We start from the raw sequence: 72,089 nt of genomic DNA, 5'->3' as shown, positions 1-72,089 counted from the left end.
TAACTCTTGAAAATATGAATTTATATTCCCACTAACTCAAATGATGTATCACAGACACAATGTACACAATGTGATAGAAGAATAATCCTTTTATTCATTTATAGTCAAAATTATAAATTTGCCCTTAGATCCGTACAGGAATGTGTCAGTCGATCTGGCATCTAGGGCACACATCTAACACACCCATGAGCCCATCTTGTAAGCTTGACAAGGATGAAGGAGGTAAAAATATAGACTTAAAATTTTATAGAGACATGATTGGTTCTTTATTGTATTTAACAGATAGTAGACCAGATATTATGTTTAGTGTTTGTGTTTGTGCTCGCTTTCAATCAAATCCGAAAGAATCTCACTTGAATGTAGTTAAAAGAATTCTTAAATATTTAAATGGTACACCAACTCTAGGACTATGGTATTCTAAGGACTCATCAATTGACTTGATAGGATATTCAGATGCCGATTTTGCTGGATGTAGATTAGATAAAAAAAAATACTAGTAGAACTTGTCAATTTCTTGGAGTTAACTTAATCTCTTGGTTTAGCAAGAAGCAAAACTCGGTAGCACTATCTACGGCCGAGGCCGAATACATTGCAGTCGGAAGTTATTGTGCTCAAATCTTGTGGATTAAGCAACAACTTGAAGACTTTGACATCAAATTCAATGAAACTCCCATAAGATGTGATAACACTAGTGCTATAAATCTAACTAAAAATTCAATTCAGCATTCTAAATCAAAACATATTGAAATTAGGCATCATTTTATAAGAGAATATGTCCAAAATAAAGATATAATTTTTTATTATATTTGTACTGAAAAATAATTGGCTGACATCTTTACCAAGACCTTAAGTGAAGATAGATTTTGTGAAATTAGGAGAGAATTAGGAATCTTTGATCCATCAGCTTAAGTATCTCTCTGATTCCAAATTCTTAATGCCAAAAATTCATTAAACCAAATCTATTGAGATCAATTCTTATTTTTCTTAAGAGCTCAAAAGCTTAAAACTATTATTCACATGATCAATATTTGGGTAAACATCCTTCTCTCAGAGTTTTAAATTTTTTCAAAATTGTCCCATCATTCTTTTGAATTTTTCTGTGCCATGAGTCGACCCCCAGGGTCGACCCTAGGATAAACTTGTAATTTTATCAAAACCCTTCAGGCACTCTCTTCTTATTGAAAATTTTTCCTTGAGCTGACTCAGCCCTTCGCCTTCTTCCTCCCACCGAACCAAAAGCTCTCCATCTCTTCTCCCTTAAACCAAAATTTCTCTCGAATATCTCCTCCCACTGATTTTCACTCCTCAAATCACCTGTTAAGAACCAACTTCCTCTCCTCTCCCTTCCTCATTTGGGGCGGTTCGAGCTTGCCCTAGAATCATCCCCTCTTCTCCAAACCAATGATTTAACTCCTCAAATCCTTGCCTTTTTTCTTCCAAAATTCTTTCCTCTCTACCTCACATTTAGTCTCCTAAGCTCCTTTCAAGTCTCTCTTGACCTAATGGCTCCCAAAACAAAGCTACTACAGAGGAGAAAATCTGTTCGCAGGTTGGAAGAGAGTGTGCGCAGAAACAGATTAACAACCGAGCCTTTTCCTGCTGCAATCCCTGCTCCAGGTCCTGCTTCAGCTTCCACTCAGTCCCTAATCAGCCCAAGCAAGGTACCTCTCTCAACCGAAAAGTGAAACCCGAAAAAAATATTGATTTCAATTTTTTTAAAAAAAGAAGGGTTCACTATTGGATCAAAGATTAAGTATCAAGGATGAAAATTTTACTGCTCTTTAAAGGAAAATACTTATGTCGATCTAGTTAGGAATTTTATTTAAATTTGAGCTATATCAATGGAACAGTGAAATTTACAGTAAAAGGTATCGATGTTATTCTTGATCCAGTACATTTGGGACAGATACTACATTTGCCTTGTGAAGGCTATACCAATTTAGAGCTCTCTATTAAAGAAGAAGGAATTAATATTATCTTAGGAAGAACCTATATTGGAAGTCTAAATAAAGTGGAAGCAAAAATTCTTTCTGTTGAGATGAGGCTGTTACATCACTTGGTAACCAAATTGTTTGTCCCTAGGATTAGTAGACACGACCTTCTATCTGGTAGGGATATTTGCATTATGTACCATGTGATCATCCAAACCCCCCTGAACCTTCTAGCATTGATGTTTGAGGCCATGAGGGAAACCCTGAACAGGTCCAAGGCTCACTTGCCTTTTGGTATGGCACTCATCTTAGTTTTTAGGAGATTCAGAATCAATTTTGAGGTGGAGGCAGTTGCTAGACTATCTCATTCCGACACCGTCAACTGCCACACACTGCATCACATGGGTTTCTTTAAGACTGATGGCAGTTGGACAAAGGGTGTTGTGGAGAGAGCGGAAGATAGAGCAGAGGAGAAGGGACCATCTTCACCTCTTTGTGATCACAGAGCATCCTCAGATATTCAGTTCATATCTGATCACGAGGCTGGACCTTCAGAGTCTGTGAGGAGGCATACTTCAGTTCCATAGTCAGAGAGTAGGGCACATCCTTCAGAGTTCAGACTAGCAGGTGATCAAATTGAGATGATGTCCCAGCGTGTTGCCTCCATTCTATCTCAACAGTTTGCCACTTCAGTCTTTGCTCAGACATCGACATCCCAGGGTGACTCAGACCAGACCCTGATCCCTCACATTTCTACTATTTTCCAGATGCTTACTAATCTGTCGGTATGTATTGAGCAGCTTGAGGGATGTATTTTGAGATTGACAGGTAGAGTATTAGACTTACAGGGGCAAGTATTAGCTTTAGCCCATCTCCAGCCGTATGAGGATATCACAGAGGTCTCAGACCTATCAGCAGAGGCGGCTAGACTTCGATAAGTTTTAGAGAGTGGCTTTGACTTCTTGAGGAGAGAGATCAGGGGCTCCAGTGAGAGTGCTTCTACTCAGTTCAGTGCCCTAAAACAGTCTATATCGAGAGCCTTGGATCTTTTGGACACCATCAGACTTTCTCTTATTGCATAGTCCATAGCTTCTCAGGCTCCAGGATCCTCTCACCCCTCTACTCATGCTGGTACCTCTACCCATGATCGAGGCAGGCGTGGTCGAGGTCATACTCGTGGATTTGATCCTACATCTCCTCACCCTATCTCTAATTCTTCAGACTCTGATCCCTCTAGCCATGACCTCTATTAGATCTAGATTAGTTAGTCTTTTATGTCTATGATCTATCTTATGGGCCTTGTATTTGTTGGCTAATTAACTCTTGGATAGTTTCTATCCATGACTTTTGTATTTTGAGTTGACTTATGTGTATTGGGACACCTTTTGTATTCAGTCACTTTTAAATATATATATATATGTGTGTGTGTGTGTGTGTGTGCACGCGCGCGCGCGTGCGCACGTGCTTTGACTTTCAATGAATGTCTATGAATGTGATCAAATTGAATTATTTTAATTATGAGATATGAAAAATAACTCATATTAGTACTGAAAAATACTATAAATTGTAATATCTTCTAGATGAGCAAGTTGATATATCCTTTATGTTTGCTATGTTGAGGGGGAGTAGAGAAATAAGCAATCAAAGAAGGGGATTAAAGAAGTAAAATATGATATTAAAAAGGGAGAGTAAAGAAAATATGTCCTTTTTGTCATCTTTCTTTTCTTTTCTCTATCTTTAAAATCCCTTAAGATCTTAATTGATGCTATCAAAAAGGGAGAGTAAAGAAAATTTATCTTTTCAAGATCTCTTAAAAGGAGGAGTAGAGAATCTTAATTGATGCCGTCAAAAAGGAGGAGTAGAGAATCAAAATCCAATTTGAGCAATAAGCAATAAAGAAATGAGCAATAAGTAATAAAGAAATTAGTAATAAACAAAATTGTTAAGCAAATGTGTCAAAGAACCAAAATCGTCAGCTCCTTTTTTATCTAATTTTCAAAGCAAATGAACTTATAAGCAAATTTCAAATTGATCTTCAAACTGCTTATGATGCATTTCGTTCAAATACTTGGCTATGATATTAAAGTGATGCATCTTCATAAATTTAAAATTCATGTTCAATGCTTTATATATGTTTTTGCTCAAGTATTTTGTCATCATCAAAAAGGGGGAGATTGTTGCTCCTTAAATTGATTTTGATGATTACAAAGCATTTGAGGGGGTTACTAATGATTTTGGCTGGGAAAAAGATTTATTGTATTTCAGGAGCAAAATCATAATTTTATCAAGTTCTGATTCAGAAGCCTCAAGAGCAAGAACACAAGATTTATAATCTATTGGAGGTAATTTTAATATTTTTGAATATGTATTTTGAAAAAAAATCATGTTTATATATTTGAGTCGACCCCATGAGTCGACTCATGGCAAAAGAGGCTGAACGATATGCTGAATTCTTTGACTGGCACACTCTGTGAGTCGACCCCTGAGCATGAGTCGACTCTATGAGTCGACCTCTGCTGCTGTGTAGGTCAAAATTACAGAACAGTTATTTTCTATTCTGTGCCACAGAAGTCGACCCCATAAGTCGACTCATGAGCGTGAGTCGACCCTATGAGTTGACCCCTGTGACGGGAAAATTTCACAACGGCTAGTTTTCAACTCATTTTGGCTGCATTTAATGCCCATTTAATATGCTCCAACAGCTGTATTTCATCTCAGATTTCTCTCCACCATTATTTGAAGTTATAAAAGGCACTTAAAGGAGGAAATCAACAAGATTTTGAAAAGGTTCTTCAAGTATTCATTTCAACCCTAAGCAAGAGCCTTCTTAAAAGTTCAAGAAGCTTTTATTTCAAGTTCACCAACCCCTCAAGAGCTCATTCAAGTCTTCAACCATCTTAAGAAAAATCAGAATAGCTTCGTTCTTATTATGTAAAGTGTATTTAAAGCTTTATTTGCTCATTAAAAAAGCTACATCTGTATTTCTGTGTAATTAACTTCTATACTCTATTTGAGTTGTTATTTTATTTTGGAAGGGTTCCAAAATGTGAAAAGGTTATCCGAATCTTGAATCGGATTGTATTGGGTTGGGTTGTACCCAAAAAATAAATGTTCTAGCTTGGAATAGCTAGAGTCAGAGGTTCCGACATTGTATTCGGGTTGAATACGGTTTAATGAATTTGAATTCTCAAGTAGGAGCTTGGGGAGTGGACGTAGGTGCAAGGTTGGCCTCAAACCATTATAAATCTTTTTGTTTGTGTTGTGCTTACTTGCTCTCCTTTTAAATTTTCTTATCTTCTTGCATTCTTGCATCCAACTTCTACACCTTGCATAAATTTCACTCTCCATATTTATCCTGCTCATTGTTAAATAATCCTCATAGGTGTAAGTTAATTTTTAAATTTTTAAAAACCTAATTTACCCCCTCCTCTTGGGTTGCATAGCTGGGCAATACTAGGTCTGACAAATTGCACATTCATAGGATACCCCAAAGAGACCAAAGGATATTTTTTCTACTATCCTGATGAACAAAAGGTGTTCGTCAGTCTTAAGGCAACCTTTTTAGAAAAAGAGTTTCTTAGTGAAGGAACCGTTGCCTCTAAGATTGAACTTGATGAAGTTTAATAGGTAGAAGAACCGACACCAATAGTTGAACCTGAGTCAGATTTGATTAGATCAGATCCAGAGCCCAATGTACCTACACCATTAAGACGATCTGATAGAGTACCGCATCAGTCGGACAGATACTAGGTTTCTTGGTCTGGGACGGTAATCCCATTGAACTCGATGAGAACGATGAAGATCCGATCACCTATATAGATGCAATGCAGAGATCTAATTTTGAGAAATAGCTTGAAAATATGAAATCTGAAATGGAGTCTATGAAGGTCAATGATGTATGGACATTGGTTGACCCACCCAAAGGGGTTAAACCCATTGGGTGTAAATGGATCTTCAAAAGGAAGAGGGGTGCAGACGGAAAGGTGAAGACCTATAAAGCCGTTTGGTTGCCAAGGGGTATCATCAACATTATGGTATTGACTATAACAAGACGTTCTCTCCTGTGGTAATGCTCAAATCTATTCAAATAATGCTTGCAATAGCTGCCCATCTGGGTTATGAGATCTGGCAGATGGATGTAAAGACAGCTTTTCTGAATGGAGAGCTGATCGAAGAGATGTATATGATACAACTTGAGGGGTTTACATCCATAGATGAGTCCAAGATATGCAAGCTTCAGAGATCCATTTATGGATTGAAGCAAGCTTCTCGGAGTTGGAACATGCATTTTGATAAGATGATCAAAATATATGGCTTCGCTAAGAACGGAGAAGAGCCCTACATCTATAAATGGGCAAATGGTCCAGTTGTAGTATTCCTTGTCTTGTAAGTAGATGACATTCTCTTAATCGGGAATGACATCCCCGCACTATAGGGAATAAAAGTTTGGTTGTCATCATAGTTCTCCATGAAGGATTTGGATGAAGCATCCTACATCCTAGGGATGAAGATCTATAGGGATAGATCTAAAAAGATGCTTGGGTTATCCCAGTCCATGTATATGAACACTGTGCTGAAGAGGTTCAGCATGGAGAATTTCAAGAAGGACTATCTATCGATAGGCCATGGAATTTCTTTCTCTAAGAAAAATTGTCCGATAACTCCTGAAGAGATAGAGCGTATGAGTAGAGTCTCACATACTTTGACTGTGGAATCTATCATGTACGTTAAGACATGTACAAGGCCAGATGTGGCATACTCACTAGGAGTAGTGAGTAGATACTAATCTGATCTTGGAGAAAACTACTGAAAAGTGGTTAAAGCCATCCTTAAGTATTTAGAAATACTAAGGACCAATGGTTGGTTTATGGCGAGTCAGATCTGAAACTTGTGGGGTTCACAGACTCTAGCTTTCAATCTAACCATGATGACAGCAGAAGCGTGTCAGGTTATATCTTTATTCTAAATGGTGGAGCCATTTGCTGGAAGAGTTTCAAGCAGCATACTGTGGCAGATTCAGTTTGTGAGACAGAGTACATCGCAGCATCGATGCCGCGAAGGAAGCTGTATGACTGAGAAAATTCATCATCGAGCTCGGAGTAGCACCCTCCCTCGATGGTCCGGTCCTGCTCTACTGTGATAGCACTGGTGCTATAGCTCAGGCGAAGGAACTTAAAGCACACTAGCGGACGAAGCACATTTTGCACCGCTTTCACCTGGTCCAGGAGATTATGGATCGAGGTGACATCGACCTTCAGAAGATCGATGGAAAGAAAAACCTGGCCGACCCCTTCACTAAAGCCCTGGCGATAAAGGAGTTCGACAATCACAAGTCGAAGATGGGTATTAGATACTGTGTCGAGTAGCTTTAGGACAAGTGGGAGTTGTTGAAAAATATGTCTCAAATGCCAATCGTCAGCCTATTGATGGTTGAGCAACCAAGTATTGTAATTGATTTGTTAATAAATAAAATATATTTTTAGTATTTTTATCATAAGTTTTCATCTTCTAATGAACTTCGTTGTTGTGATGAAGTCTTTAGGACTATTTAGGTTCGATAAAGAGAGGATTTATCGATTAGTCCTTAAAACTATTCATGACCAAATGATGGACTGTTAATAAGGATGACAGCTTCTATCGAGCATAGGTCGCTGTAGGCCATATGGGTTGGTTGTCCTCTTAACTAAGAAGTGTGGAGACACTGGTATAGCATATAGGTGAGATATAAGGGTGCATCGTCATTGAACGTGACCAACTCCAGAGCATTCTACTGTCGATAATGTCTCTGATGAGATATAGGTATAAGTATCCCTTAGACATGAGATCACCTCAGTGACTTGCAAGCAACTCACTATGCTTTGGTACTGGACTAACTGAATTTCTAATTTAGTGACGGAAGACTTGTCAAGTACTTGCGAAGTCAGAGAGTGATCGAGATGGGATTGACCACTCCAAGAGTTGGAGAAGAATGAGTCGCTGTATTTCAATTTAGCAAAACCTTGGCCAGGGTAATCCATCAAATGGATTTGATATTTTGAAATACAATGTGTACAACCTGATCAAAGTTGATAGTTGAACTCTGAGATATCCTATGAATATTTTGGTCAAGAGGATGAATTATATAGAAACTATATCCGCATGGGTTCTAAGGATGTTGTTCTACACATTCGATCTATCCAACCGTCGGGTACCATTGCTAGATGGTTACTTCGATTGGTACAAAAATTTATTCCTATGCTACCGGCTTAGGTTTGGACCTATGAGGTCACACACATTAGAGTTCACTATCTGATCGGATGGTTGATCAACGATTAAGAATCGTTCTAGTGTTAAACGATCAATACGATTTTTATATAACCTAGTGCAAGTATTGCAAGAGGATCGATTAGCAATTGGATTGCTAATTGGCTTAATTTGATTAAACCAATGGGCTGAGATTAAGTCTAATTGAATATAATTTAATTAGATTTGGTTTGAGCTTGATTGGATCAAGTTCAATTGGTTTATTGGATAAGCCAAGTGCAAGGAAAAACTAGTCCTAGTTCAAATAGGACTTAGGTCAACCTAATTTCTAATTTGATTAAAAAATTAGATCAAATTTAAATTTAATTTAATCTGATTAAATTAAATTTTTAATTAGATTAAGATTTATTTTAATTGGATTGATTTGGTTTTGATTTGATTTGGTTTGAGAAACCAAATTTGAACAAGTCATAGATTGAATCCTAGTAAGACTAGGATTCTACCTTGCGCCACCTTAGCCCCCACGCCCACTCTCTCTTATCCTACGCCCACTCTCTCTTATTTTGTGTGACAAAATCCTCTCTCCCAAGTCTTCACGCATGTCCAAAACTTTCCTCTCTTTCTCTCTTATATGGAATATAATTGTGGGCCAAGTCAAAGTAGGAATTAGTTTGGATTTCAAATTCTATGAGATTGAATTTTAGGAAACCAAAACTCTTTTCTTATGGTGCTGATTTTATCCATATTTTTTTTGAAATTTTTGTGACTTTTATAGCATATAATATGTGCCCTTTGCTGGTGGTCCACGGCAGAAAAAGAAGGAGGGCACGCCCAAGAGTTGGGCGCCTCTTGTCTTGCCTTGTTTGGATAATCCTTGACTAGGTATTTGACCTAGACAAGGACTCTTCATATCTCTCTATTTAAAATGAATTTCTTCATAAAATTTTTGTGGAGCACAGAGCATTGAGAGGCCTTTGGGGCATCCAAAAATCAAAGAGAAAGAGTCTTGAGGCATGGAGATCTAATAGACACAAATCTAGGTATCTGGGTTAGAGCAAAGAGAAGAAGAAGAGGGTCTTCTTCTAGAGTTGCTGGGTTCATCTCTTTCCTTCCTCCATCTGTAAGTTTTTTAAGAGTGTCTCATCTAAAACTCCTTCTCCTACTTCTCATCTTTGGAAGAATCTAAATCAAGAAGAAGGAGGCATCTGATCGACCATCGAAGAAGGATCAGCTCAGTACTAGCATACTGTGCTGATTTCCTGGACCAAAACTTCTGATCGTGATTCATGGGCTCGTGTGGACGACTCCTAGAGGCTGAATGCGTATGCAGCTTGCAATATCATCCTCAAGTTCAGATTAGTAAAGTTAGAACGTCTAACTTACAAGGTAATAAATCTAATCTATTATATTTTACATACATTAGATGTAGTATAGAAACATGTTGATATGATCAACATGTAGTTCTTGCTTTTTATATTTTAATTTTTGATTTAATGCAATGTAATAATCATATAATAGGATCTTAGATCTAGAAATTCTCTATTTTTATAAGATAAATTTTGATTTATTTTAGTCTTCCGCTGTCTGATCTTGAAAAAATTTCAAGATCTAACCTTGAAACCCTAGATCTAGTTCCTTCACAGACATGGGAGGGTCTCTTCTGACAGTAGACATATGGTGCAATGAGTTTTCCACTTAGGATTTCAAACAGCTACCAGGCTTCATGCTCATTTTTCAGCATGAAGGTTCCACCACAAGATGCGTCAACCATTTGTCGGTGCTTCTCTAACAAGCCATCATAGAAGCACTAGACCAATTGTCTTTGGATACAGCATAGTGGGGGTATTTTCTAATCAGTTTCTTTAATCTCTCCCAAGTCTCATGAAACATCTTTTCATCCAACTAGAAAAAACTAGTTATGGCCTTTCTAATTGGATTAGTTTTTTCAATTGGAAAGTATTTTTTAAGAAATTCTCTCTACAGTTGATCTCAGGTTGAAATTATAATTGTATCCAACTATTTTAGTCAATATTTGGCTTTATCCTTCAGTGAGAAAGAAAATAATTTCAACCTAAGAGCATTGTCAGAGAAATTTTGAATTCTAATTGTTGAACAAATTTTCAAGAATTCATCTAGATGTCTGTATGGGTCCTCTTTAGTAAGTCCATAAAATGATAGGAGTATTTGGATGACACTTGGCTTGATTTCATATTGAACTGCCTCAACTAGAGGCACTAGGATGCAAGGAGAATAGGTATATGTGGAAGGAGTAAAGTACTCTCTTAAATGTCTAGGAGGATCAGTCTCCTGGTTTTGGTCCATGTTCCTGAGTTTGTTGGCTCTAAGGGTTCTTTCAATTTCAGGATCTAACAGTTGATCTCGTGAAAGAAGAGTGCCCTATAAGCCAATCGCAAGTGTGTTGCAATGAAACTTTTCTTTATAATTTTTCAACTTATAAAATGATATTTATTATTTGAGGTATTGATTCATCATATTAGCTGCATCTTATTATGTCTAAGATTATGATGAACCCTAAAGATTAGGACAAAAATTTTAGGAGATATGAATAGGTCATGCTAGTGAGATCTAAAATTCTAAAACCCTAAAACTCTAATCTTAAACATTTCTGATCGTAGGAGCATTGAGTCGAGGATCAATATTCCGGATAGACTAGCACATCCTATGTATGCTCGATAGAGAGGGTGGCAAATCTCACTAGCCACTTATGTGGGATACTAATATAAGGATGTGGGTACTCATTTGGAAAATGAATCCACTGAATTGACTCGATGAAAGAGAACATCTTATGGAAGCCTTACTTGCATGTCAAAGATGGTTCTCTAAGTGGGAGTTATGCAAGTGATCCTTAGACCTGAGACCACCATAGAATCTTGTGCACATGAACTCATATTTTGATTCATATCCAGACATGGCATTAAGACATGTGGGGTAGGTCAACATGGAATCGATCACTCCTAGTAAGAAGAGATCGCATCCTATGTATTCTCAATCCTAGATGACTTAGAAAAAGTCTTTTGACCAAAAATAAAAAGGAGATTAGAAAAAGTTTCTAATACTTCTTTATTGAGGTCATCATTGGTTAATTGAGAATTGATATAAATATGTGTTTGAGTTTGACATGATTCCATACTTATGAATATGTTCAGGGTGCAGGGATGATCGAAGGATTGAATTGCATGGTAACTTATCACTTTAGGATATATTTGATATTTTCATCAAAATTCTATATATTTTGGATAGTCATGATACATTGTTAGATGTCAATCTTGACTTATAAATTTTTGATCAAATTAAAGAGTTTAATTCGATCATCAATTAGAAATGATTATAATTGTTGAACTCGGGTTAGCTCGATTGGATCTAAATCGATTAGATTGAAATCTAATAATATTTGATCAACTTGCATTTGGACCTACTATCAGCTAGATGTGAAACTCAATGGGTCACACACATATAAAAATTGGCCAAGGACCCTTTTGAAAAAGCTTGATTGGAATTTTGGATTCAATCGGGGCTCCGGCAAGTATGCTAGCACGTGTGGAACCCTTGCTCCTTTGAAGATTAACTTGGTCTCATGTCTTACTCATTTATTAGTCTAATTTGATGGACATTTGGGTCAGGTCAAGCCATCTAGAAGTAGCTATAAAGAGGCACCATATCCGGTGTACACTCCAAATAACTAAGAGTCCAACTTAAGAAGGACTCTTGGCGCTAATATGCAGAATGCATGCGCACTTTATTTGTGGCATAGAGAAAGACTAAGAATCCTTTAGTTTTGGACCTCTATTTTTTATGTCAAGTATACCAGATGATGAGCTACCTAGTACACCTTTTGAAGTATGAAAAATCTATCAGATTATACATAAAAAAATTACTCGAAATATTGCTGCATGTGTGATAGGTTTTTCTGGATGCATGAAGGGATGTGAAGACTCCTTCTGTTTAGGGAGTCTTAAGCAACTTTTTATCTAATAATTTTTATGATAAGGATTAGTTTTAAGTGTTGATCATGTGGTAAAAATTTAAAAAATTATCAGATTAAGAAAAGTTGCTTTTCACACCCTTTTCTGGGTGTGCGCACGCACGACAGGGAGAAGGTGCTCGCACGTCTCTTCGATGAAGAATCCTTCTCACATATGAACTCTTATCTAAATAATGTGTCATTTGGTGATGGCCTTCCTATTTGAATAAAGGTTCATTTGGCAAAATTTTATGCTAATCTAATGTGTGAAGTGATGCAAAAAGCATCTTGTTCTGGGCATGCATGTGTGAGAAGGCAAGAATCGACGTATCACCCCCTGATGAGTCCTTCTGTTTAAGGACTTTCAGATAAGTGATACAAGGACTTGATAAACCTTTCTAGATGAGGTGTGCCTTCTCTGTTAGCACTCCATCTGGTGCTATAAATTTGGGATGGCGGATAGGGTGATCATTCAATTCTTACATCCCCTATCCACTCCCTCTCTTACAACTCTAGGTTTTAGGACAAGGCTTGTTCTTTTAAGACAAGCCTAATCCTAATAGCTCTAAGGGTTTAAGCGGTCTTAAAAAAGATGATCAAGTCCAATGGATGGTTTAGAAAGTTCAGACTCAGGTTTGGTGAAAGATCTGATCAATTAGTGGCTGGTTGAGTTCTACGGGCTAAAACTCTTGAAGCAAGGTGAAGGAGCGTTGTCCTAGGTTCAGTTTTTGTGTGGATCACCATTGGAGGGTGGACACTTAGATGCCTCATGAAAATTGGATTAGTGTTACAGGTATTCTTCTGATCCAAATTTATTTTATTATACTTTGATTGATATAGTCAAGGTTTCTGGGCATTGGGGTTTTCGGTGTATCGGATGTTTTGAATAAAAATTTTAAATATCTAATCCTTTTGCTACACCATCAGAACCCATCAGTGGTATCAGAGCCTACCTTGATCTATATAATCCAAGATTAGAATATTGTTTTGATTGTGATCAAACATAAATTTTTGGTTTGGTTCAAGTCGGATCAAAGGTTGAACCCGATTGAACATCCAAACCCTCACATGTCTTAAAAATATATTTTTAAATATAAAATATATGATGTATGTATAAAATCTTTTATAGTAGCTTAGTACTCTAATTGGGTTCATCACCAAGTCGTCTGATCATAAGAGCAAGTAGGGTTCAGAGATCCTCTCTTCCTATTCAATAGGGTACTCTTATGGCGTGTAGAGATGTTATTGTATTCAAGAAATAGGTCAACTACTGATTCATAATACTACGACTTAATATAATTTTTATGAGTACTTTAATGGTCTCAAGCACATCCTAAATCAATCACAATGATGCACTATTATAGTTATATCTTAATAATCATAACAACTAATCATAGCATCTATTCATATCTCTAAGATATGAAATCATAATCATTCAATATGATTATAACTAAGCATCTCAAGCATAAATATTTTGTATTCACGCATGTTATTAGAACTTCATGCATATATGATATGCTTGAGATGCTTAGTTATAATCATATTGAATGATTATGATTTCATATCTTAGAGATATGAATAGATGCTATGATTAGTTGTTATGATTATTAAGATATAACTATAATAGTGCATCATTGTGATTGATTTAGGATGTGCTTGAGACCATTAAAGTACTCATAAAAATTATATTAAGTCGTAGTATTATGAATTAGTAGTTGACCTATTTCTTGAATCGATTAATCAATTGGTGTTTAAGGAGTGTTTCAAGTGCGGTGGTTTTTTAATTAGTTTCGTTGCTGGTCTGACCAATTTTATTGGTGTTTAAGAAAAGCAATGGAGGGATCCCCACCAATCTTAATACTTTTCTGGCCAATTGGATTAGTTCGAATCTTGAATGAAGGTAGCTCAGTATTTAGAACACTACATATGCTTTTCTTCATGCTTAGTCAATATCCTATCAAAAACCATAGTATGTTTGTTGTGATATCCACAAAACTAGCTATGAGGATTGATGTGGGTTTGTCTTGGTGCATATCATATACTTTATAATATATTTGGATATATTGCTTTATTGTGATATTCACAAGGACAGTATTTTTCATATATGACTATATAGAAATGAAGAATCTGACTTAACTAAAAATACTATAGTTTATTGTGATATCCACAAGGCTATGAGTATTTTTAGAGGCAGGTTATGTTGAGAGTTGCATGAGATGTAATTAGATAGATTTTTTTCACCTTTAAACTCATTGAGATTTGTTGTGATATCCACAAGACTTTATTGAGGGATTAGGATCTCAACCCTATTAAGAAACCAGATTATGATTTTTTGTTTACCATAGGAGCGGGCTATGATATCTGATAAAATAGTGGGAGACACAGCTAGTTTAAAAGTCCTCATCTAGTTATGCATGTCAAACATGAGTGGTCTGCTTATACTATTATTCTTTATTTATGTAGATTTAAGTCTACATATGGCTTCTTTGTTTTCACTGCATAACATTATAAATATAAATATGTTGATCGATCCAACTCTGTAGATTGGTTGAGGAACTTGCAAAAAAGGTTCGTATCGAAGAAGAACTCCGATGTTCTGGATATTCCTGATATTGAGATGGTCAGTAATAACGAGAAGGCAAAAGATATCCATATGGATATTAGCTATTTATTTTGTGGCAAGTTTGGACATTGAGAGTATAATTGCAAGAATAATCTTGCAAGTTTAAAGCAAGATGCAATTATAGCACCAAAAGGTGTGTATATGATACAAACCTATTTTTTTTTTTATTGAGTAGCTCAGACTCTGATACTTGAGTATTAGATACCATCTATGGATCGCATATTTGTAATTCATTACAACGACTATAGAATATCAAAGGTCTAAAAAGAAGTGACCTCAAGCTCTATGGTGCAAGTGGAGAGTCCATTAGCGTAGAGGCTGTAAAAATCTATATGCTTGATTTGCCTTCGGACAAAATTTTATAATTAAAAGGCTGTTATTACATGTCAAAGATCATTAGAAACATTATTTCTATACCTTTATTGTAAAAACAAAGTTATGAAATAAGGCTAATGAAAAATAGATGCTCCATTTTCTTTTCTAATGAATATTATGACAGTAGTTATATTGATAACAATCTTTTAATTCATGCACTCAATAAAAATATTTTTTATATTGAAAGAAATATGAAAAAAAGAAAGAAGATGTGAATGTCACATATCTCTGGCATTGCCGCCTTGGTCATATTAGTGAGTCAAGGATAAACAAGTTATATAAAGAGAAATTCTTTGACCCGTATGATTATGAATCATTCGAAACTTGTGAATCTTGTCTCATGGGTAAGATGACCAAGACTCTATTTTTCTAAATATGGAGAGAGGATGAATGAGTTGTTAGCTCTGATACATATGTGGATCAATGACAACTCAGGCCAGAGGAGGATACTCCTATTTTATTATCTTTACAGATGATTTATCAAGGTTCGGATATGTGTATCTTATAAAACATAAATCTGAATCCTTTGATAAGTTCAAGGAGTATCAATGTATGATTGAGAAACAAACTGAAAAAAGTATCAAGGTTCTTCGATCTAATCGAGGAGAAGAATACTTATCTAGTGAATTTCTTGATCATCTTAAAAGTAAAGGTATTCTTTCTAAATGGACCCCTCCTTATACACCCCAGTTAAATGGTGTAGCAGAAAGAAAGATTTGCACTTTGATGGATATGGTGTAGTCCATAAAGTGCTTCACTGATCTCTCAATATCTTTTTGGGATATGTCCTAGAGACTGCCACATACACATTAAACAGGGTACCTTCAAAGTCTATTGCAAGCACACCATATGAGATATGCAAGGGAAGGAAGCCTAATCTTAAACATCTTAAGATTTGGGGCTGTCCTACTTATGTTAGAAATATTTTTAGACATAAACTTAGTGCTAGATCAGACAAGTATAGGTTTGCAGGGTATCCGAAGAAAACTAATGGATACTACTTCTACCACCCTACTGAACAAAAGGTGTTTGTTAGTAGGCACGCCACTTAAAAAATGAACTCATCCAAGAAGAAGGTAGTGAGAGGAATATTGAACTTACTGAAGTTTATGATTTACAAATCGATCCAGAAATACCAGTGGTTGGACCACAAGAAGATCCTCAATCAGAAATACCTAAAGATGAGGTATATCCACAATACACACCTCTCCGAAGGTCAGATAGAGTGCATCATGCACCTCTAAGATTTGATGATAATATGATCAACATCATTCAGGATGATGATCCACTGATCTATTCGGAAGCTGTCATGAGTAGAGACTCAGATAGATAGCTGAAAGCCATAAAATCTGAGATGGACTCGATGTATATCAACCAAGTATGGATCTTGGTTGATGCACCTAAGGGTGTGATCCCAATAGGATGCAAGTGGATCTTCAAGAAGAAGATCGGAGGAGATGGCCAAGTAAAAACCTACAAAACTGGTTGGTGGCAAAGAATTTCAGTCAAAGCTAAAGAATTGACTATGATGAAACCTTCTCACCAATGGCTATGCTCAAGTCCATCCGGATTTTGCTTGCTATAGCGGTATACTATGATTATGAGATCTGACAGATGGATGTCAAGACTATATTCCTCTATGGTAATCTAGAGGAAGAAGTCTATATGACTCAGCCAGAAGAATTTATCTCAAATGGGAGGGCAAATCAAGTATGCAACTTAAAGAGATCCATCTATAGATTAAAGCAGGCTTCGAGGAGCTAGAACATCTGATTTGATATAACAGTCAAAGAGTTTGACTTTATTAAAAAATAAAGATGAACCATGTGTGTATAAGAAAATAAGTGAGAGTGCTGTTCTCTTCTTAATTTTGTATGTCGATCACATACTGCTCATTGGGAATGATATCCCAATAATGTAATCAGTCAAGACTTGGCTATCGAATAAATTTTCTATGAAAAACTTGGATAAAGCATCCTATATACTGGGTATAAAGATCTATAGAGATAGATCTAAAAGGATGTTAGGCTTATCCTAGTTACGGTACATAGATCTCATATTAAAAAGTTTAATATGGAGGCTAGCAAGAGAGGTTACTTGCTTGCAAGTCATGGTATACGTCTCTCTAAGAAAATATATCCTAAGATATTAAAGAAAAGAAAGAAGATGAATGAAATCCCTTATGCTTTGGCTATAGGATTAATTATGTATGCCATGCTATGTACCAGGCCTGATGTAGCTTATGCTTTGGGCATAGCTATCGGATTTCAAGCTGATCCAAGGGAGGATCATTGAAAAGTGGATGAGCAAGTCAATATCAGGGTATATATTTACCTTAAATGATGGGGCAGTGAGTTGGAAGAGCTCCAAACAGCAGATAGTATCTGGCTCAATTATTGAGGCAGAGAACATCGCTGCTAGTGAAGCCATTAAAGAAGCTGTCTGGATGAAGAAATTCATCATAGATTTAGGAGTCATTCCTAAGAATGAAGGACCAGTGTCACTCTATCGTGATAACACTGGGGCAAAGGAACCTAGGTCTCATTATAGATCCAAGTACATCCTCAGACGCTTCTATCTCGTTAGAGACAAGATGTTGTCCTTGAATGAGTAGATAGAAAGAACAATATAACAGACCCATTCACTAAGGTCATAAATTCTTTATTTTTTGATTTGATTTCAAGTAGATGATCATAAATTCTTGATTCCAGATCTATATCATGAGACTTGATTCCTAATTTGTTAGTTAATTTACACTCTATTTTCTTTTCTTTTTGCGATTATGTTTTTGTAGTAGATTTCAAGATAGGATTAGTGGTTTTTTTAGATTAGACCCATTTATTAAACAAGCTAAACATGTTTGATTATCTATTTATTAATTATAACATGTTCATATTTGAATTCTTCACCTATTTAGTAAATAAGTCAAGTTTAGAGTTTGAGATTTTCTTTGATCCAACCTAGATCTAACCCGATCCATATATGATCCAACCTGAGATGATTGCCAATCCCAGGTATGTGGCATGCCAAAAGATCCTCCTCGAACAATATACCCTAGTGACCTTACAAAAGGACTTTTATCCTCAAATCAAAAAGGCCAAAATCATAAAACATGAAAAATTCTTGCCTCAAGTTATTTTCTAGGCTTGGCTCACCCTCTGCACCTCTCTATAAAGTGCTCTTATCCCTCAACTGGTCGAGCTACAGCAAAGGCCCTACTGAACCATGATCTTTTTTGTAACTAAAATAGTGCAGCCAGATTTGAGAATGACTGAGAGAACTTTGCAGGTTCTTCAATTGTTGGCTCATCCAGCTTAATCGTGACCTCCAAGTCTTCTCCACCATCGACAACAATGACCAAGAAGTTAATAATGACGACATAGATGAAGAAGAGAACCATCTTCATGTTCTAACGGACAAAGTGGTGGGAGACAATGAGTACTACTTCCGTGCCAAGTTAGCCTTGGCACAACACGACATGTTCTCTGTATCAATTTAACACCTTATTTATAAAGACTAGCTAGAAACTGTTATTTAGGATCTTTAGTCCTATATAAGTACCGAAGATTTGCCTCATGCATAGTTGATTATGGATTATATGCATGCCTACACGAGTCCTCACATACTATCCTAATTTAAATATTAGTATCCTCGCTAGACTAAGGATCTAACTCATTCAAATCCAATCATGAGTATTACTACTATAAATCTAAGTACATATATCACAATCAACTCATGGTTAACCCAAATAAGCTTGTGTTGTGACATCTCCTAATCCACATGGACTTTGAGTTAGTTCGCGCTAATATAATTTGTGCCAACCAAAAATATTTCACTCAAAAAATGTAGCTAAAAAATATTATTTAGATTTTTTAGCCTTATACAAGTATCCACGACCAAACTAATGTATACTTGATGTGAGACTAAATATATATCCCTATGGATCCCGATATCCCCTCCTAACCAAGAACCTCTTCCTCTAAGCTAGTGGATGGCGGCCCACCATCGCCTTCCAACTTCTATACTTTGACAATGATCTTCAGCTCAATTCACCATTCACCTAAAGAGTCCTTCCAACCAGGCTCTCATCTAAGCAACTAGAGAGACTGGACCTGCTCTAGAGGAAGATCATAATGTAGGAAATTTAGTCTGAGTGCAGAAATGAACGTATCTCCAGCTATCGTTGTTCAAGCTCAATCGAATGAATAATTCAAAAAGTTGCGAAAAGTACCAAAAAGTGAATCTTTAGACGAATCTACCTTGTTTTTATCCTGTAAAAAAGTATTGTAAAGAGTACTTTTAGTCTATACCAGAGGATTTCGAAAGCCTATACTTGATGGAGAATCACCGACTATATTTATAGGTTAGACTAGAGACTCTTTTAGATTAATATAATTTCTTTCTTCCATCAAGCACAACTACAATCGTAATAGAATTTTTATTTTAACTTAAGTTTATTTTTATTTAAAAAAAAATTAAATATTTATTATCATCTTAATTATCTTAAATTATCTTTAATGATAAAGTTACAAATGCATCTCATTAAGTCCTCAACATTTGGGAGGTGTACAACACATCAACAAAAAAACAAAAATACTAGAGAGGAGGCTGCAGCCCAGGAGTCCGTCATTGGGACCTATATGGTGGGCCTCTCGTGTTCCATGATAGAGGGTGGAGTAGTGGCGGAGGTGATTGAGGGAGGAGATGGGGGAAGTGTTGGAGAGAGCATACCGTCCGAGGTTGGAGACTATCAGGGGGGTGGTTGAGGTTCTCAGGTAGTGGAGCCAAACATCATACTTGTAGTTGCATGCTCGCTAAATGGATGACCAATACCAAAGCAGCTATATAATCGCCATCCTATGATATATAAAGGCGATTGGTTTTGGTGCAAGTGGGAGATTAAAAGAAGAGTGCCCTATAAGTCAATCGCAAGTGCATTACGATGGAATTTTTCTTTATAATTTTCCAACTCATGAAATGACATTTATTATTTGAGATATTGATTCATCATATTAGTTGCATCTTATTATGTCTAAGATTATGATAAACCCTAAAGATTAGGGCAAAGATTTTAGGAGACATGAAGGGATCATGCTAGTGAGATCTAAAACCCTAAAATCCTAATCTTAAACATTCCTGATCGTAGGAGCATTAAGTCAGAGATCAATGTTCCGGATAGACTGGCATATCCTATATATGCTCGATAGAGAGGGTGGCAGATCTCACTAGCCACTTGTGTGGGACACTAATACAAGGATGTGGGTACTCATTTGAAAAATGAATCCACTGAATTAACTCGATAAAAGAGAACATCTTATGGAAGCCTTACTTGCATGTCTAAGATAGTTCTCTAAGTGGGAGTTGTGCAAGTGATCCTTAGACCTGAGACCACCATAAAATCTTATGCACATGAACCCATATTTTGGTTCATACCCACGCATGGCATTAAGACATGTACGGGATGTTCTGGATATGGTGGAGTGTATATAGAGGTTGTGAGTAGGTCAACATAGAATCGATCACTCCTAGTAAGAGGAGATCGCATGCTATGTATTCTCAATCCTAGATGACTTGAAAAAAATCTTTTGGCCAAAAGCAGAAAGAAAATTAGAAAGAGTTTCTAATACTTCTTCATTGGAGTTATCATTGGTTAATTGAGAATCGATATGAATATATATTTGAGTTTGACATGATTCCATACTCATGAACATGTTCAGGGTGCAGGGATGATCGAAGGATTGAATTGCATGATAACTTATCACTGAAAGATATATTTGGTATTTCTACTAAAATTTTATATCTTCTGGTTAGTTATGATACGTTGCTAGATATCAATCTTGACTTGTAGATTTTTTATCAAATTAAAGAGTTTAATTTGATCGTCAATTAGAAAGGATTATAATTGTTAAACTCGGATTAGCTCGATTGGACCTAAATTGATTAGATTGAAATCTAATCAAATTTGATCAACTTACACCCGGACCTACTGCCAGCTAGATGTAGAATCCAATGGGTCACACACATATAAAAATTGGCCAAGGATCCTTTTAAAAAAGATTGATTGGAATTTTAGATTCATTCATGGCTCCGATAAGCATGCTAGCACATGTGGAACCCTTGGTACTTTGGAGATTAATTTGGTCTCATGCCTTGCTCATTTGCTAGCCCAATTTGGTGGGCATTTGGATTAGGTCAAGCCACCTAGAAGCAGCCAAAAAGAGGTACCATATCTGGTGTACACACCAAATAACTAAGAGTCCAACTTAGGAAGGACTCTTGGCACTAATATGCAGAATGCATGCGCACTTTATTTGTGGCTTAGAGAAGGACTAACAATCCTTCAGTTTTGGATTTCTATTTTTAATGTCAAGTATATCAGATGATGAGCCACCTAGAACACCTTTTGAAGTATGAAAAATCTATCAAATTATGCATGAAAAAATTGCTCGAAACATTGCTGTGCGCGTGATAGGTTTTTCTTGACGTGCGAAGGGATGTGAAGACTCCTTCCATTTAGGGAGCCTTAAGCAACTTTTTATCTGATAATTTTTGTGATAAGGATCAATTTTAAGTGCTGATCATGTGGTAAAAATCTAAAAAATTATCAGATTAAGAAAGGTTGCTTTTCACACCCTTTTCTGGGTGTGCGCATGCGTGACAGGGAGAAGGTCCTTGCGCGTCTCTTTGGTGAAGTCCTTCTCACATATGAACTCTTATCCAAATAATATGTCATTTGGTGATGGCCTTCCTATTTGAATAAAGATTTATGTGGCAAAATTTTATGCTAATCTGATGTGTTAAGAGATACAAAAAGTATCTCATTCTGGGCATGCGTGCGTGAGAAGGCAGGAGTCGACATATCACCCCCTGAAGAGTCCTTTTGTTTAAGGACTCTCAGATAAGTGATACGAAGACTTGATATACCTTTTTAGATGAGGTGTGCCTCTCTGTTAGCATCCCATCTGGTGCTATAAATTAGGGATTGCAGATGGGGTGATCATTCAATTCTTACATCCCCTATCCACTCCCTCTCTCCCTCTCTTACAACTCTAGGTTTTAGGACAAGGCTTGTTCTTTTAAGACAAGCCTAATCCTAATAGCTCTAAGGGTTTAAGAGGTCTAAAAAAAGGTGATCAAGTCCAGTGGATGGTTCAGAAAAGTTCCGACTTAGGTCTGGAGGAAGATCTAATCGATTGGTGGCTGGTTGAGTTCTAGGAGCTAGAACTCTTGAAGCAAGGTGAAGGAGCGTTGTCTTTGGTTCAGTTTTTATGTAGATCACCGTTGGAGAGTAGATACTTGGACACCTCATGAAAATTGGATTAGCATTACAGGTATTCTTCTGATCCAAATTTATTTTATTATACTTTGATTGATATAGTTAAGGGTTTCTGGGCATTGGGTTTTCGGTGCATCGGATGTTTTGAATGAAAATTTTAAACACCTAATCCTTTCGCTGCACCATCGAAACCCATCATCTCGAGTTGCAATGAGCGACGTCTTAGCATAAACCCTACAATTTATATCTTAGAGCAAACACAAGTAATTTCAATTTTTTTATATTTTTTTTGGATTTTTAGATATAAATAAAAGAAGATGATGAAAGAAATTCTAAAGATAAGAGCCTATTGAGTCTTAAATCTAAGTAGATGCGAAGAATTTAAGTTAGATTAGATATTTTCAATCAACAATCAAGTGTGTCAATCAATTCTAGCTATCGATTGTCTTAGATCTAGACAGCTCCTAACTATCAAGATCATCTTCGAGCACTTCAAGTAGTAGACTAGCCACTCAATAGGCTAGGTAAACGTAAGGTTGGTAGGGGTCCCCCTGTTGTTTTTCTTAGACACCAACTGAGTTGGTCAGATAAGCGAATGAAACTAATTAATGAACCATCTTTCTTCGAGACGTAATCCCTAAACTACTTTTCTAGACACCAGTTAAACTGACTAATCCTAATCCGATCCAACTCTTAGGGTTCCTTGTCCTATTGAGCTCGAGACTCCATAAGGGCTAATGTTTAATTGATTTTAGGTTAAAGGCTTAGGTTAATACAAATACAGGATGAAGGTTTGTGGGCCAAAGAAGGGTGATAAAATCTTCACATTATGTTGATTAAGATTTTGCCCTTAACATATTTTATGAAATTATGCAATGTAAAAAAAAAAGTATCCAAATTTGGTGATTAATCAAGATTAAATTAATTTATTTTTTTTTTAAGTTTTATGATTAAATATCTAATTTTTTAAATAGTTTATGAGATGTCAGTGTAAAGATTTGGTTGATTTTGCAAAAATATAAGTTTGACTAAGTTAACTAGACAAGTTAGAAAGCAAATAAAAGATAGAAAGCAAATATAGCAAATATATTTTCTTTTTATTTTTTTGAATTTTTTTTATAGAATAAAAGAGTAAAAGACAAGCTGAAAAATAAAGTAATTAAAGTAAGGATAAAAAAAAGTAAAGCAATTAAATAAGAAAGCAATAAATTAAAGAAAGTAGTAAATAGATTTTTTTTGTGGATTTTTATAACTCAAAATAACTAAAAAATGATCTCTGATAATGGTGCCAAAATTTGATCACTGTTATAGACATCAAAAATAAATCACTAACTCAAAATTATGTAGATAGTAATGAGTCAGATTCGTATCCATAGCAATTGCATTGTTACGGTTGAGTTGTTTTAATCTTAAATTGAAGATGAATAGAAATTGATTAATTATAAGACTACTAAATAAGCAAGCAAGAAAATAAATAACTTAACTAAAGATTAAATTCAAATATGAAAAAAGTTCTCAAGATCTCCACTATTTTCTTGTTTGACAGTTGGTATCCTTCTTAACATGCCTTTGCTTTGATATCTAAACAATAAAGATATAGCCTATCTTAGAAAACATGGCCAGTATCCATTGGATCATGGTCTGTCCCTTAAAGTTATAAGCTAGTCTAAATTATCTAGATACAAAAAAGAGATCTTTATCTAAAGATAATCTATCCCAAGAGTACGACCTGTATCCATAGATCATAGCTCGTCCCAAGATCATAGATTATTCTAGATTAAAAACTTATGTAAAGAATATAAAGATACAAAAATATAAATAAATAAAATTGATCTTCATTGCATATTAAAGAAGAATACATAAAATCTCACAACAAAATGCACTATCAAAATAAAATTACAGAGATCTCCTGAGATGTGGTTGTCTAGCCGGCCATCGAAAGATTCTTCACCACGATCTGCTTCTTGGACTCTAAAGATTCTTTTTCTCAAAATTAGAGAAGATCTTCAACAGTAAGAGGAGGAGATTTGGTGGAGAATAAGCTAAGGAAAGTGGGTTTGGAAGAAATTGAAAGGTGGAAGAGGGTTGCTGAAATTTTTAGACTGCAATCTGTAGGATTGGAAAATAGAGAAAGATTTGAAGAACTTTTTAGAGGTTTTTGGATGTGAGATTTTTATGGTTTGTAGGGGACTGATGGAGGTTTGGGATGGCAAAGTTTGAAGAAAAACGGTTATACCTATGGCCAGTTAAAAATCTAGGAAAATAGGATTGGTGCTAAAAAGGGCTATGGCATGGAACCTAAGGCTATGGAGATTTGGATGTGGGGAAGGCTTATTGGTATGGAGAAGGCTGATAGATCCTTAAAGGAGGCCTTGAGGTCTTATTTATAGAGTGGGGAGTGGTCTTTTAGGATTTAGAGATGTGAGTTAAGAAAGAAAAGAGAGGTGATAGCATGAATAAGGACCTTTAGATCAAACATCTTGCTTCTCCTCCATTGATCAATAAGTCATGTTCACCCTTGATCTTCATGAAGAGTGATCTTTTAATCTGAACCCTTGATATTTAAGTCATGTTCATACTTGATTTCATTTATCTTCTAATCTGGATCCTTGATTGGAGAGATTGCTTTTTGATCTTCGATCTTTAAGTCGCGTTCACACTAGAATACAAGCTGATTGCCTAATTTACTCGAATCTAATCTGATTTGAGTCTAATTTGAATCGTATAAATTCAAACTCCTAATTACCTATAAAATAGACTAAGAGCATCAAATTTTAATAAATAAAAAGTAATTAAATAGAATTATATATCTCTAGTGATTTAATTCAAGTATTCATCACAAGCCAATCGCGTTAGAAATGTGATGAAACTTTTTTTTGTAAATATTCCAACTCATGTAATAACATTATTTATTTATCAAATAAATGAGGCATGATTCATCGTTATAGCTACATCTTATTATATTTAAGATTATGATGAACTCCATAGATTAGGATAATAATTTTAGAGCCATGAAGAGTTCATGCCTGTGAAACCTAAAATTCTAATCTAAAACATTCCTTATCAAAGGAACATTGAGTCAGAGATCAATGTCCCGGATAAATCGGCACATTCTATGTATGCTTGATGGTGAGGGTGGCTAATTTCACAAGCCACTTGTGTGGAACATTAATACAAGAATATAGGTGCTCATTAGAGAATGAGTTTACTAAATTGACTCATCGATAGAGAATATCTTATGAAGCCTTACTTGCTTATCAAAAGATGGTTCTCTAAGTGGGAGTTGGCAAGTGATCCTTGGACCTAGACCATCATAGAATCTTGTACACATGAATCCATATTTTGATTCATACTCAGACAAAATATTGTGACATGTATAGAATGTTCTGGATATAGAAGAGTATATATGGAGGTTGTGAGTCGGTCAACAAGGAATCGATCACTCCTAGTAAGAGGAGATGACATCCTATGCAGTCTCATCTCTAGATGACTCAAAAAGTCTTTGGTCAAAGCATAATGAAGATTAGAAATAATTTTTAATACTTCATCATTAGAGTCATCACTGATTGATGAAGAATCAATATGAATATGTGTTTGAGCTTGATATGATTCCATACTCATGAACATATTCAAGATGCAGGATGACCGAAGGATTGAATTATACAATAACTCACCACTGAAGGATATATTTGATATTTTATTAAATTTTATATTTTTTGGATAGTCATGATATATTGCTAGACGTCAATCTTGACTTGTAGGTTTGATCAAAATAAAGAGTTTAATTCAATCGTCAATTAGAAAGAGTTCTAATTACTGAACTCGGGTTAGTATAGTTTGGATCTTAATCGATTAGAAAGAGTCTAATCAAGTTAGATCAACTTGTATCTGAATCTACTGGTGGCTAGAAGTGAAATCAATAGGTCACACACATAAAGAAATTGAACAAGGACCCATCTGATATGGTTGATTGAAATTTTGAATCCAATCGAATTCCTGATAAGCATGCTAGCACGTGTGGAAACCCTAGCTCCTTGAATCGGATTCGATTTGGTTCAAATCTTACTTCTAAATCAAATCAAATTAAGCCATGGGCTAATTTGATTTTGGATCTAGGTGGGCAGTCATTGGATGGTCCCACATAACCTTGTGGGAAGCCATAACCAAGAGTCCAAGCTTGGTTGGACTCTTGATGTGCTAGAAAGGAGGGGCACATGCCTTCTCTAATTTTAGCATGCAGAAGGACTAAAGTCCTTTTGCTTTGGGTCTCTGATCCATATGGAAACTTGATCAATGCCCCATCCTTCTTGGCATTGTTTTTAATGCATGAAATGGACTCAATTTGGCATGGAGAAATGTTGGAAAGGAGTTGGCGCATGCGCAAGCATGATGAGATCATGCAACTCCTCAGATGAAGACTCCTTTTGCCAAGGGTAGAAGGGGCACCCCTTATAGATAAACCTACCATTTTGAATCCTTATTCAAATAAGGATAAATATGGCATATTTTTAGATTTATCTAATTTGGAAATAGATGCCAAAGTGCCTATTGTAGGCCGCATGTGCAAAGAGGAAAGAAATCACATGACTCATCATGTGAAGAGTCCTTCTGCCATAGGGCAGAAGGAGACATCTTTATTAAATAAAATTTACCATTTAAATTCAAAATCAAGTGAGGATACACATGAAAAAGTTTCAGATTGATCTGATATATGGAAGGATGCCTAAGGGACTCTTGAATGCAGCATGTGCGTGGGGAAAGGTGAGGGGTCGTGATCCTTGAAAGAGTCCTTCTGTTTGAAGGCTCTCTTCCTCTGACATACAACCTACTTTGGGGATGTGAGGAAGAGTTGTGACCCTTCCTCACATGCCCCCTTATCACCTATAAAAAGCCCATGGTGCTGGGTTTCAAAGGCATTCCAAAAATATCTTACCGAGTTCCTTCCTAAGTCAAGACAAGACTCTCTCCTATCTCCAATTTTAGGAAAAGGCTCTTATCCTTAAGACAAAGCCTAATTCTGGTCCAGACAAAGGTTAGGAAGGTTCTAAAAGATGAAAGAATAGTGTCCTATAAGTCGATCGCATGGGGATGCGATGGAACTTTTCTTTATTATCTTCCTGCTCATTTGCATGATATTAGTTATTTTATTTATATAAGGTATTATGTTTTATCATTTGCTATATCATTTTTTATATGATTATGATAAACTCCATAGATTAAGACAATGATTTTAGGGCCATGATGAGATCATACTAGTGAGACCTAAAATCTTAATAGCCCTAATCTAAAATATTTTTAGTCGTAGGATCATCAAGTTGGAGATCGATGACTCTGGTAAGACTGGTACATCCTATGTATGCTCAATGGAGAGGATGGTTGATCTCACAATCACTTATGTGGTGACACTAATACAAAGATGTAAGCGCTCATTAGAGAATGAGTTCATTGAACAGACCCGCAGAAAGAACATCTGATGGAGCCTTACAGCTTGTCAACATATGGTTCTTTAGTGGAGTGGTGCATGTGATCCTTTGACCTGAGATCACCATGGTACCTTGTGTGCATGGACCCTTACTTTGGTTTATTCCCTAGCACACCACTTTAAGATATGTGTGGGATATTCTGGATATGGTAAAGTATGCATGAAGATTGTGAGTAGTCAATAAGGAATCGGTCACTTCTTGTAATAGAAGAGAACATCCTATATGATCTCATAGGATGGTGACTCTAGAAGTCCCTGGCCAGAGCAGGAATGAACAGTAGAAATGGTTTCTACTGGTTCATCAATTGAATTATCATCACCAGATTGAGATACATATAGTTAGGTATTTGAGTTTGATATATTTCCATACCCATAGCCTTTCCAAGATATTACGTGATCGAAGGATTGAATTGTACGGTAACTCACCATGAAAGGATAATTTTGATATTTCTATCAAATTCTAAATCTTTTGGATAGTCATGACACATTATTAGATATCAATCTTGACTTGTGGACTCTCTAGAATTAAAAAGGTTTAATTCAAAAATCAATTAGGAAGAGTCCTAATTGATTGGGATTCTTGAGCTGACTTAATCCAATTGGATTAGGATTTGGTCGAGAGTTTGGGTCCACTACTGGCTAGATTTAGAATCCAATGGGTCACAGACAATAAAAATTTGATCTTGATCCAATCAATTTAAATTTATTATAAATTCAATAGGTTAATTAAATTACTAGCACATAAATTAACCCAAGTTCCCAATTGGGTTCATTGCAAAGGTGTTTGTACTAACCTAGTCTTGTTGCCTTGACCTAATGTGATTAGGTTTGAACCATTTAATTAATTAATTAATTAGTTTTATCTGATTTTGTGGAAGTATTCCACATGGAATCAACCACCTCCACGCCAAAATCCACACCCAAATAATTTTGCACGCCCCATTTATTTTGTGTTAAGAAAGGAGAGTCCTTTAATACTCCTCTTAATTTCATTACATGTTCCACTTGTCCCTTATTTTATGCACCATATGATGATGCCTAGAGACTGTGGGCATGAAAGATTTGGGGGAGTCCTTCTCTTGGAAGGATCTCTATGCCAAATATTGAAGGGACACCTCCTTTATTTTGGGCATTGAAGTGGAAGAGTCCACTTCACTTGGGACTCTTTATTTCTCCTTCATTCCACACGTTTTCTTCCCTCCACCGACCATATGATGGCTTCTAGGATAATGTTGGCATAGAAGTGGAAGAGTCCTTCTACTTGAAGGCTCTTCCACACCCAATAACTTCTATATATTAATTGGTCCTTTATGAGAAGTTATGGACGGCACATAGGATGTGTTAGCGCCAAACATTTATTTCTCCCTAAATCTCTTCTTTATTACATGCCAATTTTTTTGAGACCTGAGAAAGAAGAGTCCTTCTGCTCCTTGACTTCTCTAAGCCACATCTTAATGTGGTAATTTAATTTTAACTTGTGGAGGAGTTGGGATGCCAAGAGTTGGCACCCCTTGGAGGTTGTTTGGGGCACCTTGGTTACCTATAAATAGGGGATGCTACAACCAGGTTCCACATCCCTTTTTGGCTGAGAATTGGCGTGAGGATGAGAGAAAATTGAGAGAAAAATATCTGGATAAAGACAAGGATAAGGGAAGGAAAAATAGAAAAGAAAAGAAGAAGAGAAATGGAAAGTACGAGATACTTGTCCAAAAAGCAGATTGTTCATGTCTTAAACATAAAATCTAATTAGAGTATGGTTTGATACTTTGGGAAAGAATTTTTAGAGTAGTCCTAGTGGAGGTCATGAAGGCAAACAACTGCAACCCGCTCTTGCGAAGGACGGTCGGCAGTATACTTGCGAAGAAGGCTGCAGCACCATGATAAGTTGGGAAGGGCCCTGATCAATCCTGTGTCGATCACCATTGGAGGGCTTCTGCTTTGGAGTCTCATGGAGATCTCAAAATCACCAGTTCATGGTCTTCATGGTGGTATAAGACTTCTGGTTTTCTCCTCATATGCTTGATTTTGTGATTTGATTGTAATCGTCAAGGGGTTCATAGGATTTTTGAGTTTTGGTGGATGAGTTTAATTGTTAAACTTAGTTTTTATTATTGTATGCATGTTAAAAAATTTTGAAATCTATATTCTACTGCATCATCGAAACCCAACAGTGGTATCAGAGCTACCCTTGATAGATTCTATCAAATTTTATGTTATTTTTGTGATATGGATTGATCCAGTTCGAACTATGTCAAAATTAATTTTTTTGATTGATGTTTCTTTGATGTTTTTGATGCATGTTTTATTAATGATAAAGTGTTATCATTCCATGATCAAACTTTGGATATGAAATTCTATGGTCTATTGACTTGTGTGACAAGTATAATTTAGATCCATGATCTAATTTTTGATGGAATTGAAATCCAGTGCATGTGATGCGCAGGGGTCTTGGAATGTTATATATGGATGTACATTGTCAAGAATTAAGGTTTTTGTATTTGATATATTTTCTTAAGATCTAAGGGCTGACCACTATGTTATTGGGCACTCATCATAGTGCGTCGACCATCTTGGTTGTTGTCCGAGGTATGCGTGGGGTCAAAAAATTTTGATCATGAAAAAAGATACATCAAACATTGATTAGGATTTTTTTCGATGGATTGATTTTACTATAATTCATTGTTCTAATATGATTAGAGTTTATTGATTATAGATTAAATCAACATTTTGTTCTAATTTGATTAGAAGTCATGTTTAATTTTGGTTAATCAAATTATCATTTATCTAATTAGATTAGGGTTTGAGTTATGGGTGACTGAATCTGAGTTAACCTAATTGAATTAGGTTTAACTTAAGAATTGATCAACCTAACTCATATGGATGATAAATGATTGTCTAATATTGAACTTTGGGTCAAGTGTTGAACCCGAATCAAAAACCCTAGATGGGTCCAATACCCATGTACTTAAACATATTTATTGACGTATATTTAAATGATATCGCAATTCAAATAACATGAGTTGTTTGTTATAATATTTTATAATTATTATAAAATATTATAGTGATTTGTTATGGACTATGAAATATCTATGTGATGGATATATGCTTGAATGCTTTTTTGTTGGTTGATTATATTAATGCATCTGCAAGAGTTGCAATAGGGGTTGCGTATCTCGATGCATTATATCATCAGCTATCCCTCTCTTTTCTATATTCTCAACTGTTGATTGAGATTTTTATATAATAATATAAAATTATAGAAAAAAATTATTTGAGAATAGATTGAAATTGTTTCATTCTATTTCAAATAAAAGATTAAGCATTCATGGTTGACTTCATGGTGATGAAGACTAGACTACCAGGCATTTAGAGAGCAGAGGTGTATCAAGATTGACCATGAGATGGTTCAATCTATAATGCATCTAGGGTCTGACCCAAAGATCATCCTGTGGCTCGGATAATTTTTCCAAAAGCCCATAACTTTTGTTTTCCTTAATATGCTCTTACATACTGGTAGTTAGTATTTTAATTTTCATAGCATATGATACATGTTGTAAATATTTAGGATGTGCATGAGAACTAAGTCGCTCAGTTAAATTATATTAAGTCTTAATGACAAAGAGTTAAGAATACTATCCATGCCTTCCTTCATGCTAAGTCACTATTATGTCAAGAACCATAATAGGCTTGTTGTGCTATCCACAATGCTTGCTGTGTGGACTGACTTAATACTGTCTTAGTGCATAATGAAGCTAATTGCATTTAGCTCATACTAAGTTAATAGAGTATATCAAGAATTGTAGTGAGTTTGTTGTGCTATTCACAAGACTTGCTATAGTGATTGGTATGATGTTGACCTAGTGATGCTTATGGTATATTTAGTAGTGTTGTCTTGTTTTACTATCCACAAAGGTAGTATTATTCAGATATGACCATATAGAATTGAAAGGTATAACTTAACTAAAATACTAAAGTTTGTTATGCTATCTACAAGACTATAAATATTTTAGAGGTAAAAGTTTGTTGAGAGTTACATGGGATGTAATTAGTAAAGAGAGTTATTTACCTTTGAACTCATAGAAGCTTATTGTGCTATCCACAAGATTTTTTATGAGGAATTAGAATCTCAATCCCACTAAAAAACTTCATGATAAGATTCTTTGATTTCATACTTGAGGGCTATGAAATTCATTAAAAATAGTGAGAGACACAATTAGATAAAAATTCTCATCTAACTTGTGCATGTCATCATAAGTAGTCCTATTATGTTCTAATATACAAATTTGCATCCTTACTTTCACTTCTTAGGATATTTTTTAAATTGACCGAATATCATAGAATGGTTGAGGAATAGAAGGTGAAGAATATCTTTACTATAGGTATCTAATATCGATACAGGATTGATGAGCAATAAATTGTAAGAATTATCTTACAAGTGTGAAGCAATAGCAGGATGCAAAAGTTGCATTTGCAAATAAATTATATGTAATACAAATTAATAATTATCATTGAGTGTTTTAACTTCAAAATTTTAGGTATGTGATATCTAATATAGGTTTCTCTTATGCAAAGTGTTGCTGGACCTATAAAGCTGAAGTGAGGTGACTACTTGCCTTTTAGCACTAATGGATAGTCTATTCATGCTGAGGCTGTAGAAATCTATATAACCTTCTAGCAAGGTTTAAAGACTAATAGACCATTGATAATGAGCCTAAATTTATCAAAAATATTATTTTAAATTTTTTGCTATATTAGTATAGTTTTGAAATTAATGTTTGACCGCATGGTTTTGAAATTAATGTTTGAAATTAGTATAGTTGCTTCTGCTTCTGGTTTTATAATAATGGTCTTATATTTCTGTCACTCAATGATGTTGTTCTTCTTGTTGATGAAAATAAGAAATAAATATGTGATGGCTACATATCTCGGGGCAAGCAAGGTATTAGGTCTTGAACATATGGATGTTCGAAGACTAATAATATCTCAATCTAGAGATTACACTTCATATGTGATATGATGTATTTTCTAAAATACTTCACAAATATTATTATCTCTTTTTGAGAAATATCTTAAAAATTACTGTATAAATTAGGCACTATAAAAATCTGTTACAAGCACTCCATATGAAATATAGAAAAGGCAAAAGACAGGTTGTCCAACTTATGTGAAAAGAGTTGATGTACATAAGTTTGTGCTAGAATAGATTTTTATTAGTTTATAGGTTATCCTAAAAGAATAGTATGTGATATAATTTCTACCACCCTATTTGACAAAAGGTGTTTTGTCAATGGGTATGCCACCTTTTAGGAAAAAAAAATTTCTAAAAAGAGAAAGTGGAAGGATAATTGAACTTGAGAAGTTCAAGACCTATAAACTATCCTATCTTAACTTGTGGAGTATCCACAAGTTATTCCTCAACCAGATGTGCCCATTGACGAGGCATGACCATGATACACACCTCCTTACCGAAAGGTCATTTTGAGTGTATAATGTACCACTCAAAATATGGATTTGTTATTGTGAATGGTAGTACATCATACATCATTATGAATAATGTTTTACTTAACCCATCGGAGATTGTTATGAGTAGAGACTCTAATAGTTGGTCTGAAACCTTGACATCCGAAATGGACTCTCTATACTCTTCAGATTAATTCCTGATGCTTATCCACATGTCAAGAGATATCATTAGGGGCGTGAGATGAGGAGGAAGGGCATGAGATGACTAAAGGCACTAGTTAATTTGGATAAGCATCTGCTCTTCACTTAAAAATAGGTGATGCACCCGAGTTTCTTATTCATTCAATCCCATCTCTTCTTTCTTACAACCTCTCCACCATTGTTTCAATAATCCTCTCCCTTCCCTTGTTAAGATAAGGTCCTCTTAAGGACGAAAGATTTGATTTAGGATAAGGGTTTAGGAAGAGAATTAGACAAGACAAGGAGAAAAGAAAGAAAGAGAGGGAAAAGACTTGGAGAAGAGAAAGAAAGGCCAAGCTCTAGGATAGTGTTGTGCTGTCCGAAGAAATTCTTTGAGGAAGAATTCAGCAAGAGGAACTAAATTAGGGAGCGAAAGTCTGGAATCAACTCCCATATAGATCAACATTTGACCGCAAACATTTGGACACCTAGTGAAAACTCTGACAGAATTTTGGATATAGCTGACATATATTTTTCTACACTTACCTATATATATATATGCATGTGATTGTTTATCATCAAAGGGTTCTTAGGATTAAGATTTGATTATATGGAGTTTCATTATGCAAAAAATTTTGAAATCTATTTTGCTTTCATTGTGCTTGTCGAACCCTACAGTTGCCACATAGTGGACAATGTTACGAGATCATACTACCTCGACCATTGTCCTTGGGACTCATCCTTGAACATCCTCTTTAGATAGGCTAAAATATCAAGGTGGACTCCAAATGATGAACATCATCTAGATGTTCTAATAAAGAAGTGGATGACTTCATCAAACTTAGTCCTCGAACATCATCCTCAAACATGGCCAGGGTGAAATAATTTCATCAGCTTCCATTCAACCCTTGGCTCGGACCACTACCGATCCCAAGATCAGGATCTTGCCGATGCCATGGGATGAGATCCCATAACTGACACCAACATAGATACAACCAAGATGAAGTCTTGGTAGTGTGCCAACCTCAAGCTACTAGCATATTCAACCACGTGGGCAACCAATTGAAATCTCCCAACAAACTCTCAAACATGGACACTACCTATGACTAACAATCCTAATTTATAGATCAGCAGGTAGATTCCCTATCTTATCGATCGGACAGATTGTGACCTATCCTAATAGCCTAGTGGGTTTAGATACAATGGCTTACGACTCCACCTCTATATAAAGAGGTAATAAAGAGACTCTCAAGATAAGCTCAACTCTAGAGAGAAAATATCTTTGCGCTCTCATCTTATCACCTTTTTATATTCTCCTTCTTCAACTGTTCTCAAGCTCTGACTACCTTAAGCATCGGAGAGTCCTCCATAAAAAAATCTCCGATGAGAGTGGACTTCTCTTGTAGGTTCCTTTCGATGTTTCAATTTTCAGATCGGCATCTATCCTCGACCATATTTGCTTCAACCAGAGTCTTGTAGCAATAGACAATGAAATAGAGCTTGCAACTACCTCGTTATCAACTTCTCTACTGTGAATACCCCATTGTGGAAGAAAAGCTAGTTGAACATGTTTAATTTTGTTGGGAGGGGAAATGGCCAGATGATCTTGGCAAAATGAGATACCACTCCAGGGCTCAAAAGGTTATACCTATTTTTAACCATGAATTTTCCTTTGCATCCCACTTCCATGCTATCGAATCTAGATTGTTTCCTGATCTTTCTGCTTTAAGGAGGTTTATAAGGGATAGAGGTGAAAGTAGTATGGATATTATCCGTCCGGATCTATTTTCATATTTAAATCAATCTGACTATGGATAGAAATTTAAAAATCCGACTAATATTCGTATCCATGTCCATATCCATCAAAGAAAAATGGATATAGATATGGATAGATAACTATCCGATCCGTATCCGAATATCCAAATCTATATGCAATCTTATATAATTTTATATAGTACTTATTAATTTTTAAAGAAAATATATAACTATATAAGCATGTAATTAACTTGATTTATCATCTGTTTGGTAATATCTTTGATTACATAGTCATAAAGCTTAATTATCTAAATAATATCTATAATTATATCCATACTTCCATTATCCAAATTGTATCCATATTCGTTTAAAACAAATATGAATATAAATTTTTACATCTGAATAATATCTATATTTATATTCAGACAAAATAAATATTGATATAAATATGATGGCATTCGATCCATATCTAATCTAGTTTCAACCATAATAAGGGAGCCTGTTTTCTCTAGTGCCGTTAAAGATGGCTCTGAAAAGCACCCTTACGTTGCTAAGGCTAAAAATTCTTTTCAGCAGAAATAGCACAGGGAATATGTCAGAAGGATCTTGATTTTTCATTACTAATATCAAAGCAGCGGCTTTGATTAAAGATGTTCTGGACTGTTACAAAAGAAGAAGAAGAAGAAGTTCTAGACATGCACACTTTCATGCAGCTTAAGCATGCTTAATACTTCCCGGCTCTGTGATGCTTGGGGGTCTGTTATTGTAGTGCAAACTGTAACTGTGCACCATGCATGACCCAATCTGTTGAGATAAGTACAAGACCATATTGCATCACATAATGATGATAAGGAAGCTAAAGACCATATTGCATCACATAATGATGATAAGGAAGCTAAGTGAAAATTTTTAAACATTAGACAAGTAAATGAAACTCAGAATACCTTAAAACACTACAGTGAAAATGGTAAAGATGATGCTATAAAAGTTATTTTACGACGCTAATAAGCGTCGTCAATAACATTTACGATGCTTCAAAAAGCGTCGCGAAAGCATCGCCTATGTAAAAGTGGAGACGAAAAGCACCGACGCTTTTTAAAAGCATCGTTATTTTATAACGATGCTTTAAAGCATCGTAAAATTAAATTATAACGGTGCTTTTTAGCATCGTTAATGACAACACGTCCTCCACTCTACCAAGATGCTTTTCGAAGCATCGGCTGTTAAGTCCTTAGCGACGCTTATAAGCGTCGTTAAAGATTGTTTTAACGACGCTTATAAGCTCGTTAAACATTGTTTATAATGACGCTTTAAAGCATCGTAAATTCAATTATAACGACACTTTTTAGCATCGTTAATGACAATGCGTCCTCCACTCTACCAAGACGCTTTTCGAAGCGTCGGCTGTTATGTCCTTAGCGACGCTTATAAGCATCGTTAAACATTGTTTTAACGACGCTTATAAGCGTCGTTAAAGTTTTTAAAAGAAAAAAAATACAGATTTTATATACAAAAAAAAAGAATACATACATTTCTGTACAAAATTATATCAATTATTCAAACATAAACCTGTACAATCACCACCATTCACACCTGTACAATCACCACCATTCACACCAAAAGCAAACTTCAATAGCAAATTTAACCAAACCAAAAGACATTATTTTATATAAATAAAAATAAAGTACTAATCGTCCATTACAATCAAGAGTAATATAAATAAATATAAGAATACAATAAAAATAAAATAATGTCAATCCGCAGGCAGATGGTCATCGCTGTCTCCACGTGACGTGCCGCTGTCTCGACGGGTGCCTGATGTGCCAGGAGCCTACAAGAAACATATCAAAAGCATGATTTGCATATCTATAAATAAAAATATATAGATCATTAAATTAATATAAATATATATTTAATAATATGTGTTTACCTGAGATGGGCCATACATCTCTAATAAAGATGTAAGCCGATCAATCTGTCCCCTCATGGCCTGCATCTCGGCACGGCTCTGTCGCATCTCCTCCATCTCAGCGGCACGACTCTGTCTAATCTCCTGTATCTCCACCTCGAGTCGCGAACGCGTGAATCCTGAGCATCTGCTGCAGCATGCTGCGTATATCTACTAACCTCAGATAACTGAGTGGGGGTGACTCCTACTCCATAACCCCTTACTCGGCCGTAGCGCTCTGGTCCCATCAACTCTGTGAACACCTCGGCCTCGATACGACTCTACTGCGTAGATGCTGCGAACTCATCATCATGCTCCGCAATGAGAGATGTAGCCATCTTCTGTATTTATTTTGAAAACAAGAGTTATACATTAATAGCTAACAAAATTAAATTAAAATTATTGCAAAAAATAGAATATTAATAATGTCGTACATATAAATCTCTCAACTCATCTCGAACAAAAGTACCATCCTGATGAGTATGAGTCATCCGGTAAAACTCCACTTTACCGGGTTCCCTCCCATGCTCATCCACCTACACAAATAATTTCAATTTTAAGCAAATAGTTATAATAATTTAAAAAAATATATGAGTATCATGATACAGACATGGTCCATGATACATAATGATATTAGTTATATAAATATTTCAACATAAAAATTAAAAGTTAATTATGAAAGTTTAAGGAACATACAAACTCCTGTCGGAGTCGTGCATAACTCTTCGACCCCGATGTATGAGGAACAGACTGAGCTGCTCGTGCAGCTCTACCAATAGCAGAATAAGTCTGTAAAATAAAGTAAAGAACTTATTATATGTATAATATATAATATATAATAAAAATTAATATTTTTATAAAATATTTAAAAAAAAGATAATGAGTAGATAATATACTGTGCCCTCTTGGAGAACCAATAATGAACCAACTCCATCCACTGATGAGGGGGTACATCAGGAGGATACTTCCTAGCAACCTCCTCCTCTGTCATACCCTGTCTCATATAGTCCCTCTTCAATTGTGCTCTATATTCTTTCCATTTGCGGTTGAGAGACTTCATTACAAAATCATGAGTGGATGGAGGGAGAACAAACTTGCTCTATAAAAAAAAAATTAAATGAAATAAATTATATTAGTGATTAACAATTAATATACAGTATGAACATCAATTCATTACCTTTATAACTCGAAGGAGCTCAACTTTGTACGTTGGAAGCATGTCATTCCATTTTGCATAGCCCAACGGACATAGCTGAGGCCTCCGAGCAACAGTCCCCAAAAATGAAGTCAATAAGCAGGCAGCTTTCTTAATTGGCTGACCTAGCTGATTGCACTCCACAACAATTCTCTCGCCCTCACGCATCTGCCACACATCTCGTACTACCGTGAGTCCGCGTCTGGGGCGTACTCTCCTAGATCCGTCTGCAAAAAATACATAAAAGTAACTATATCATAAATATACATAAAATGAAATAAAAATAAAATTACATGAAAGACAATATAAACCCTGCACGTGTATCTCATCATCTGGCTGATGAACAGGAGGATCGTGCTGTGCTGATGATGAAGGACAGGGCTCAGAATGCTGTGCAACTGAACTGGCCTCAGGCTGCTGTGCTGAAGAAGACGTACCGGCCTCTGTCTGTGAAAACTGGAACTGCACACCAGCATATCATCCCCTGCGACGCATGATGTCACCTAGCATTTATATAAATAAAAGGTAGAATCAGTTAATATATGGAATAAAATAACACAATAATTAATGCAAAATATATACATCATAAATAATTATTACCATTAACAATCAAGTAGTAGTGTTTCCTTCAAATTCTGTCCTAACCAACGTCGTTGTAGCATTTAAATCATCAGCTGGCACAAAATTGTAGGGCATACATTGTGTATAAGTGTCATCGTCATCATCCATCACTTGGTTTTCCATATCATATAAGTCTCTAGGTTTTGTTTTGATGACAGTAAACCAATTTTTATCTTTTGCGTCTTGTACATAAAATACTTGACGAGCTTGAAATGAAAAAATGAATGGGTCATCCTTCAATAACACACCAGTGTGTATCAACCTTGAAAAATTTACAAGTGTAAATCTATTTGCATCTTGTTTCAAACCCCTTGGTGAGTTTATGTCTATCCAATCATATCTAAACAATACTACTTTAAATTTTCTATAATAATCTAACTCATAGATATCTTTAAGTGCACCATAATAGGATTTTCCATCCGCTTCCACCATAACACCGCTATTCTGTATTTTTCTAAATTTCTCCCGTTCTCTAGTATGAAATTTAAAGCCATTAATTATGAAACCGTTATATCTATTCACAATTTTGTTAGGTCCTCGAGCAAGAGCTATTAGTTCATCTGAATTATTTGTCTCCATCATCTTTGATACCTAAAAAAAATGATATGACGAAGTACTGTTGAGTTATCTGATATTAAATATGTATCAAAAATTAATGTATCCCATAATTAAATATAAATCACACTTGATTCGAAAGCCACATAGGGAATAACTCGACCAACCATCGCTGTTCAATCCTTGCATTAGGACGAATGCTATGATTGGCTCGTCTCTGATAAATTAAAAATTCACTGCATAAAATATAAATATATCATTTAGAATATTATATCTAATATAAAATTTAAATCTTGATGTCATGCCTTAAATATACTAACCTGCGATGGTCAGATATTATGTCACAATGAAGTAACACATAACGATGTGCTTGTGCTAAGGATTTTTGATCAAGTACAATACTTTCAGCTCTTCTCAAGAATTTTTAGCAGTTAAGAACTTATACAGTTCTGCATTCTCCACAAAGTCATTATGCCGTTGAGGTCGACTAAAAATAGTCTCTACACCTTGAAGATATTTTGAACAAAATGTCAAACATTCATCCGCAATATATACTTCAGCAATCGAGCCTTCGGGATAGACTCTATTTGCACATAATCTTTAAGACGCACAAGATACCTTCAAGAATTAAATTTTATTAAAATATCAGTATGCTGTTGTTTCTAATAAAATTATCAAAAGATTTAAGGTTTGCAATAATACCTCTCAATAGGATACATCCATCTATAATGTACCGGTCCACCAACTTTAACTTCTGAAGCTAGGTGAATGAGTAGATGTACCATAATAGTGAAAAATCCAGGAGGAAAAATCTTTTCCATCTGGCAAAGTGTAATTGTAATATCGGATTCTAACTGATCAAGTTTCCGAGGATCAATAACTTTTGAATATAATACCTTAAAGAATGATGATAATCGAAGTATAATTGTAATAACTTGTTTCGGCAATGATGATCTTAAAGCTATTGAAAAAATATCTTGATCAATATGTGACCATCATGACTTTTAAGATTTGAAAGTTTTCGATCCTTTAGATACACACATCGTGAAATATTTGATGCATATCCATCAGGTACCTTGATACTTTTCAAAACTCCCAAAAAATTATCCTTTTCTCGAGCAGACATTGTGTAACATGCAGGAGGCACATAAATTCTATTATTAGCAAGTATTTTAGGATGAAGTTCTGTTGGATACCCATTTCTTTTAAATCAAGATGTGCCTTTATGTTATCTTTGCTCTTTCCATCAAGGTTTAAAAATATTCTAAGTAAATTATCGTAAACATTCTTCTCTATATGCATGACATCAAGATTGTGCCGAATAAGATTATGTTTCTAATAAGGTAAATCAAAAAAGATACTTCATTTTTTTCATAAATATTTACTGGGCTGTTGTGTAGATGCTATCGTGTGTCTTCCTCATTTTCATCCTCGAAATAATTGTCTGGATCTTGAAACACCTCGCATCTATAGTACTGATACTGACTTCCTCTGGTAACCCTTCGTGCACTGAGCTTTCAACATCATCTCTTCCTCTTTTTTTAGAGGACTTTGAGTGCTTACCATAGCTGTAATTGATGCCATACATTTGTCTATGAACATCAGTTTCAGAAAGTGGAATAGGGGCACATCCCAATTCTATAGTACCATCAAATAAATCTTTCTGAAATCAAAACGGATGATTTGCTTCCAACCATCGACGATGTCCCATGTAACAAAATTTACCTTCATGTTTTAAACAAATTGAATGTGTTGAATCTCCACAACAAGGACATGCGACTCGTCCCTTTGTACTCCAGCCAGATAAATTGGCATATGCTGGAAAATCATTAATAGTCCATAACAAAGCTGCCCGTAGTTTAAATATTTGGTCGTTGAAGCATCAAATGCATCAACATCCTCCCAAACTGTTTCAATTTCTCTATTAAAAGCTGTAGGAAAATATCAATATCATTGCCTGGACCCTTATCTCCTGGAATAACCATTGACAAAATAAGTGATGATTGTTTCATGCACATCCACGGTGGCAAATTGTAAGATATCAAAATGACTGACCAAGTGCTGTAGGTAGAACTCAGGGTCCGAAATGGATTGAAGCCATCAGAAGCTAAGCCAAACCTAACACTGCGAACATCAGAGGCAAAATCAGGATGCCTATCATCAAATGCGTTCCATTGAAGATTATCTGCTGGATGTCTCAACATTCCATCCTTTGTACGTCCTTCATCATGCCATCTCATTAATGAAGTTGTTTTTGATGATGCATAAATTCTTTTCAATCTAGGTATAAGAGGAAAGTAACGCAATACCTTGGCCGGTTTCTTTTTACTCCATGTTGCATCTAATTCATTCAGTACATCATCTCAATCTTCTTTTTGTGTTATCCATCTTGAAGATCCACATACATTGCATGACTCTTGATTAGCATTTTTACCCCGATATAACATACAATCTTTCGGACAACTATGAATCTTTTCGTATCCAAGATCCAATTCCTTTACCACCTTCTTGGCTTCATAATACGATAGTGGTAAATGAGTGCTTTCTGGAAATGCATCCTTTAATAACTGGAGCAGCATGGTAAAACTCTTTCCAAACCATCCATTCAAATATTTTATATGAAATAAATGTACAAGAAAAAAATCTTAGAAAATTTCGTACAACCCGGATATAATTCTTCATCTGCATCTTTCATTAAGGTGTGATAACGAGCTGTCTCATCATTAGATGTATGTATAGGCTCCTCAACATGCATACGTTCCGTATGCATACATCCATCAAACATCCCAACTGTTTCTTGTATACTACTGGATTCTCCTAAATTTTGAACACCAAATCCAAAAGCATCTATGATCAAACCCCTTATATCATCATCTCTTGCAGAATTGTCTTGTAGGCTAGTGGATCCAAAATGAGTCAGGGGTTGGTTACATGATGATGGCAACATAGATTCTCCATGAAAAATTTAGTCGGTATAACCTCTTAAAAAACTATTCCATACCAAATATTCTTCAACAATTTGTGGATCTAAAGAAGAACTATTTACACATTTCCGACATGGACATAAAATCTTTCCATTCAAACTACTTTTCTCCATACCAAATTTAATGAAGTCATGAACTCCATCTAAATATTCTTTACTATTCCTTAGTTTATTTATCCAACTTTTGTCCATTGTAGGATAAAAATGATCGAACTTACAATTTATCTAAAAATAAAAAAAATTATACAATCTATATTAATGCAATGAGTAAAAAATATCAGTCATTTCATAAAATCCAAAAAAATAACAGCTAGATAAAGTTTACATAGTAAATGCTTGCTATCATCAACTAATAGGTAAAGAAGATCCTATCCCATTCAGAAAATGCATTAATTCTATAGATCAATTACAAAAATCAAATGATATGCAACAAGAGCCGAAAAAAATTTCGGCAGTATTTTCCCTTAGTTCTCCCGTATAGGGAGAACAAAAGGAAAATATCATCCAAAATTTTTTCGAACCCTCAGTATACCATTTGATTATGGTAATGACCTATAGAATTACTCATATTTTCCAAACTGTCCATACTGGACAATCAATTGATCAATGTATATAATTCTTTTACCCGTACAAAAATAAATAAATGTACGGATACAATAGAATATGTACATTAATCAAAAGACGGGTCTATGTTTCTATGCAATATAATTTTTTTTTAAAATTAATTTATAATTAACTTAATTTAATACCTGATATTAACTTGGGGAGTAATGGACAAAGAAACTTGGCCCAGCTTAATCCAGATGCTTAGTCTTCATCAGCCACGAAGATAAGGATAACGTAGGCCACACGATATCAGGGTCCAGCCACATAACGAGCGCCACATGTCAGATAAGCAATCAATCAGGATTCATGAAACTATAAAATTATCCATTCATCAACCATGTATCACAACCTTAATTAATTGTACTATATATTTTCGGGTGAACCTCATAGAGAGATACTAAGAGGATGTGGTTGTAAATTGATCTAGCTCTATATCATTTATTTTATGCTATACATGTTTACCATATTTGATAATTTAGGAGAGGTGTTGATGAGGATGATCATGACTTATACGTTCGCTCCACAAGTACATATGAACCAACCATCATTCGATATTAGATTTTTTATTTGTTTGTCATTATCTTTAAAAAATCTCAATATTATTCTGGTTATGTGCTATCATGTGCTGGTTTTCTGTTCTTTTTCACCCCTCTTTTTAGATCATGAAAAACTTATTACACCAACCAGATAGTGACCTACTCAGTATTTTATGTAGTTAAGCCAGTTTTTATAATTAATTTTTCAAATCATGTCGAAACAATTTTTAAAGTAACTGTTGCATTGATCTTTAAAGAATCTTTAAAGAAATTGAAAACATAGAATGTTAAAAAAATTTGGTACATGGATCTTTAAAGTAAGATCAACAAAACTAACACTACAAAACAATGGTTAGGGAGGTCTGGTGCATTTATCATAACACAATGCATGCTCAGTACACACCAATATAGAAAGGTACATAACATTGTTACAAGCTACACCACCAAAATGCCAAAAATGCTACTGAAAATGTTTTTTTTTTTCTTTGTGCACAGGCCACTTTTAATTGCTTCCTAGAAGGAAATACATAGGATCTGACTAACCAGGCATGATTCTTAAACCATCTAATTAATTTAATACATTAAACCATGCTAAGAACATGTGTTCAATACTTATAAATGGGGCATGCACATACAGAATACACTACACAACAAAGCCTCCGATACAGATTAATATATTAGCAATGCATTGGAAATACTGCAACAGGCTCTTCTCTTACTAAAAGCTACCTTCGCTAGTAAATCTACATAGCGAGAGTTGATGTCAAGAGGACTCTATAGACAATTGTAAGAACTCAATAATCCTACCTTGGTGCACAGAGCCAATCCATATGTATGGGAGGAATAGCTGATAAGGTAAAGGAGGGAGATTGCATACACTTGTCACAAATAGGCCTAAATATGCATGATGGATGTCATTATCCATTAACTGATCTTTTAATAAACCATAAATTTATTAAATAGTGCATCCAAGGTTTTGTAAGTTAACATGATTGAATCAGTGTTGCAGCTTTTTGATGATACTGGAAAACCATCATGGCTTGGAGATATAAAATAGTGCAAGCATCAAATACAATGATTATTTTTCTTTTATTTGGTTAGAAGGGAGGCAGGTCTCAATTGAGCAAAAACAAGGGAATACAAAGGAGTTGAGAGACAACCAAGACTAAAACTAAATTAGATTAAGAGGCTAGCTAGTCCGCAAATAGTGAGTTTCACATAGGAAATATTTGACATGCTCCACTACACTGAGGATCTTGTATACTTGGCACGAGAGAATTTGATGGTAAATATGCTAGGAAATTCTGGGCACCAATGTTTTTTTTTTTTGGTAAAAGGAAGAACTTTATTTCAGCATAAACAAAAAGGTTATACAGAAGACAAACTCTGAAGTCCTCAAACAGAGAGTGAGGATGAGTTGAACCAAAACCAACACTAATGACAAAAAGGCAAAAGCATGTACAAGCGAACCAAAACTCCCTGCCACAACCAACCAAACCTATACAACAGCATAAAGAAGAAGTACAAAGCATGTATATTGAAACATAACAAAGACACTATACATATGAGCCAGCAAAACGCCTTGTAATCTGTATAGATGCAGTGCAGACTTTGAGAACCCATTAGCAAAGAACAGCAGACATAAAGCTTGAAGTAATGTGTAATAAGCACTGTAAGTATGGATGAAGAGAACCACCGTAAACTTTGAAGAAAAATTGTAAACTTCGAAATAAGGTAATGAGCAGTCAATATTTGCAGAAGTGAGGGCCGTAGCTGATATAAGCCTGTATATGTACTAAGTAGTGCTGGAGCTTGGAGAAGTCGACGGAGAGATCGACGCCACACTAGGGGCAGGCGAAGCGGGCAAGGCCGTGGGGGAGTTCAGGATGGCCTTGCAGTGGGCGCAGGGGAGCTGGATCTTGATCGGATCGAGAGGTTTCATGCGATATGGAGCAGGATCGAGAGGTTTGGGGGATTACAGCGGAGCGGTGGCGGCAGCGGCTGTGCTAACGGATGGGAAGGGGCCAGGGGCGGAGATGATGGGGGAAGAAGGATGGCAGAGCGGTGTGAGTCCATGGTTCTAAAAGCTCCTAAGAAGAAGAGAAGAGGAGGAAGAGATCTCACCTGACCATGGGAGCGAGGGATTGGAGGAGGGAGACAAGAGCGAAAAGGCGGCTTGGGAGCGCACGGGAAGATTGGGGTGGTAGGGCTGCTCTGAACCAATGAACCGGGCACTGAATCTAGAAGCTCGTTCGATCACCGGGAGGGGGGAGGGGAGGAGGGCCGGTGCGGCATGGACGACGGGTGCGCTGTCGACGGCGGAGATGGGGTCAGCGAAGGAATGGGTGGAAAAGGACGGCGGTAGATAGATTAGGATATGGAAGATTGGGGGTATTAAACGAACCTAACGATGCTTTTTAGCGTCGTTACATAATGACATAAAAAAGCATTGGCATTTGCTTTATTTAACGACGCTTTTTCTAAAAGCGTCGGCGTTGACAATGCTCAAATTTTACGACGCTTTTAAGCGTCGTTAAAAGACGATGCTTTTTAAAAGCGTCGGCAGGTCAGCGCAACCTGCCGACGCTTTCCAAAAGCGTCGGCAAAAAAGGGACGCTAAATCCTTATTTTCTTGTAGTGAAAGGATAGATACATATTTTTCCTAAAGAATAAATATATATTCTACCAAAAAAAAGAATAAATATATATAATATTAATTCTTTCATATTTTTAAAAAATTTAGATACATTTCTAATAGAAATTTTGTCTAACTAATTGAGCCAACGATAATGGATATACCAATGACCCGGACCAGGTGTATCTCCGATTTGGTTTTACCAGTGTAATATTCTGTCCCTAGGCTTCTCAGTTCAAACTCCCCCATGAAGGAGTACCGAGATTGCCTGCTTTCATGGATTATACCACTTCTTTCACAGTATGTTAAATATTGTTAATACGTATCTGACAAATGTTCTTGTCACGTGGAGCAGCCAGACACCCACGAGAATTTTTCCAAATTTTTATACTTAATATGCCGAAAGATACCCCAAGCGCGCACCCACCCAACCCAAGCGAACAAAAAAGAAAAATTAAAAACAAAACAACGAAACACTCACCACCCCTTCCCCAATAAGCTTTCAAATTTGAGAGGGAAAATGCTGGACTTTAACAGCATCATATTCACATTCAATAAACCCCGATGTCAAGTAAAACACAGCAAACATTAACATGCTATATTAGGGGCAATTTCATATTTATCAAAAAACATGAGACAATGATTTTCACCTGCTGAACTTGGGAGAGTGGACAGCAAACCTCCACATACTTCTCTCAAAATAAATAATTATGAAGATCTCGAAATACACACCTGATAGTCGTATCAAATCATCAAATCTCAAAGACTCAAATCAAAACCACTTGAGAGCTTTTGACAAACTGGCAACACATGACCTACGAGTCCCATGATGACCTTAACCCCTGTATCGCTACCGATGTGATCCACGACTATGATTTTTGACTTCGACAATCCATTTTCACCGATCTTTGATGCTAGCTGACCCAACAAGAAGCTCATCCTATTTAGCTCTCTTTCAAAATTCAAATGGCCACGATATCTAATTGACTCCAAAACAAAAAAGATAGATGTAATAATTATTCCATCAATCTTGATCAAGAGTCTTGCTACGTGACGCTTGAATCATCTTAGGACTTAAATGAAGACCACTTAACAGCATCATATTCATATTCAATAGACCCCGATGTCAAGTAAAACACAGCAAACATTAACATTGTTGCTCCATGAATTGATTTTGATGATTACAAAATATTTGAGTGGGTTACTAATGATTTTAACTTGAAAAAAGATTTATTGTATTTAGGAGCAAAACCGTAATTTTATCAAATTCTGATTCGAGAGTCTCAAAAGCAAGAACAGAAGATTTATGATTTATTGGAGGTAATTTCATATTTTTTGGATATATATTTTAAGAGAAAATCAAGTTTAAAGAAAAGAGTCGACTCCTGCCAAAAGGGACTGAACGGCATGCTATTTTTGGCTGGCACATCCAAAGAGACGACTCTATGAGTCGACCTCTGTTGCTGTGCAGGCCAAAGATACAGAACAGTGACTTTCTGTTCTATGCAACAGAGATCGACCGTATGAGTCGACCCCTGTGCAGAGGTCGACCCTATGAGTCGACCTCTGTGACGGAAAATTTTCATAACGGCTAGTTTTTCAGCTCATTTTAGCCACATTTAATGCACATTTAATGCATTCCAATAGCTCTAATCCTGCCCAGATCACTCTCTAGCATCCATTGAAGATATAAAGGCACTTGAAGGAGAAAAAAAATATATATATAAGTTTTCAAGCATTCATTTCAGCCCTAAGGAAAAAGCACTCTTCAAGCAAAAGAAGCTTTCATTTCAAGTTCACCAACCTCTCAAGTGCTCATTCAAATCTTCAACTACCTTGAGAAAAATCAAAAAAACTTCTTCTTTGTTGTGTAAAGTATATTTAAAGTTTTATTTGCTCATTAAAGGAGCTAAACTTGTATTTTCGTATAATTAACTCTCATACTTTGTTTTTGTCTTGATCTTTTATTTTGGAAGGGTTCCAAAACTTGAAAAAGTTTATCCGAACCTTGAATCGATTATATTAAGTTGGCTTGTACTGAAAAATAAGTATTCTAGCTTGAAATAGCTAGAGTCAGAGGTACGACGTTGTATTCTTGTCGAATACGTTTTAGTGAATTTAAATTCTCAAGTAGGAGCTTGGAGAGTGGATGTAGGTGCAAGGTTGACATCGAACCACTATAACTCTTAATTATTTGTGTTGTACCTACTTGCTCTCTTTCTAGGTTTCTTTATTTTCTTGTATGCTTGCATCTCATTTCTACACCTTGCCTAAATCACTTACTACAAATAGCTTGCTTATCATTATTTAATTCTTATGGTTCTAAATTTAACTTTAAAATTTCAAAAACTCAATTCACCCCCCCTCTTGGGTTGCATAGCTGGACAACAAGTGGTATCAGAGTACGGTGCTCTAGCCCTACTTTGATTTAACTATCAAAAAGCTAAAGATCTATGGCAACTCAAGTTGGTGCTTCACTAGCCGAGGGGCAGTCCATAAACTGACCTTCACTTTTCATCCTATTAGAAAGCTCGGATGAAAATTTTTATCTAAACACTTGACTATGATATGTGGAGTATCATAATTAATGGACCACACACACCCACTAAGATAATTGATGGCGTAGAATCAATCAAACTTGAAAGAGAATGGGATGAGATTGACAGGAAAATGGCTCAACTCAATGCTAAAGCCATGAATGTTTTATATTATGCTTTAGATGCTAATGAGTTTAATCACATTTCAACATGCATGTCGGCTAAAAAAATATGGGATAGATTAGAAGTAACTCATGAAGGCACTAATCAAGTTAAGGAATCAAAAATTAACATGCTTGTGCACAAATATGAACTCTTTAAAATGGAGCATGATGAATCAATAACTGAAATATTTACTCGCTTTACGGATATTATTAATGATCTAAAAAGTCTTGGTAAGTCTTATTCTAATAGCGATTTTGTGAGAAAAATTCTTAGATCTTTATCAAGGACTTGAGAGGCCAAAGTGACCGCAATCTAAGAAGCCAAAGATCTGAATGTCTTACCCTTGGAGGAGCTTCTAGGATCGCTAATGACATACGAGCTAAGAATGAAACAACATCAAGAAGATGTCAAGAAGAAGAGGATAATTGCCCTCAAATCCACTGCTCAACTCGATGAGAAATCTGATGAAACAGAAATGAAGAGCAAAATGAAGAAATAGCCCTTATCACTAGAAAGTTTAAAAGATTTTTGAAGAAAAAAAATAAGAGATGAGGAAGAGGCCACCTACAAAAGGGAACAATAGCAAGGAGAAGGATAAGGAGCAGCCCCTTATTTGTTATGAATGTAAGAAGTCGAACACTTTAGGTCCGAATATCCACAACTTAAGAAGGGCCCCATGAAATACAAGAAAAAGACTATAGTGGCTACATGGAGTGATAGTGATGAGTCAAGCTCCGAAGAAGAAGATTCACATGAACAAGCGAACTTGTGCCTTATGGCACATGAAAATGAGATAAACGCTGAAACTCCAAATGACTTTACTTTTGAAGAACTTCAAGAAGTATTTTATGATCTAGTTGATGATCTAAAGAAGTTAGGAGTAAAGAAAAAAAATTGAAATAAAAGAATCAATCTTTACTAAAAGAAAATGAGATTATTTCAAATAAAAAATTAGTCTTGATACAAAAAAATCTGAACTTGAAAAATAAAATTGCTAAGTTAAAACTTATGGTAGAAAAGTTCACTCTTAGTTCAACTAAACTTCAAATGATACTTGATAATCAAAAGACATTTATAATAAAGCCGGTCTTGGCTATAACCTTTTAAAGAAACAAAAATTTTTGAAAAACATCTATGTGAACTCATCAAGCAACAAGTTTTCAAATATTACTTGCTTTAAATATAGTAAAGTAGGACACAAATTCTATACATATTTCTCTAGCAAATCTGAAAATTCGAATGTGAGAAAAATATGAATTCCAAAAGGAACCATTGTGACTAACCAAAGAGGACCTAAGAAAACTTGAGTATGTAAAGTCAAAATTTAATTTTTGCATGTAGGTGTGTCTTGCATCCCAAGGAACAAATCAAAAATGATATCTTGATAGCAGATGCTCAAGACACATGACCGGTGATGAATCCCAATTCATCACACTTGATGCAAAATATGGAGGGATGGTCACCTTTGCAGACAATAGCAAAGGAAAGATCATCGGTATATGTAACATTGATATCACTCCCTCCAAATATATTAAAAATATTTTATTAGATAGTTTGAAACATAATCTATTAAATATTGTCAATTCTGTGACAAAGGGTACAAAGTTATGTTTGAATCTTCATTATGTATAGTAACTAGTCCCAATGATGAAGGTATTAAATTTGTTGGGCATAGACATGGTAATATTTATATGGTAGATTTGAATGATCTTTTTAAGATAAACATGCAATGCCTAGTAGCCTTAAATGCTAAAATTAATGAGATTAGTTGGCTTTGGCACCGTAGGCTTGCACATATTAGCATGCATTCACTTTCAAAACTTATCAAAAAGAAATTGGTTACTGATTTACCTAAATAAAATTTTAAAAGGATAGAATTTGTGATGCATGCCAACTAGGTAAACAAACAAAAGTTTCATTCAAATCTAAAAATATTGTTTCAACCTCTAGGCCATTAGCACATGGATTTATTTAGACCCACTAGAACTACTAGTTTAGATGGAAATGATATGGCTTTGTGATTATTGATGATTTCTCTCGTTTTACATTAATTTTTTTTTTGGTACATAAGGATAAAACTTTTCAGATGTTCTCAAAATTTTATCAAAGAGTTAACGATAAAAAAGATTTTTCAATTCAAAATATTCAAAGTGATCATGGAACCGAATTTGAAAATCAAGATTTTAAAAAATTTTATGATAAAAAAGATATTGACCATAACTTTTTAGCTCCTAGGACACTCCAACAAAATGGGGTAGTAGAAAGAAAAAATAGAATCCTTGAAGAATGGCCTGTACCATACTATGTGAAAGCAACCTCCCAAGATACTTTTGGGTAGAAGCAATTAACATAGCATGTTACATTTTAAACCATGCCTTAATTAGACCAATTCTAAAAAATATATCCTATGAGCTTTGAAAAGGAAGAAAATCAAACATTATATTTTTTTATATTTTTGGTTGTCGATATTTTGTTTTGAACAATGGTAAAGAGAAATTAGAAAAGTTTGATACAAAATTCGATGAAACTATTTTTCTTAATTACTCCTCTTCTAGCAAAGCTTTTAGAGTTTTCAACAAAAGAACTTTAGTAGTAGAGGAGTCAATACATATTATTTTTTATGAGACTAATGATCTTCTTTCAAGGAAGAGTGAAGGTATTGATGATGCAGATCCTCTTATAGAAGGGATGAAAGAGCTCACCCTAAAAGACTCATCAATTCAAAATAAAGAAGAACATGATAACAAATAAGAGGATGAAGGTGAAGAACAACAAGAACAACCTCAAGGTACAAATGATCTACCCAAAAAATGGAGGTATGATTATAATCACTCCAAGAAACTAATCATTGGTGATCCTACACATGGAATAAGAACCCGTTCTTCACTTAGAGATGCATACAATCATTTTGTATTTGTTTCTCATTTTGAACCTAAAACTATAGATGAAGCTGAAAAGATTATAATTGGTTAAATGCAATGCAAGAAGAACTTAATCAATTTGAAAAAAATAATATATGGATTTTAGTATCAAGACCTAAAAATTATCTAGTAATTGACACAAAATGGGTATATAAGAATAAATTGGATGAACATAGAAATATAATTAGGAATAAAGCAAGATTGGTTGCAAAGGATTATAATCAAGAAGAGAAAATTGATTTTGATGAGACCTTTACACCTGTTGCTAGATTAGAGGCAATTAGGCTTTTACTTGCATATGCATGCTTTATGAATTTTAAATTATTTCAAATGAATATCAAAAGTGATTTTCTAAATGGTTATATTGCTGAAAAAGTATATGTAGAACAACCATCCGATTTTGAAAATCATGCTTTTCCTAATCATATTTTTAAATTAAATAAAGCATTATATGATTTAAAACAAGCACCTAGGGCTTGGTATGAAAGGTTAAGTAAATTTTTGCTTGATAATAATTTTTCAAGAGGAAATGTAAATACAACCTTTTTCATCAACAGAAATCATGATGATATCTTAGTTATACAAATATACGTTGATGACATTATATTTAGATCTACTAATAAAATTCTTTGTCAAAATTTTGTTAAGCTCATGCAGGGAGAGTTTGAGATGAGCATGATGGGAGAACTTACATTCTTTCTTAGACTCCAAATCAAACAAACAAAGGAAGGGATCTCCATCATCCAAAGTAAGTACATAAGAGAACTACTCAAAAAATTTGAAATGGATGGCTCCAAAGCAATAGGTACCCCCATGAGCCCATCATGTAAGCTTGATAAGGATAAAAGAATAAAAACATAGACTCAAAACTTTATAGAGGCATGATTGATTCTTTATTGTATTTAACTGCTAGTAGACCAAATATTATGTTTAGTGTTTGTCTTTATGCATGCTTTCAATCAAATCTAAAAGAATCACATTTAAATACAGTTAAAAAAATTTTTAGATATTTAAAAGGTATATATATAAACTCTAGGATTATGGTATTCTAAGGACTCATCAATTGACTTAATAGGATATTCAGATGTCAATTTTGCTGCATGTAGTTAGATAGAAAAAGTACTAGTGGAACTTGCCAATTTCTTGGAGTTAACTTAATCTCTTAGTTTAACAAGAAACAAAATTCAGTGGCCCTGTCTACGATCGAGGTCGAATATATTACAGCCGAAAGTGCTGTGCTCAAATCTTGTTGATTAAGCAACAACTTGAGGACTTTGTCATCAAACTTAATAAAACTCCCATAAGATGTGATAACACTAGTGCTATTAATTTAACTAAAAATTTAATTCAGTATTCTAGATCAAAGCATATTGAAATTAGACATCATTTCATAAAAGAATATGTCCAAAATAATAATATAATTCTTGATTATGTTTGTATTGAAAAATAATTGATTGACATCTTTACCAAGGTCTTAAGTGAAGATAGATTTTGTGAAATTAAGAGAAAATTAAGAATTCTTGATTCATCAACTTAAGTATCTTTCTGATTTCAAGTTCTTATTGCCAAAATTTCTTTGAACTAAATTTTGAGCTCAATTTTCTTCTCTTCTTTCTTGAAAGCTCAAAACTATCCTTCATTTGTTCAATCTCTTAAATAGACATCCTTCTCTCAAGTTTTAATTTTTTTTCAAAATTTTTCCATCATTTTTTTTATTTTTTTCTAGCCATGAGTCGACCCATAGGGTCGATCCCAGGATAAACTTGTAATTTTTATTAAAATCCATCAGACACTCTGTTTTATTGAAAAATCTCCTTTTGTAAATGAGCCGACCCTTTGCCTTTCGTCTTCCTCATCCCATCGAATAAAAATCTCCTCCCTCTCCACTCTCTCAACCGCAAAAATCTCTTGAAATCCCTCTTTCCATCGATTTTCTCCGTTCAAATCACCCTCTTAAAAACTAAATCTCTTTTCCTTCTCTTCCTCGTTTGGGCGGATCAAGCTTACCCTAGCTTCAAACCCTCGTGTCCAAATCGACGGTTCATCTCCCTAAAAATTCTTGTCTTTTCTCTAAAACCCTTTTCACTCTACCTCTTATTAGGTCTCCGAAGCTGTTTGCAAGCCTCTGTTGTCCGAAATGGCTCCTAAACTGAAGCTACCACAAAGAAGAAAGTCTGTTCGTGGGTTAGAAGAGAATGTGCATAGAAAAAGAATGACAGCCGAGCCTTCTCCTGCTCCAACCTCAGTTTCAAATCCTGCTCCAACTTCTTCACAGTTCTCACTTAGTCTAAGCAAGATACCTCTCTCCAATCAAAAAGTGAAACCCGAAAAGAACATAGATTTTAAGTTTTTTGAAAAAAAGGATTCTCTATTAGATCAAAAATTAAAAATCAAGGATGGGAGTTTTACTGTCTTTTGAAGAAAAATACTTATATTGATTTGGTCAGAGAATTCTATTTGAATTTAAGTTACTGCAATGGAACATTAAAATCTTTAGTGAAATGTGTTAACATTATTCTTGATCCATTGCATTTGGGACAAATCTTGCACTTACCTTGTGAAGGTTATACTCATATGGAGCTCCCAATCAAAGAAAAAAGAATAAGTATTATTTTAGGAAGAACTTTTACTGAAAATTTAAATAAATTAGAAGCAATGATTCTTTCAGTAGAGATGAGACTTTTGCATCACATGATTACCAAACTTTTTATCCCTAAGAGTGACAGGCATGACCTCTTATCTGGTAGGAATATTTGCATCATGTACCATGTGATCATCGAGACCCCCTTGAACCTTCCTGCTTTGATGTTTGAGGCCATGAGGGAGACCCTGAATAGGTCTAAGGCTCACTTGCCTTATGGGATAGCTAGAGTCGGAGATACCAATGTTGTATTCTTGTCGAATATGTTTTAGTGGATTTAAATTTTTAAGTAGGAGCTTGGGGAGTGGATGTAGGTGCAAGGTTGGCACCGAACCACTATAACTCTTGATTGTTTGTGTTGTGCCTACTTGCTCTCTTTCTAAGTTTCTTTATTTTTTTGCATACTTGCATCTCATTTCTACACCTTATCTAAATCACTTACTACAAATAGCTTGCTTATTATTATTTAATCTTTGTGGTTCTAAATTTAACTTTAAAATTTTAAAAACTCAATTCACCCCCCCCCCATCCCTCTTGGGTTGCATAGCTGGGCAACAAACATGCTATATTAGGGGCAATTTCATACTTATCGAAGATATGAGACAATGATTTTCATCTGCTGAACTTAGGAGAGTGGACAGCAAACCTCCATATATTTTTTTCAAAATAGATAATTATGGAGACCTCGAAATACGCACCTGATAGTCATATCAAACCATCAAATCTCAAGGACTCAAATCAAGACCACTTAGAGCTTTTGACAAACTGACAACACACTACCTACGAGTCCCATGATGATCTTAACCCCTGCATTGACTACCGATGTGATCACAACCACAATTTTTGACTTCGACAATCCATCTTCATCGATCTTTGATGCTAGCGACCCAACAAGAACCTAATCCTATTTAGCTCTCTTTCAAAATTCAAATGGCCATGATATCTAATTGACTTCAAAATAAAAAAGATAAATGCAATAATTATCCCATCAATCTTGATCAAGAGTCTCGCCACGTCACGCTTAAATCGTCCTAAGACTCAAATCAAAACCACTTGAGAGCTTTTCACAAACTGACAACACACGGCCTACGAGTCCCATGATGACCTTAACCCCTGCATCAGCTACCGATGTGATCCACGACCACGATTTTTGACTTCGACAATCTATCTTCACTGATCTTTGATGCTAACAACCCAACAAGAAGCTGATCCTATTTAGCTCTATTTCAAAATTCAAATGGCCACGACATCTAATTGACTCCGAAACAAAAAAGATAGATGCAATAATTATCCCATCAATCTTGATCAAAAGTGTCACCACGTCATGCCTGAATCGTCCCATGATTTCTCCAAACAATTACACGAACCTATAAAATAAAGACTAAGAAAGATCCTCCAGATATAAATCTCCTCTCCCAACATGCTCACTCCTTCCCTTCTATTGTCAGATTTTAGACTTCAGCATTGAAGGATCTCCGTCGAAGCCACCTCCAGTCCGAAATTTTTTTTGCAGGTCCGCTGCCGTTGACTAGCCGTCGCCGACCTACCGTCCCCATCCAACTCCAATCAAATATGATCTTGAGATAGATTTCTATAGCAACACATGCTATCATGACCGCTCCATATTGCAATGCTCAGCAGCACGTCAACTACTAATCACTAAAGACATCATACAGGATATCAGAAAATGACAACATCATCAGAAGTCTCACCAAGCAGCACTTACTAAACTAGCATATTGTCACGCCCCCAACCCGAGATCGCAAGCTGAAGGTCATGGCAACTGCCACATACTCATAGAAAACTCTCCCCACAAGCATGCAAGGCTTCTTATCATGCTATCATAAAGCAACAGCAAAAAAATTAATCAATAATTTGAATCAAAAATATAACAATCTAAATTTCTTCTTTAATATCTCAAAGAACACAACAATGTTCAATAAATATTATATTAAATTTAATAAGACTTTCAGTCTAAAATAAAAATATGGAGATTTTGCTTCTTATAACTCTTCCATTCATATCTTGTATCATCTTAATTTCTCAACATCTGTAAAAATAGTAAAAATAGGAGGTAATGAGCTTAGACAGCCCAGTAAGCAATGATCACTTTCAATAGATTTCATCAGGCATTAAAGTAAATAATTATTTATAAAAAATAAGCATATAAAGTTCATCAATTCGAAATCAATTTCAATTATGCAATATAATTCATGCTAAATTCATTTTTTTTTCAAAAATTTAAGTTTCTTTCGAGATTTTAACTTCTTTTATTCTTAAGTTCTTTTCATCAACCATGAGCTACGACCATATTTTTTCTGTGGTAGGGTCATAATATTGCGTATCTTCTTACGATGAGCTGTGAATCATCTGGCAGCAAAGTCTTTCGGAACCGCTGGTCTAACTGGCGGTTTGTCGCTGGACTCTCTGGCGACATATCGCTGGTCTCGCTAGCGACATAAACCCTCAGAATAAATCAATTGTCAATGTATATGCCTCCATTGGTGGGATCCTTTACATAGTTAGGTTGTCAATTCATATTATTCTTATCAGAATTCTTCATAAATCATGTTTCATATTTTAATTTCGATAAAAAAATATATAATCATATAGTATCAAAATCAATCAATATAATGCATCGTAAAATCAATATATTTAATCATGCTTCATCATAATATTTCAAATAAGATATTTTCATAATAAAATATCATTCATCCAATTCATACATCATTTCATAAATTATGTTAGAAAAATATATTATAATTTATTGATAAATTTAGAAAAAGTAAAATATTGCTTACCTTGAACGCATTCCAATAATCCACATAATTCTATAAATTTTTTTCTAAAAATTTTGTAATTAGATCATATTACGATATCCCATGATTAAATATCCACAATCCTATATAGGATTAATTTCAATAATTAGAAAAGATCGAAACAATTAAGAAAAATAGAATTGATGAACATCCGTATCCTATCTTCTAGATTGGTCTGATCATCTAATTTCATCTGGTCAAAATCCATTTAGAACTTAAACGATCTAAAATTTGACTATCAGATCAAATCGAATTCAAAGTGATAAGATCGAAGTTCCTTCATTAGGTTCATGAATCAAGTAAAGAGAGAAATTCAGAGGAGAGAGAATTTATGAGATACAATCTAAATTAACCAGGTGTCACAATCCAACATCTCGATTGGTGTAATCAAAATGATCTAATCTAAATCATGGTTAAGTTAGGATCATGGATAATCAAATTGAGAAATATCGGGTTTGATCAAGGTGAATACCAGTACGCTGTCCGACAATCATGGATCAAGAGATTCTTCATCAGATTAGAAATATTAAAAAAAATTTCTCATTGATAAATTATTTTATAGAAAAAAATCGATCAAGAGAGAGAAATAGTTTTAGAGAGAAAATTATCTTAGACTCTTCAGACGATATGATTCAACAAATCCGATCGATCAGATCAAATCATGCTGAAATTATCATGTAGATAATTCAATAAAATCATGAGAAATAGAATCTTAAAAATATTAGATTTGATCAAGGTGGATGTCGGTATACCGTCCGACGATCACATATCAAAATTTATTATTAGGATCAATTTCAATTCATCATCATTCTTTTCAAAATTTTAAAAATCTTAGGAGAGAGAAATAACCTAAAGAAAGAATTTTAGAGAGAAAGTAGAGAGAGAAAGTGGAGAGAGGCTAGAGAGAGATTAGAGAGAGAAGAAAAGAGGGAGAGAGAGTCTATTTATTATTTTTTTTATTTTTCTTTTTCTTTTCTTTTTCTCTTTTCTTTTTCTTTTTCTTTTCTTTTTTTTTTTTTCTTTTTCTTTTCCTTCCTTCTTCTCGTGGCCTCCTTTGGGTGAAATAGGGGACTGTGTGGTCCTCTCTTTTGGTTGGCCGATTAGCGACACGACCGGCATGATGGTGGCCTACAGTGGAAGGACGATGATAGGGTGGCTCAAAAGAAGTGAATCTGATGGTCGGCGATGACCACCGGCGTCGGAAAATCAAGAAGAACAACAAAAAAAATAGAGATTTCTTTCGTAACAAAATCCGATGACTCCGATCATCGATGATCATGCACACGGGCACGGGAAGGAAGGGGGAGAAAGGAGGAAGAGAAGCTAGAGCTTACCTTGAGCTCCAGTGATATCTCTGGTGAGAAATTGAGGCAAACACGGTGAAAGCTTTCGCGAGAAAACTCCGGCGATCCTCGCTGTTTGGCTCTTGATTTCTTGATGGGAGGAAGAGAAAAGAGATCTCCCCTTTAAATAGGGTCGGAGGGGAGGAGTTATGGCATTTTCCGACTCTGATTAGGAGCCCGTCAGGAGGAAGGAGAAGACTCCCTACGGGAGTCTTCTTCGGTTCTCTATTTTTTTTTTCCTATGGGCTTTTGTAGGCTAGGTTTAGGGCTCAATTGGGCTAGGTCATAACATTCTTCCCCTCTAAAAAAAATTTCGTCCTCAAAATTTTTCTTGCTCACGTCTTCATAATTTCTTACTTGGGATTTATGGTTAAAATCTCACCCATAATTATTTCAATATTCTAATTCTTAATGAAAATCTATTCTTGAATCATTTCATAAGTGTTGATGCAGAATTCCGCCGATGCCGGAGAACTGGAGTCGAGAGGATCATGGCCGCCACTGGGACCTACAAAGAAAGTCTAAACCAGAGTTGGGGGTGCTCCGGCAAGATCCTCCGATGCTCAAGTCAGTACTCTACCTCAACAAAAATGGAGCACTCGAATGGGATTCTGGTAGAGTTTTGAGATAGTGTTTAGAGCTTAGAGGAGAACGTATCTGGAGGATCTCTTTTATAGAGCTTAAAGGAGAACGTATCAGGAGGATCTCTTTTATAGATGGGAGAGCATAACCGATTGACAGCGACGTCCGTAACTGCCTAGTAGTGGGTCGTTCGGGGCCACGTGGAGTTTGTTACAGAGAGTGGAGTGGTGTTCGTTGTCGTGACTTGCCAGAGAGTGGTGGGGCCACGTGGAGTTTGTTACGGAGAGTGGAGTGGTGTCCGTTGTCGCGACTTGCCAGAGAGTGATAGGGCCATGTGAAGTTTGTTACAGAGAGTAGAGTGGTGTCCGTTGTCGCGACTTGCCGGAGAGTTCGGGCCAGACGGCTGAAGCTCGAATGGGACGTCTGGTAGAGTAGAATAGCTCTCTATCTCAGCAATCTAAGAGAAGCTCGAATATTTTCGAGGTTGCTGACGGGTTAACTGTTGTTGGGTGGCTTAGGCGTTGGTGCTGCAGACGGAGATCATCTGCTGTAGAAGCTCGGACGGAAACTTTCTGTTAGAGAAATCTGGTTGGAGTCTGATTGCTAGAGAAGTCCGTCTGAAATTTGTCTGATGTGGAAGCTCGTTTGAAGACTGTTCGCTAGAGAGGTCCAGTTGCATGAGGAATCCGACAGAAGGTCGACCGATAGTGAAATTCAGAAGGCATTGTAGAAGGTTGACCGATAGAAGAGTCTGGAAGGCGTTGTGGAAGTTTGTCCGCTGGAGGAGTCTGGAGGACACTGTGGAAGGTCGACCGCTGGAGGAGTCCGAATGGTACTGTGGAGCTCGGACGGTCGCTGGAGGGTCTGGTTGGCACTGTTGAAGGTTGATGGCTGGAGAGGTATAGAAGACACAGGAGATAGTCGGTTACTGTAGAAATCTGGCTGCTGGAGCCCGTCCGTTGCAGAAGTTCGCCTGAAATCCATCCACTGTAGAAGTTCGAACGGAGTCCGATTCTTGTAGGAGTCCGAAAGGAGGTCGCTTACTGTAGAAGCTCAGATAGAGTCCGCCTGCAATAGAAGTTCGGACGAAATTCGCTTACTGTAGAAGCTCAGATGGAGACCAGTTGCCGTGGAAGCCCGGATGGAGACCGTTTATTGTAGAAGCTCAGCTGAAGTCCGCCTGCAATAGAAGTTCGAACAGAATTCGCTTATTGTAGAAGCTCGGATGGAGATCGGTTGCCGTGGAAGTCCGGATGGAGACCATTTATTTTAGAAGCTCGACTGATAGTGAAGCCCAGAGAGCATTTGGAGCAGTCCGGTGGATGACTGAAGGAGCTCATCATCGGAGAAGTCCGGAGGGTACGATAGGAGTTCGTCTGTTGGAGAAATCTGGAGGACATTGTGGAAGGTCGGCTGCTGGAGGAGTCTGGATAGTACTGTGGAAGCTCGGACGGTCGGAGAAGTTCAGAAAGACACTGCACAAGGTCGGAAGCCGAAAAAGTCCTGGGAGGGTTGGCCTCTTACGAACTTCGGCTGGGGTTATTTTATACCCAACACCAGTCTCCCTACTTCCGAGTTTGGGTTTCGAATTAAGGAAGTACAAAAAAATTTTCACAGTCGAAGTTGCTCCCCTCGATTTACGTACTCGATTATTTTCAGATATCTTGGCTTTTGGCACGTCAGTGCTGGGATCTTTTCAAATCAAGGCGATCCAAAAAGATTTTTCAGAATTTTCGTTGGAGCGTTGCTCTAGGTACGGTGCAATAATGATTCTTTCAGTTATCAGTCGTCTACCACGACGAGTGGGACACACGGCAATTGTAAATCAGCCAAAAGAGATCTGCAATCATTATTGTACCGGATCCTGAGGTCTATTTAAACCCGTCCCCCTCCTTCAGGGGTTTCACCTTGCTTGAGATTTTTCTTCGATCCCTTCTTCTTGCCCAAGAGCTTCATCTTCCTCCAGTGTCCCTCTCGATCTTAGGCACCCTTTAGGTCAACCCCCATCGCCCTTGCTGCTTTTCTGCACCTCTCGGACTAGCCTAGGTTAGTTTCGGAACCCATCTTCTTCTTGTTGTTCTTCCGTTTTTCTTCCTCCGTATTTCGTCCGTTCGGTTTCTCCGCGAGCGCCTTGTTTCCTTTTTTTTCCCAATTTTTTTGGGAGTTTTTTTTTTGGGGGTTTTCATTTGATTCAAAATGTCCTCCTACACTTTCTCCTCTAGCAGTTCTAGGAGTTCGTCAGCTACAGCCGCCCAAAATCCTAGTACTGTAGATGTACCTCGTCCGGTCTTTGTACCTGACACCATTCCCAGCTCTTTGACCTTGGAAGAGCTCTCACTGATTAGGATTCAGTACGGGATTTCTTCGGAGTACGAGCTTGAGCTTCCCGGGCCAACTAACCGGGCTAGCACCCCTCCCCCTGGCTACTTTTGCTTATACCAGGAAGCCTTCAGTGCCGGGCTTCGACTTTTACTTTCATCTTTTGTTATTGCTCTTTTTCGCTTTTTGAACATTTCTCTAGTTTTGGTAGCACCGAACTCCTTTAGGTTTCTGATAGGATTTCTTTCCCTCTGTCATTTAGCTGAAGTCTGACCGATTCTTTCCTTGTTTAGAAATTTTTATACCTTCAAGCATCACCCTTCGGCAAAGGACTGGTGGTACTTCTCCCTCCAGTTCGGTAGAAAGAGATTGCTGAAAGGTGCCCCCTATTCTATCCACAACTGGAAGGAGAGGTATATCTACGTTCGATGCCCGACCTTGATGCTGGGGTTGCCCCCTGGAGCTCCCTGAGGGACTCCGTCCACCAGACTTCTAGCCTGGGGAAGGACGACCTAGAAGCCTCCAATAAACTTAAGGCTTATCCAGCTCCTCTCCTCTCCGACCTTCTGAAGGAGCAACTATTATTTAATGTCGGCCTGAGCCCTCTCAATCCTGCCGATATTTTTTTTCTTTCTTAAGTCATTCGTTGCTTCCTCTTTTCTCTTATTCTATTTCCAAGCTGTGCTGATCTTTTTTCATTGCAGATATGGACACAGACGCAGCTCGGATACTAGCCAAGGGTCTCAAGGCCCACAAAAGAAAAGGCGCCGCAACTTCTGGGTCGGTGAAGAAAGAAAGGGTAGAACAGACAGGCTCGACCGTGCTTGCCCAGATGGCCATTGCCGTGGATGCCCCCTCCGACGTCGAGCCCGCAGCCCCCCGAGCTTTTCAAGAAGCCCTCCAGCCGAGGTTCCCACTTTATTGTCTCGTCCCGAGGAGGCACCGAGGGCTGAAAGGAGGAGAAGGAAGAAGACAGTGGCCCACAATATCCACAGCAGCAGGGCTGCCACCGAGGGGGCCGACGGCTCCGAAGAGGATCCGGGGGAGAATCCTTTCAACAATAGGACTTAATAAAAAGGTTGGTCGACGGGTGCGTTCTGCCTGAGGTCATCCACAAGATCGTCCATGCCGATCCTGAACAGCGAGTTTGGGACTCTCTGGGGTCCTTTCTTGAGGTAAGCCGATTTATCTTTTCCTTCCTTTCGCTTCTTCACTTAGTTCATTCCTTAGCTTTCATATTGATTTCCTGGCCGCTCTTGCAGATTGGACACCAGCTCATCACCAACATCGAGATGATGAACAAGGCAAAGAAGGAAGCAGCCCAGGCGGAGGAAGGTCGCCAGGCAGAGGCTGCCCGCCTCAAGGAGAAGATCACCGAAGTCGCGAGTCTCCAAGAGAAACTTCAGAAGGAGGAACAAACCTCGGCAGATCTGAAGGCGCCCTGGAGGAGGAAAGGAAGAAAGCAGAGACCGAGGTCTCCAAGCTGAGGAGCAGATCCTAACTGAAGTCTCGGAGGCATGGGCCCAAGCAATGGAGGAGTTCAAGACCTCCTCCGAGATGAGGGATCTGAATATCCAGTTCCGCTAGGCCGCCTTCATCAAAGGCTTCGAGCTTTGCCAGGAGAAGGTGGTCGGAAAGTTTTCCAAACTCGACCTCAGCTTTCTGGATGAAGCGTTCGATGATGAGGCTGGACCTTCCGAAGCTGCTGTCAGTCTCCCTCCAGCCGGGACCTCTTCAATTGCCGCAGCTGCTGTGGCCAACCTTTCGGGGGTGCTGAGCTCCTCCACTTCTGCTCCAGAGGTCCGAGACCTCTAATTTTATACTTTTTCTTTGTTATATTTTTTTTATATACTTAAGAATTATTCAATCAATGAAATCGGATTTCTCTTTTTTGCAATGATTTGCATTGTGACGCTCTTGTTTTTCGATAACAGTGCCCTGCTGAAGCTCTTCTCCTACTGCAGGGAATTCTCTTGAAGTCCATGATCCAAAATCTAAGAAGAGAAGTTCGTCACCTAACGAAGAAATCAAATAAGATGGATGACGAACTTCACAGGCTGAGGAAGAGCCATTCGGAAGCTACCGTGGAGGTTACTCGCCTTCAGAACCTCCACAAAAAGGGCTTTATAGACTACACCCGGAAGAAAGCCAACTTCGTGAAGGAGCTTGAGGAACTCCAGAAATGCGCCAGCGATCGATCTTGGACTCAGGTCTCCAAGATTAGCTCCCTCGAGGTTGAGTTGGCGGCCGCACGGGAGAAGATCGGCCAATTGGAAGGGAGCTCGTCCTGGCTTACAACTCAGACCGATCACGATCGAGACTAGTCGAAGAAATTCTCCGACCTCCAGAAGTAGCTACAGGATGTCGAGATGAATTACAATACCTATCGAGTCGGCTGGTGCAGGCAAATAGATGACTACAGAAGGAGGCTTAAGATGGCGACCGACGAGGTTGCCCGCCTTCAGAAGCAGTTGTTCGAAAGAGCCCAGGCCGTTTCAGTTCAAGACTCTGACGAGTTCCGATCCTTGAGGGAGACCATGGAAGAACTGTCCGTGGCCCTTGGGAAGGAGAAGGCCGAATTGCAGCGGCTAAAAATTCAGCTGACCTATGAGCAGCAGGCGGTCAAAGATGCTGAAGCGGAGTCCGAAGTTCTGAGGAAGAGGCTTCGAGAATCGAAGGGCGAAAGCTGGCAGTTTCACCAAATGTATCGAAAGATGCTGTTAAGAAAGGAGCTGGAAGAAGAAGTTGAGAACTTAAAGCAATCCCTGATAATGGTTGGAACTAAGAGTCCGAAGTCAGAAGGAGACAAGTTTCCTTAGAGCTTCTTTTATCTTTTGTTCTTCCATGTATTCTTTTCTATTCTTGTAGTTTTTTTTTTGGCCTTCAAAGGCTTTGTATTGCATACTTTACTAATGAAATAAAAAAAAATTTTCTCATTACCTTGTCTATACTTGCTTTGAGTTGTTGTTTACCGAGCTTCTTTTGTCTTTTGTCTTATTCGATGTCGACGTTATTTGAAGGTTTTGGTCATCGCCGTATTGATTCGCCTCTTTTTGGTCATGACCGAAGGTCTTTTCGAGGTCATTCGAATTTGACGCTTTCTCCTTGTGTTCGAGCTTGGGGCCCGAACTTCTCGTTACTTTGAGGAAGTCTATTTTCTCCTGCTAGTGTTAGGTTCTCCCTTAGAGACTAAGAATTTTTAACAAGAGTTTTCCTCCTCGTTGAGACGAGGTCCCTTGTGCCTTAGATGTAGTTTGTTTTTCCCTTATCTCTGACATAGCTCGTCGCTTTCCCTTTTTTCTCCCCCCCTCCTTTTTTTTTATGTTTGGGTGAGGATTTTTCCTCTGCTCCTAACGGGGTTGTAAGGGTGTAGAGGAGCTATTGAGGAGATTTTTCTTCTCATCCAATCTTAAACGACCAGATCTTCGTTTGTGTCAGGATGAGGTTCTCCTCCTGTTTCCGACACAGTCAATTTCAGCTCATGTTAGGACGAAGTTCTCCTCCTATTCCTAACATGACTGTGGGGGCGCATAAGGACCGTTGTGAGGGCCTCTCCTCCCATCCAGTCTCTTAATAACTGGATTTTGACTTTGCTCATGTTAGGATGAGGTTCTCCTCCTGTTCCTAATATGGCTGTGAAGGTACATAAGGGCCGTTGTGAGAGCCTCTCCCTCCATCCAGTCTCTTAATAACCGGACCTTCGACTTTGCTCATGTTAGGATGAGGTTCTCCTCCTGTTCCTAACATGGCTATGGGGGCACATAAGGGCCGTTGTGAGGGCCTCTCCCTCCATCCAGTCTCTTAATAATCGGGCCTTCGACTTTGCTCATATTAGGATGAGGTTCTCCTCCTATTCTTAACATGCTGGGGGCACATAAGGATTGCAAGGCCTCTCCCCCCATCCGGTCTCTTAATAACGAGCCTTCGATTTGCTCATGTTAGGACGAGGTTCTCCTCATATTCTAACATGACTGTAGGGGCACATAAGGGCCGTTGTGAGGGCTCTCCCCCCATCCAGTCTCTTAATAACTGGGCCTTCGACTTTGCTCATGTTAGGAGAGGTTCTCCTCCTATTCCTAAGATGGCTGTGGGGACATAAGGATCGTTGCAAAGAACTCTCCCCCATCCGGTCTCTTAATAATCCAGACCTTCGACTTTGCTCAAGTTAGGACGAGGTTCTCCTCCTGTTCCTAACATGCTGTGGGGGCACATAAGGCCGTTGTGAGGGCCTCTCCCCCATCGATCTCTTAATAACCGGCCTTCGACTTTGCTCATGTTAGGACGAGGTTCCCTTCCTGTTCTTAACATGGCTGTGGGGGTACATAAGGGCCATTGTGAGAGCTCTCCCCCCATCTGGTCTCTTAATAACCAGGCCTTCGACTTTGCTCATGTTAGGACGAGGTTCTCCTCCTGTTCCTAACATGGCTGTGGGGGCACATAAGAGCTGTTGCAAGGGCCTCTCCCCCCATTCGATCTCTTAATAACCGAGCCTTCGACTTTGCTCATGTTAGGACGAGGTTCTCCTCCTGTTCCTAACATGGTTGTGGGGGCACATAAGGGCCGTTGCAAGGACCTCTCCCCCCATCCGGTCTCTTAATAATCGGGCCTTTGACTTTGGTCATGTTAGAATGAGGTTCTCCTCCTATTCCTAACATGACAGTGGGGGCACATAAGGGCCGTTGCAAGGGCCTCTCCCCCCCATCCGATCTCTTAATAATCGAGCCTTCATTTGTGTCGGGACGAGGTTCTCCTCTTGTTCCTGACATGTTTAGTTTCGATTGTCTAAAGGAGCTACTCCTGTTGTTATGAGCTCATGCCAAAAGAAAAAATATGTGAATATGAAACTTTTATTTAAGGCAAAGTTATCAGTAATACATTCGTAAATTTTTTGAATTCCATGGTCGCGGAAGGTTCGCTCCTCCGAGCTCTTTTACATAGTATGTTTCGGGCTGGACTACCTCCCTGACCTCATACGGGTCTTTTCAATTTGGGGCAAGTTTTTCTTGGTTCTGACGTTGTAAAACAGTGGCTCGCCGAAGTACTAAGTCCCCCGCTCTGAAGGCTTTACTCTTGACTCGGGAGTTGTAGTAGCAGGCTACTTTCTACTTGTAGGCTGCCATCTGAACTTGAGCTGTCTCTTGCTTTTCTTCTAACAAGTCGAGGTTGGCCTTGAGATCCTGTGAGTTGCGCTGCTCGTTGAATGCCACGACTCGCACCGACGGAAGTTTGAGTTCAATCGGGATAACGGCTTCTGTTCGAAGGCTAAGGCAAAGGGGGTCTCCCCCGTGGGCAATCTTTGGGTAGTTTGGTATGCCCACAACACATGATAAAGCTTGTCTGCCCAAGTTCCCTTTGCTTTTTCAAGTCTCGCCTTGATTCCTTGCAACAGAGTCTTATTAGTCACTTCGGCTTCACCGTTTGCCTGCGGGTGGGCTACTGACGTGAGGTTATGGGAGATGTTTAAGTCCTCACAAAATTCAGCAAATCTTGCTCCAGCAAATTGTCGCCCATTATCAGTAATGAGTTTTGGATAAGCCGAACCTACAAACAATTGACTTTCAGATGAAGTCCTGCACTTTAGCTTCTGTGATTTTCGCCAAAGGTTCAGCTTCGACCCACTTGGTGAAGTAGTCAATTGCCACCAGGAGGATCTTCCACTGTTCGGATGCCATGGAAAAAGGTCCAAGGATATCCATTCTCCATTGTGCAAACGGCCATGGGGCACTCAAAAGTATAAGTTTGGAAGCGGGCTGTCTTTGGATATTCACATATCTCTGACACCGATCACACTTTCTGACATATTCAACAGAGTCATGGTACATTGTAGGCCAGTATTAACCTTGTCGGAGCAATTTGTGGGATAAGGATCTGACCCCCAGGTGACTTCCACAGACTCCTTCATGTACCTCCTACAAGGCAAAGTCAGCTTCAGAAGGTCGGAGATATTTCAGGAGGGGCAAAGAGTACGACCTCTTGTATAGCTTGCCCTCATAAAGGATATATCGGGAGGCCTAGTTTCTAAGCTTCCGAGCTTCTTTTGCATCATGAGAAAGAATCCTGTCTTTGAGTTATGCAACCAGTGGGTCAATCCAGCTAGGTTCATGGCTGATCTCCATTACAAGCTGCGGTTTTTCCATACTTGGACACTTCAGAACTTCGAAGAAGACTTCCTTGGGTAGTTCAGCTGGAGCCAGTGTAGCCAACTTGGAGAGAAGATCGGCTCTGATATTTTTTGCTCTTGGAATCTGCTTTATGTCAAAGCTGCCAAAGGTAGACTTGGAGTCACTATAGACTTGGAATTTGCTCTTTTCGAGATACTTGACCATACTGTCCTCTCGAGCTTTATAGTTCTCGCTGACTTGTCCCACCATCAATTGGGAGTCACTATAGACTTGGAGTCGATCTACTTCTAATTCTTTGAAAATCTTTAGTCCTGCAATCAGAGCTTCATATTTCGCTCCATTATTTATGCAGGGAACTCGAAGCGCAGCACATACTCCACAATAATTCCTTCCGAATTGACCAAGATCAAGCCCGCGCCCGTGCCTGACATGTTGGAGGAACCGTCCACGTAGAGGGCCCAAAAACCATCAGAGAGATCTGTTCTTTCCTCAGGGGAGTTCGGCTGGAGCCCTGGTCGTCAGCTTCACCTCGTTCAAGTTCGGCTTCTTCCGGGATAGTGCATTCCTCTATGAAGTCTGCTAATATCTGAGCTTTTATCGTCGATCGAGGTTAATAGTTGATGTCAAATTTTGGTTGCTCAACTGTCCATTTCGCTATCCTTCCAGAAGCATCTGCTCGATGCAGAACCATCTTAATCGGCTGGTCGATGAGTAGTGTTATGGTGTGCCCTTGAAAGTAAGGTCGGAGCCTTTGGACTGCAATCAACAGGGTGTAAGTTAGTTTCTCTAATTTAGCATACCTAGTTTTGGCATCTCTCAATACTCGACTTATGTAGTAGATCGACCGTTGAATCTTTGCTTCTTCTTTGACCAGAACTGCTGTGAGAGCCATGGGGGAGACCGTCAGGTACAGGAACAACTCCTCTCTAGATTTGGGCTTTGCCAATAGCGGAGGTGAGCCGAGGTGGTTCTTCAATTCTTCGAACGCTTGCTGACATTCAGTGGTCCAACAGAAGTTCTTCGGCTGCTTGAGAGTCTGAAAGAAAGGTAGGCATCGTTCTGTCGATCTTGAGACGAAGCGATTTAGAGCTACTACTCTCCCAGTAAGGTGCTGAACTTTTTTTATTGACTTCGGGATGGTCATTTTCTGGATGGCATGAATCTTTTTAGGATTTGCTTCGATCCCGCATCCCGATACCATAAAGCCCAAGAATTTTTCTGAGGTTACTCCAAAAATGCACTTGGCTGGGTTCAACTTCATCTTGTATTTTTGGAGGGCACTGAAGGTCTCCTCAAGATCAACAACATGGTTCATTAAGGATTTGCTTTTTACAAGTATGTCGTCCACGTAGACCTCCATGTTGTGGCCGATCTACTCTTTGAAGATCTTGTTCACCAGTCATTGATAGGTCGCCTCTGTATTTTTGAGGCCAAAAGGCATGACCCTGTAACAGAAAAGACCAAGGTCAGTAATAAAAATAGTTTTTTCTTCGTCCTCCGGTACCATCCTGATTTGATTGTAGCCAGAGAATGCATCCATGAAAGTGAGAAGCTCGTGGCCCGAGGTTGCATCACTAATTGGTCAATTCTAGGCAGAGGGTAACTATCCTTCGGGCAGGCTTTGTTCAGCTTTTTGAAGTCTATACACATCCTCCACTTGCCGTTCGCCTTCTTGACGAGAACCACATTGGAGACCCAGATCGGATAGTTGACTTCTCTGATGAATCCGACTTTCAAAGAGTTTATCAACTTTTTCAGTTATTGCCTTCTGCCTTTCCGATGCATGACCTCGAACTTTTTCCTTCATAGGTCGGTATTTGGGATCAACAGCTAGATGGTGTTCCATGACTTTCGCACAATCCCCGACATGTCTGCTAAAACCCAAGTGAAAACATCCACATTCTTTTGTAAAAAATTGATGAGCTGTGTCCGTACCTCTTCTCCCAGGTTGGAGTCGATCTTCACCATGTGCCCTTCATTCCCATCATTCAAAGGATTTGAGATAAGATCTTCAATTGGCTCACCCTGTTCTTCAGTAAGGTCATCGTGGGTGTCTAATCCATCAACCGACAGGGGTCAGACTGACCATTTCTTTGTAAGGATATGTTGTAGCAGTGTCTTGCCAGGACTTGATCTCCTCTGACCTCTCCGACCCCCTGGCTTGTAGGAAATTTCAATTTCAAATGGTAGGTCGATACCACAACTCAAAGGGCGTTGAGGTCAGGTCGGCCAAGTATTGCGTTGTAGGCAGACGGCGCCCTTACTACCAGAAAATCCACCTGCGCTCTAGATTGTTTTGGGCACCGACCTGCAACTACGGTCAAAATTATTACTCCTTCCACTGACACAGCATCGCCAGTGAACCCTACCAATGGAGAGCTTATCAGTCCTAATCGATCATCCGAAATAAATATTTTTGAGAATGCATCGTAAAACAAAATATTAACTGAGCTTCCATTATCAACAAGAATGCGGCGTACATCATTGTCAGCAATATTTAAAGAAACTACGACCGCATCATTATGGAGGAATTGAATCCCCTGGGCATCTTCTTCAGTAAAGATTATAGATTCCTCAGTCCTCTGCCGCTTGGGTGGTCCAGTCGATCCACTGACTGCTCTCCGTCGAGGTCCTCCAGAGATGGTGTTGATGATCCCGATTGGAGGATGATCTTCAGGCTGTTCTTCCCCCCTTGGTAGCTCTGGCAATGGTAGGGCCCTCGACCAATCTTCTCCACCTTCAGGCCAGCATCGGATAAATCTGTTGAGCCGACCTCGTCTGATAAGCTCCTCGATCTCATCTCGAAGCCGAATACACTCCTCTATGTCGTGGCCGTGGTCACGATGATAGAGGCAGAACTTGTTAGGGTTGCACTTTTTGGGATGTGTGCACAACTTTTCTGACCTTGGCAGCTGCTCTCTGATCTCCATCAGCACTTGAGCTTTTGAAGCATTGAGAGGGGTGTAGCTATGGAATCTTTCTGGGGGAGAGCTCCGCTGAAATCTACGATCCGGACTTCTCTGCCTATGAGCTCGGGGAGGAGTTCGGACATGCTTGTATCCGGGGGGAGTTCGAGAATGAGGTCGAGCTTCACTCGACCCATTTTCAGCTGCGGGCTTGCTGGAATCACCCGCCTGCCGCTCCTTCGCGGCCACCTCATCCCATAGCTTGAAAGCTTCCTCTGCCCGAGCATATCCTTCGGCCCGAGCCAGCAAATCAGTGAAGCCTCTGGGATACTTTTTTTCAAGGAAAACAGAAGGTCATTCTTTTGAAGACCGCTCTTCAGGGCGGCCATCGCAACTGATTGGTCCAAGTTCTGGACCTCCAATGCGGCAGCATTAAAATGGTTGACACAAGTTCGGATGGATTCTCCCTCCTTTTGCTTGATGTTGATGAGGGACTCCAAACCTCTCTGGGGACATCGGTTGCTGACGAATGAGCCACAAATTGATGGCTCATTTGATCAAAGAAGAAGATAGTGTTGGGAATAGTATTCCAAAGCCCATCGTCAGCCTATTGATGGTTGTGCTTCTTTTTGTATTAGTATATAAATTATAAATAAATAAAAGTTATTTTGACATTTTCATCATAAATTATTTCATCTTCTAATGAACTCCTGTGTTGTGGTGAAGTCCTTAGGACTATTTAGACTCGACAAAGGAGATTTATCGTTTAGTCCTTAAACCTGTTCGTGACCAAATGATACGTTGTTACCAAGGACAACAACATTTATCAAACATAGGTCGTTGTGTGCCATATAGGTTGGTTGTCCTCTTAACCAAGGAGTGTGGAGACACTAGTATGGCATACAGGTGAGATGTAAGGGTACATCTGTATTGAACGTGACCGACTCTGAAGCTATTTCTGCTATCAAGATTTGCTCTGATGGGATATGGGTGTAAATGTCCCTCCGACCTGAGACCGTCACGGTGACTTGCAAGCAACTCACTGCACTTAGGCACTAGACTACCTGAATTTCTAATTCAGTGACGGAAGGATGCTGGGTGTAGTCAAGTACTTGATTTGTCGGTGCGTGTGTCAAGAAGGGATTGACCACTCCAGTTCAGGAGCTGTGTACAGTCGTGTTTCAATTTAAAAAAATCTTGGCCAGGGTAGTCCTAGTGAGGAGTCACAGGACTGTTTGAGTTGAGCATGATTCGGATGATCTGATCCGGATTGACAGTTTAACCCTGAGTCGTCCTAAACACAAGGGTCAAAAGGGATGAATTATACAGTAACCATATTCACATAGGT

Source organism: Elaeis guineensis, chromosome 11 (genome assembly GCF_000442705.2).
Source record: "Elaeis guineensis isolate ETL-2024a chromosome 11, EG11, whole genome shotgun sequence".
Classification (NCBI taxonomy): Eukaryota; Viridiplantae; Streptophyta; class Magnoliopsida; order Arecales; family Arecaceae; genus Elaeis; species Elaeis guineensis.
This window is presented reverse-complemented; position numbering follows the sequence as displayed.